We start from the raw sequence: 72,089 nt of genomic DNA, 5'->3' as shown, positions 1-72,089 counted from the left end.
ACCTGGGATAGCATGGTCTGGATTGATGTCAATTACACAAGGAGTGAAAACAAATCCATTGATGTCTATTTTGTCTGATCTGTTTAATTCTAGAATTTAATCGATAAGGTATGCTACGACGAAAATCAAGTATATAGTTAGTATACCGATGGAATTATTTTACAGCAGTACAACAATATTACAAAAAGGAAGTAAGCATGATACTTCGAACAGACAAGAAAAATCTTTCATAATTGAAACTTAAGACTGTTGATATATGTGTTGGATATTCAGTTGTAAAGATAAGACATGTTTCAGTAACTGAAAGTGATTTTCGAACCTCTCAAATATCTACTTGGTGTTTGTTAATACTGTGAAAGTACTTTAATTCGTGGGTATCAATTTTCGTGGTTTGAGCAATATTTACATGTTCGTGGGTTTTTAAGGGTGTTGATTTTGGTTTTCTAAAAAAGAAAAAAAAAGAAAAATTAAAGGCCTTTAGAAACGAAGGTAACAAATAGTCTAGATTGAAGGAAATTGCAAAGTAAACATTGATCCGTGTAAATCGTAGCGATAACACTAACTAACCCATGATAAAGTGACCAACAGATTAAAGACCATCAAAGGTGTTAATTATATCATAAACATGTCACTTAAAAACAGTAACTTAAACAAATGCTATAAACGTATCTTGAATTGTCAAATAGTTCTTATCAAAATCAAGCCCAGAATGAAATTATTTTTTATCATATGTACGAGAACTATAAGGATATAAAATGAACACTTTATCAGAATAGCATATATATCAATGATCAATCTTTTGATATTTTTTATGAGAAATAAAAGATCAATTATTCTTGCTAATTCAGAAATGTTGTGTTTTATCATTGCAAGGTTTTTCTAACGACCGCTACAAGTACCCAAAGTACTCCAGTTAGATTACAAATTGACGAATAACTATGCAGTTGTAGTTCTGTGACTGCTATTCAAGTATTCTCAGATTTGGCGTTATTCAATATATTCGCTAGATCATATCAGAAGTCAAACCTACCGATGGGGATCTTCCCATGTCTTCATTTGGACAATGGTTGTTTTATTTCGTTGGACACTTAAATTCGTGGATAAAGTCATCCCGGAAAATTGTTACCCCACGAATAAAAGTTCTTTCACAGTACTTTGCAATTTTACTGCAACCAAACAGATTGAAATGAAGATTTTGTCAGTTGTTACGAAGATAATAATTTGCTATACTGTCTGTAGTATGTAGCAGTTTTTTAGTCTGTTGTATACCCAATGAAAATGCGAATGGATATGAAATATATGTACATGAGACAATATTAATATCAATACGTGGTAAAACCCAAATAGGGAATGCTTTTATTGTTGTCCATCATCTTCGAGTCACCATGAGGCATTCAACGCTGATAAATATTTCTCATTACTGGTAGTAAGTTCAAGTTGACCCTTCGCATCGAATTTATGGTTTAATGTCATACAAACATGACGAAGCTACATTCCTATTTTTTGATTGTTTGTTGATACTTTTTTTAATTTCACCAAAACCGAATAAAAATGAAAACATTATGTCTAGGATTTCTCAACCTTAACTGAGAGGAATAATTTGAACGAAGTTGGGGAAGGGATATAGTGTTTCACATGTCTGTTAGAAAATTTAAGTCCATCTATCTGTGGAAGTATAAGTCATAGTTCTTGAGATTTTGTTCATAGATGCGTTTTGAATAACCAAGGGGTCCTGATAAAAATATGGTAATCTTGACCTACATTTCACAAATGAGTTGCTGATCAAAGTTTGCGTTAGAGTCCATATCTAAGACACAACTCGTAGAGACATAATATATTTTCAGTAGATGCGTCTGTATTAGTTAGAATCGATGGTCCTAAAAAATGGCAACTTGACATAAAATCATTGATGAGTAAATTAAGCGAAAAGCTGTGTTAAAGTCAATATCTGAGATGCAGCAGATGCAACTTTGATAGTCGCGAGTTTCAAAAGTAAGTTTTGAAAATGAATTATCGACTGCACTTACTGATATTTTATTTCATCAACTGCACAATATTACGTTATAATTAATTGGATGGAGTGACGATTAAAGTTATCTCAATATACAGATTGTGTATACAATACTTTGAACTTTTTTTCACACCAAAAACGTCCATATTTCCGGCCCGAAAGATTGGTGCCTGCATCAATTAACTCCCTTGTATAACAATTATATATTCAAACTAAAAAGGCCAAGAGGTTTCAACGTACGTTATGCTAATTTGTACACATGTACTTTCCTTTTTGAATTTTCTTCGGAGTTCATTATTTTTTGTGATTCTTCTTTTTATTTTTTTTGTATAGAAAGTGTTACGATCTCTGAACACCGGAAAGTTTAGGGGTCAGTAGGTGTATTGTTGAAAATCTAACCATTAGTTTATCCATTCAAATATCTTCACTCATTTATGATATAACAGTTAAGGATGTTTGCTCCTCTACTTTTTGAATTTTTGCAAGATTTTCGGAATCCTCTGGTTTAATCCATGTAATAACATTAAAAAAAATTGCCCACTAACCCCTTCTTTTCTTTTCATATTTTTATTACATATTATTTAAAAAGCCATATTTCAAAATCTTATGAAATCCTTGTTATTTTTTCATAGTTTTTAAACAAAAAAGGTGCCAATGTTAAGTGAAAGAAAAACCTAGAGAGAATTATTTCCCGCCAAATTTTCAACGGCTTATATCTCGAAAAACAAGCACACGGACCCTTCATTTTTTTCTGCTTTTTAAGTTTCTTTATTTATATACTTTCAATTTATAACATTCTTTTAAAAAGCTTGTTATTTTTAAACAGAGTAGCGAACATCCTTTACTTGGCCTGAACATGCATTAATGAATCGCCACAGGATTTATAGTAAACTATTATAATTTTAGATTTCAACATTTTTTATCAATAATAAATAATTTGTTTATTAAAGTGTAACATATTGATTGCAAAAAAAAAAAATTATACACAATATACATACATAATAAATAAACCAATATTCAGTTAAAAATTGACTTACAAGACACTATATTTTACCAAATATATATTTAGCGTAAAAATAAAATATTAAAACAATTATACGTATTTTGCACATATAAGTAATCCTGAGCTTGAATTTCTAATAACAAGTGTATTATGTGTATTATGTGTTTGAAATCATATTACACTACCAATGTAACGCATGGCGATATTCGGAACTCTCAGTTTATCCGTGACTGACTAAAGATGCTGAATACTGCAAAAAGTGCACCCGTCGAAGATATTCTAAACACAAATACTATTACTGATGACATTGGTAGTGAAATCATTGTCATAATTTTATTACTGGTACAATACCGGTGCTGGTGACCTGATTGTCTGCAATAGTATACTTTACTCACGAGTTAGTGTTTATTCTAAAGATCAATTTCAAATAAAACATTCTTATTTTAAGTTACATATTATACAGATAAGATTTTTCATCGACTTACAATTTGGTTAAAACTTAGTTTTATAACTCATTGAACAATATGACAATTATTCTGTTGTTTTAAACACGACTTCAGGATCCTGACCAAAAAGTTTTTGCTATGCTTTTAATGCTTTTTGCGACTCCCGTTATTCTGCTTTCCTTTGGTGGTAAAGGTTCTTTATAAAAAAAAAATAATATGATTGTTAAACACTAATTTTATTTTCTGTTTACGAAACTCTGATTTTGTTTTTAAATGCATAGGATTTTTCAACCGACGAGCAGAATACCTTTGCTGCATTTCGAAAAATCTTTCGGCATTTTGAATCCGCAATGCTCTCTAACTTTCACTTTTTTGTGTGATTGTTTATCTGATTGGAGCTTCATTTGTAGACGAAACACAAGTCTAGCGTACACAATTCAAATCCTGGTATCTTCGATGAGTTAATTTGCTAGATGTAAAGTGTGAAGTTTTCAAATTAGAGCATGCGCCTATTTTATTTTAACTTGCATATAAAATTTGTTGGGTTTATTATAGAAATTATTGTTAAACCTGTAGTTAAACGACACTCATACCTTATCTACTTTTTCTGTATACTACATCATGTATTATAAAACGATCTGAAAGTTGTATGCTTATCAAACCGATACGAACTACTGTTATACTATTAAATTGTTATGTCGGGGCATTCTAAAGCCGACTATACGGTATGATTGTTTCTCATTGTTAAAGGCCATATTGTTGCATATAATTGTATATATCCACTTCATTTAAATTTAAGGTGGAGAGTTGTCCTATTTGAAAATAATTTACATCTCTCTGTTTATATAGTGTTAATCTGTTCATATATAATTGATTAATATTCAATTGGTTATATTTGTCAACAAACTGTTTTTTTTTTTCACAATACCTGGTGTTTTACATTGGATGCTATCAGTAAATTCACTCTCAGCTGTTACTGCATTTAATTGGTTATCATCTGTTGGAATCTCATATCCCGTTCTTACACAGGTTGACATGCGAATGGAATAAGATGTAGACGGGAACACATCAAATATCTGGTAGGATGTCTTTTTTGACGATACGTTGATAATTTTTTTGTAACCTGCTTCGACTTCGACTATAAAGTGTAAGATCTTATCTAGCTTTGGATATTCCGGTATAGACCAGGTCAAAAAAATGTCTTTGAAGTCGGCCACAGCTTTCAAATCCTTTGGTGGAAATGGTTCTACCAAATAACAAAATATGATTGTGAATTGTAAACATGTAAATTTATTTAATGGTATGGCTTTCAGTAGTTTCAAGGAATTTAATGCTTCAAGTCGGTAATTTTAATCATGTTGGCTTTAATATGGTTTGAGTCTTCTAAAGTAATATAATTCAAAACACTACCCGTGAATCTATTCATTAAGTCTATAAAATTCAAGTTAACATTTGTTTTTTTTCTCAAATAAAATGCAAAAGAATAACAATACGGAAGGTGATATACCAACTTTTATTATAAAAATTATAAAAAATATGAAAAAATGACCAGCTAATCTACTTCTTGAAAAATATGAATGCTATGTCTTGCGGCGTTGACTTGTAGTCATTTACACCTTTAGATTCTCGGTGAATACAATGTAGTTGCTTTTATGATACTCATACTATATCTACGTATTCTATATACAGCTATAAATAATCTCTGAACATTTGAATGCATATCAAACCGATATCAAATACTGTGTATTATACCATACACTTGTCATATCGGGGCATTCTGAAGCCGAATATACGGTTTGAGTGTTTGTCCTTGTTACAGGCCATAACGTTTTTATTGCACATTACCTGGTGTTTTACATTCGATCCAACCAGTATATTCACTCACAGTTTTAATTGCATTTGATTGGTTCTCATCTGTTGGCATCTCATTCCCCGTTCTTACACACGTTGACATGCGAATGGAATAAGATGTTGACGGGAACACTTCAGATATCAAAGCATACTTCTTGTCGGACGATACGTTTCTAATTTTGTTGTTTCCAACTTTGATTTCCCCTATAAAGTATTGGGTCTCATCTAGCGTTGCATATTCCGGTACAGACCAAGACAAATGAATGCCTTTGAAATCGGTCGAAGCTTTCAAATCCCTTGGCGGAAATGGTTCTTTCAAATAAAAAATACAATAATTATGAATTGTAAGAATGTAAATTCATTTAATGGTGTGGCTTTTAGTAGTTTCAAGAAATCCAATGATTCAAGTCATTAACATTAACGTATAAATCTTTTTAATTGCCTCGGGTTTAGGTTTGCAAATGAATACAGTTCAAAACACTAGTATAGAATCTGATTTGTTTAGTCTAGACTATTCAGGTTTAACATATTGCAAAGAATACAAAACGGTAGGTCAGATATCAATCTTACTTTCAATGACGCTCTATTCGTAACAGTATGGTTAAAATTTACTGGTATATGCGAATGGTTTAACATGTTGGAATCACATCAGGAAAAGTGAACAACCTATTGTCTGACGATTCATAATATTAGTATTATATCGTGTAATAAAAGGTGGCGAAACACAATACTCTTAGACAATATTGTAACCAATGTTTTATCTAAACTCGAAGAAAGCTATATTATAAGAGATACATTTCTGTTTTATTTGTTAAAAAATCTGATTAAAACAGTAGAAACTAGGCAAATGATATCAAACACACATTCAAATAAATTTTTATCGAACACAAACTGCCAACGCCATAGCAAAAAATCTAAAAACGCTAAACTCATCGTAGAATCTCAAGAATGAGCAACGAGAACCCCAACAGAAAAACGGTTATCTCAGATGCAAGATGAGTAAGCAGATTATGTTCCACATGTGACAACATGTGTGTTACTCCTTAAACACGTTGATAATGTATATCAGTGGATTAGACAGCACGAAATAGCACATTGGCAATTGACTCTCATCTAACCATAAGACATTACCAAATATTTAGACCATCAGTCATGTATATTTTATAACACGTAAACCTAATTGAATGTGAGATATTGAAACAGAAACTAGTTTACAAACAAATGATAGACAAGACGTTTCCAAACATTAACACACATGGCTACTTTACACTGTTTAATGTCGATCACACAATCGGTTTCACTCCCATATCCCCCTTTCTTCCTTGCAATGTACTACGGTCTTCAAAATATATTCAAGTTAAATCTAAAGCAACTGAATTTAATGCTTTAAAAGATTATAATGACGGGATAAACATACCATTTATGAAATATTCATGATAGACAGTATGCCGTCTGATTTCAGACTTGTATGGTGTAGAAAACTTGTAGAAAGAACTGTTAAATACAACTTTTGTAACCCTGAACAACGTTTCAATGATCGAATTCTTTTCAAATCCTAATTAAAAAAAAAATAATTGGATAAGTTCACTCTGCTTTTAAGGGATTTTCCTTAACACTAAAACCTAGAAATAACTACCTTTGGTTGTAATTGTACTTTCCACGCTGGTTTCACTTTTTCTTAAGCACCTACCACGTTCAGTATCATCGAATGTGCTTATACTTGGTGTCACAGTAAATTTGTGTTCTGCAAATGAAAAATACATCAGGAATGTGATATGTGTTGTTTATACCTGCTACTGTTTCTGAAAACTCCTCCACTGAGTCATTTACTTTCTATTTTATTTTGAACTGCGATAATGTATCGTATGGTGTATGTAAAGTATGAGATCAAGTAACAGTTATACCCGTTATACTTGGGAGTAACTGTACGTCATTTTGGAGCAGGAGGTCTTTTTCTTTTTTGTAAAACTTACATTTACTAAACAAAACCATATTGGAATATGTTAGCGATCATTAGTCATGTCATAATGGTTTACGAATAATAAGGACATTTTCACAAAAACGTATACAAGATATAAGGAGGGTATCTTAAGTTATTATTAAAGCATGTTTCTTTAGTAAATTTTCTTAAGTTCAATTTCGGTTATATATAGTGAAAGTAGAATAAGTGCTTTATTTCAGGAATAGGTAAAAATTATTGGAAAAAAAACCCATTAAAACATGAAATCTTTCCTCTTTTTTTACGTACTGTAAACTATAGTGAACGGTATACAAAACGGTAGGTCAGATATCAATCTTACTTTCAATGACGCTCTATTCGTAACAGTATGGTTAAAATTTACTGGTATATGCGAATGGTTTAACATGTGGGAATCACATCAGGAAAAGTGAACAACCTATTGTCTGACGATTCATAATATTAGTATTGTATCGTGTAATAAAAGGTGGCGAAACACAATACTCTTAGACAATATTGTAACCAATGTTTTATCTAAACTCGAAGAAAGCTATATTATAAGAGATACATTTCTGTTTTATTATTTAAAAAATCTGATTAAAACAGTAGAAACTAGGCAAATGATATCAAACACACATTCAAATAAATTTTTATCGAACACAAACTACCAACGCCATAGCAAAAAATCTGAAAACGCTAAACTCATCGTAGAATCTCAAGAATGAGCAACGAGAACCCCAACAAAAAAACGGTTATCTCAGATGCAAGATGAGTAAGCAGATTATGTTCCACATGTGACAACATGTGTGTTACTCCTTAAACACGTTGATAATGTATATCAGTGGATTAGACAGCACGAAATAGCACATTGGCAATTGACTCTCATCTAACCATAAGACATTACCAAATATTTAGACCATCAGTCATGTATATTTTATAACACGTAAACCTAATTGAATGTGAGATATTGAAACAGAAACTAGTTTACAAACAAATGATAGACAAGACGTTTCCAAACATTAACACACATGGCTACTCCACACTGTTTAATGTCGATCACACAATCGGTTTCACTCCCATATCCCCCTTTCTTCCTTGCAATGTACTACGGTCTTCAAAATATATTCAAGTTAAATCTAAAGCAACTGAATTTAATGCTTTAAAAGTTAAGATTATAATGACGGTATAAACATACCATTTATGAAATATTCATGATAGACAGTATGCCGTCTGATTTCAGACTTGTATGGTGTAGAAAACTTATAGAAAGAACTGTTAAAGACAACTTTTGTAACCCTGAACAACGTTTCTATGATCGAATTCTTTTCAAATCCTAATTAAAAAAAATAATTGGATAAGTTCACTCTGCTTTTAAGGGATTTTCCTTAACACTTAAACCTAGAAATAACTACCTTTGGTTGTAATTGTACTTTCCTCGCTGGTTTCACTTTTTCTTAAGCACCTACCACGTTCAGTATCATCGAATGTGCTTATACTTGGTGTCACAGTAAATTTGTGTTCTGCAAATGAAAAATACATCAGGAATGTGATATGTGTTGTTTATACCTGCTACTGTTTCTGAAAACTCCTCCACTGAGCCATTTACTTTCTATTTTATTTTGAACTGCGATAATGTATCGTATGGTGTATGTAAAGTATGATATCAAGTAACAGTTATACCCGTTATACCTGGGAGTAACTGTACGTCATTTTGGGGCAGGAGGTCTTTTCCTTTTTTGTAAAACTTACATTTACTAAAAAAAAACCATATTGGAATATGTTAGCGATCATTAGTCATGTCATAAAGGTTTACGAATAATAAGGACATTTTCACAAAAACGTATACAAGATATAAGGAGGGTATCTTAAGTTATTTTTAAAGCATGTTTCTTTAGTAAATTTTCTTAAGTTCAATTTCGGTTATATATAGTGAAAGTAGAATAAGTGCTTTATATCAGGAATAGGTAAAAATTATTGGAAAAAAACCCATTAAAACATGAAATCTTTTCTCTTTTTTAACGTACTGTAAACTATAGTGAACGGTATACAAAACGGTAGGTCAGATATCAATCTTACTTTCAATGACGCTCTATTCGTAACAGTATGGTTAAAATTTACTGGTATATGCGAATGGTTTAACATGTTGGAATCACATCAGGAAAAAAGAACAACCTATTGTCTGACGATTCATAATATTAGTATTGTATCGTGTAATAAAAGGTGGCGAAACACAATACTCTTAGACAATATTGTAACCAATGTTTTATCTAAACTCGAAGAAAGCTATATTATAAGAGATACATTTCTGTTTTATTTGTTAAAAAATCTGATTAAAACAGTAGAAACTAGGCAAATGATATCAAACACACATTCAAATAAATTTTTATCGAACACAAACTGCCAACGCCATAGCAAAAAATCTGAAAACGCTAAACTCATCGTAGAATCTCAAGAATGAGCAACGAGAACCCCAACAAAAAAACGGTTATCTCAGATGCAAGATGAGTAAGCAGATTATGTTCCACATGTGACAACATGTGTGTTACTCCTTAAACACGTTGATATTGTATATCAGTGGATTAGACAGCACGAAATAGCACATTGGCAATTGACTCTCATCTAACCATAAGACATTACCAAATATTTAGACCATCAGTCATGTATATTTTATAACACGTAAACCTAATTGAATGTGAGATATTGAAACAGAAACTAGTTTACAGACAAATGATAGACAAGACGTTTCCAAACATTAACACAAATGGCTACTTTACACTGTTTAATGTCGATCACACAATCGGTTTCACTCCCATATCCCCCTTTCTTCCTTGCAATATACTACGGTCTTCAAAATATATTCAAGTTAAATCTAAAGCAACTGAATGTAATGCTTTAAAAGATTATAATGACGGGATAAACATACCATTTATGAAATATTCATGATAGACAGTTTGCCGTCTGATTTCAGACTTGTATGGTGTAGAAAACTTGTAGAAAGAACTGTTAAAGACAACTTTTGTAACCCTGAACAACGTTTCAATGATCGAATTCTTTTCAAATCCTAATTAAAAAAAATAATTGGATAAGTTCACTCTGCTTTTATTTTGAACTGCGATAATGTATCGTATGGTGTATGTAAAAGAGGGACGAAAGATACCAAAGGGACAGTCAAACTCATAAATCTAAAACAAACTGACAACGCCATGGCTAAAAATGAAAAAGACAAACAGAAAAACAATAGTACACATGACACAACATAGAAAACTAAAGAATAAACAACACGAACCCCACCAAAAACTAGGGGTGATCTCAGGTGCTCCGGAAGGGTAAGCAGATCCTGCTCCACATGTGGCACCCGTCGTGTTGCTTATGTGATTACAAATCCGGTAAATAGTCTAATTCGGTAGGTCACATTCATGAAAGGGAAGGGGATTGTAGTTACGACGAAAGGAACATATCCGATATCATTTGTGAAACGGTTATTCCATAACGGTCAACCAACTCGTGATGGCATCCGTAAAATTTACGAAGGGATGATTTCAACTTCACCATAAAGTATGAGATCAAGTAACAGTTATACCCGTTATACCTGGGAGTAACTGTACGTCATTTTGGGGCAGGAGGTCTTTTTCTTTTTTGTAAAACTTACATTTACTAAAAAAAAACCATATTGGAATATGTTAGCGATCATTAGTCATGTCATAAAGGTTTACGAATAATAAGGACATTTTCACAAAAAACGTATACAAGATATAAGGAGGGTATCTTAAGTTATTAGTAAAGCATGTTTCTTTAGTTAATTTTCTTAAGTTCAATTTCCGTTATATATAGTGTAAGTAGAATAAGTGCTTTATATCAGGAATAGGTAAAAATTATTGGAAAAAACCCCATTAAAACATGAAATCTTTCCTCTTCTTTTTACGTACTGGAAACTATAGTGAACAATAGGGAAATGACGGTTTTGGAGAGGATAGTTTGCAACGACACATGTTGATTCTTTTTCTTATTCAAAAGACATAATGCACACTATAATTTCATTTGTGAGTATATGTCGTAATAAGCTGTTTTGAATTTTCATTAAGGTTTTAGTGTGTAAGCCATTATTATTATTATGAATAACTGTGTCTTTTCTAACTAATATTGACTCATTTACCTTTACTGTGTTAACCGAGAATGCATGATTATGTTTGCAAATGGAAACGGATTTCTTAAAAATCAGTTTAGTAGATATAGGAAGATGTGGTGTGAGTGCCAATGAGACAAATCTCCATCCAAATAACAATTTATAAAGGTAAACCATTATAGGTCAATGTACGGGCTTCAACGCGGAGCCTTGGCTCACACCGAACAAAAAGCTATAAAGGGCCCCAAAACACATGTATATCCTTAAAAAATGCAACTGTAAATTTGAAAATGTGTATTTATCCTTGTTGAACATATTAGTTTTCAAGTAAAAGGTGGACTTTTTATAGAATGTAAATAAATGTAATGCTTTATTTGTTTCTTAACTTACCCTGTTCTTCATAGCAAATTATTACAAGCAACCCTAAAAATACATACAAAGAATACTTTTCAAGACAGAGAATGCAACATTGACACAAAAACAAGGACCATTCTGGATTTATATATAAAATGATATGATCAAATGCACAGGTTTAATGTCACCTGTTTGAAGCGTCGTTTAGTTGCTTTCGTATTGAAATTGGGTAACACTATTCTTTGATATACATATACATGATATATACACATTTTCTTAAACAGTTGCGTGATTGCGACGTGAAAACATGATCATGTTGAAATTAAAATTTCCAATAATTAAATGTTAACTCCTGATAGTAGACGTTGATCACATGTGATCTTTTTAAATCATCATGTGAAAGGCTGAAAGGGGAACACATATTAGAATGATTGATAAGATGTAAGTTCTGATCATACCTTATATTTATGCACTTTTAAAGTTTATAAACCTGTATAATAAAATGTAGTTTTTATAATTGTTTGTAATTTTATTTTCTCTTGACCAGTAATTCACAGAATAGTTCTTAATTTTAACCGACGCATACTTTAAAGACCCTTGCAACGGTACTTGCGATATGGTTAAACAACTGAAATGCTCTGACTGACTAATTATGGACTACATTAGCAACCGAAGATCGCTACATCCGGGTGTCACATGTAGTACAAGAGTTGCGTACCCTTCCGTAGCACCTGAAATCAACCCCAGTATTTGGAGTTTTTTTTTCGCTTAGTCTTTATTTTCTATGTTGTGTTTTGTGGACTATTGTTTGTATGTTTGATTGTCTTTGTTAGTCATTGTGTTGTCAGTTTATTCTCGATTTATGAATTTGGATTTCCTTCTGGTATCTTTCGCCCCTTTTTTACACATGTATTGGGATCACGAGAGCATTATTCAAATATATGATATTAGATTTTCAATTAACATACCTTCTACTATTATAAGAAGGAGTGTACATATTACAGTCACCTCACAAGCAATCAACTCTGAAGGAAATTATAAACAAAAAGAGAAAACATACACATACATGTAGAAGTAAACTGTATTTTGTTTTCTTCAGAGTAGTATAACTGAACAGTTTTTAATTAATACATGCCATTATTTAAACATTTGGTTCTTTAAAAAAACGGATAGCGAGAGTCATGCATGGATGAAACTCGCTGAACCAAAGGATTTATGCTCATAAAATTACACCAGACTCCTTTATTGATTGACTAGAAATTCTTTTTTTTCTGCCGAAGATACCAGATGATTTTCCAAGGGAATTTCAATATATACACAGATGTTAACTAACCACCATAATTTATCCAAAGTCTAGTGATAGTGGTAAAAGCATTAATAAGCAATCGATCGGCCAATCAAATATTCTAATGCAATTCGTTTGTAACGATTATATTCATTGGATGTTGACACATATTTTGAAGGGGTAAATTTCTCGTTCTACCAAATCCGTTACTAAGACAGCCACCATTTTGAATTCCAATTTTTTTGGTATATAATTTTTCACAAAGTACACAGGACAGTCTCCTTTTGAGTCTTAAAATCTTCTTTTTGTCATAATTAAAACCATCCCGCAGCGTACAAAAGTTATAAATACGTCTAGTGTTTATGTTTGACAACGTAAGTATACACATAAAGTCACATTGTTAAGTTGCTAAAGACAATGCAACCGTTTCGCGGACTTTTTCATTTATGTCATTTTATGTAAAAAAAAATATTAAATTGTATTCTTTTAATATGCTGCATTAGAATCGAGATAACTGTATCTTACAATTGGCCTCCGTAAAACTTGATTCCAATGTCGCAAATATCAGTTAACCTTACTCCGCTATGAGTCGCTAGGTAAGCTCAATTTGCGACAGTAACATCTACGTTTTACGAAGGGCAAGCTTAAAGTACAATACAGTTATTTCCTAAATCTAGCAGCTGAATTAAAGATAACAATTGGATAGGATACTAACTTACCAAGCGACAAATGATTCCGAACATTTGTATATCCATTGATTGAATAACTGTTAGTGGATAATCTAAACAAGAAAAAAATTAAATGATTTTGCTAAAAAGTTATCAAAGGTACCAGGAATAAAATTTAATACGCGTTTCGTCTACATAAGACTAATCAGTGACGCTCACATCAAAATAGTTATAAAGCCAAACAAGCACAAAGTTGAAGAGCATTGAGACCCAAAATTCCAAAAAAAAATGCCAAATACGACTAAGGTAATCTATTCCTGGGATAAGTATGTTGCTGTTTTGCTGCATAATAAACTGTTACATTTAACAGTATCAGATTCATTGATAACCTGCATTTTTATATTTAGTTCGAGATCCCTGTATATCAGTACCTTAAGACCAGTGTATCCTCAGGTATATATTCATAATTTTGTAAGTATGCATTATTTATCATTAATACATAATTTTATATACTAAACCATCGTCTGTTTTGTTCAACCTTGAAAATACAATTCTTTCAATATCGTTTGTTTTGTTGATTTTGGCATTTATATTTGCCACTCCACATTACGGATAGTACGCATAGAATAGCAAATACAAAAACATAGATCTTCGATAAGTTCTCGCAGTCACAAGTGTTACAGCTAAGCATACCTACTATAAAAACTAACTGCTCATGAAGTTGATTAATATCAGATTATTACACCGTCATGGCATTTTTTCAAATCAGATGTGTCAACAGTCCAAGAGCCGAAGGCTCGAGGTCGGATATTGACCGAGAGCTGATAATAAATCTGATATGTAAAAGGAAAATTATGATCTTTTAATCATATGTTGAAACAATGGAAAAAATAACTGTTAAATATATTGATCGTATTAAGTTGGTTCATTGTTTAAAGATTGAAAACTTTACTGTTGTCGGACAGCAAATACAATACATCCGATATGGGATCATTAAATCATATTCCTCAACAGAAGAGAACACAGTTTAACATATTTTATTGCTTTTTAACGACACTTTCCTTTGATTTTGCTGACTGATAATTTCTCAGCGGAGTCGAGTGATATGAAAAATTATCGCTAGAAGCTTAGGGGGCACGTGGCGTAAAATAGCGATAAACACATTATCATTTGTCATCGAAACTCGATTGTTTTTCTCACTTTCGCCTTACTGGCTCATGCGAAAATTTATCTCGTTTTCCCTTTACTTAACATTTAAGCATCGTTTTGGGAAAATTCAACATTATTTTTAAGGATATTTTCAAAATTATGCTGGAAACTCTGAAACATTTATTGTATCATTTTTTTCAAATCATATTACATAAAATTGTTTCCTACTCATTCATGTCATTATTTTGTTGAAACAGTTCCATTAAGGTTTTTTTTCTGGAATTGGCCAAGTAATGCCGGAATGCGCCGCGATAATGTGACAGAAAGACATATGATAATAGTCGGAAGCATGTGATAAATATTTCGTATCGCCCGTTACACTATTTCGGTAAATACTGAATTCACGAAAATTGAATGCTATTATCATGCTGTAAAATTCAAAAGTTATTTAATGTTAATTATAGTAATTGATGATCATGATGATAAAGAATATCATATGGCTTTTTCAATATTACATTCGTATCAACCGAAAGCACCCATATAATCCAAAGAGCTCTGCTCTGCTCGAGGTGTTATAATGATTTAGGGTTGATACGGTGTGTGATATGGAAAAAGCAAAAGTGGAATATTATATACCTCACTTAGATGTTTTTTTATGTGACGTGACTTCATATAGATAAGGTGTCTCATAAAGCTTTTGCAATAGTGATTGACATCGAAGAAGAGACGTCATTCAGGTTAAAGATATGATCACGAAATATCAACTGTGACTGATATTGATGGTATCAATGATAGTTAATACAGCACGATTTGATCATAGTTTACAGACAGTATATATGTATTTTCTACTAAGGATATAATAAAATACTATATTACACGTATACAATGCTCAGTGAGAAATTTCAAAATCATTAAATCAATTTAATGTTGCCTTGGAAAATGTCAGGAAGAAAAAAGTTAACTAGCATAGATTTTCTTGCGTTTTTCTTGTCCTATAAGAATTTTCAGATCACAAATTTCTTTGAAAATTAATAACGCCAGATACATGTTCCGTCGAAGTATTCATCAGTGACGATCGAATAACTAAACGTATAAAGATAAAATAGAAAACGAAGTTGAATACTGTTAAAGAGTTTTCTATCAAAGTATTCAATCTTCGCCATCAGTCAGTTTCATATTTTGTGTAAGTTTTGGTTCAGTAGACAAACAGTCAATTAATAATATTTTTAGTTATTGAATCAAATTTAACAATATAGATATTCATATTATGTCTTACTCGTTATATTTATGTTCATTTACAAATACACCTTTGGCAATAAGTTAAAATACACCTGCATGAAAAATGATCCAGTCACCAATTTTTGTAAATGTGGTCGAAAAGGCAGACGTTTTCTTTATTTAAGACTCGTCAGTAACAATATAATTAAAACAACTTGGAACGCATAAACAAGTACATAATTGCAGACTTTTATAAGAAGGGCGAAAGATACCAGAGTGAAATTCAAACTCATAGATCGAAAATAAACTGAAAACGCAATGGTTTAAAAGACAAACAGACATTTATTAAAATAATACGCAAGACACAACCTAAAAAACCCAAGACTAAGCAACACAATTCCCACCAAAAAAACTAGGGGGTTCGACATACACCATGATTATCAATTGATTAATAACAAGGGTATGCCATGTGCCAAGAAATACAAAACAGTAATAATATACTGTGAAAGTACTTTAATTCGTGGGTATCAATTTTCGTGGTTTGAGCAATATTTACATGTTCGTGGGTTTTTAAATTCGTGGATTTTAGTTTTCTAAAAAAAATAAAATTGAAAAATTGAAGCCTTTAGAAACGAGGGTTACAAATAGTCTAGATTGAAGGAAATTGCAAAGTAAACATTGAACCATGTAAATCGTAGTGATAGCACTAATTAACCCATGATAAAGTTATCAACAGATTAAAGACCACCAAAGGTGTTAATTAGGCCATTAACATGTCACCTAAAGAAAACAGTAACATAAACAAATGCTATGAATTGCCAAATAATTCTTATCAAAATCAAGACCAGCATAAATTTTTTATTTCTTATATGTACGAGAACTATGAGGATATAAAATGAACACTTTATCATACTAGCATATCAATACCGGAAATCTGACTTTCATTGAACAAAAACAAAAGTTGCACATTTTAGGTTATTAAAGATAATAAATAAAAAAACGAATAAAAGTACTTTCACAGTAGATTGAGTTTGAATGCTAAATAAATGTAAATTATACCTGTCATACACAATAATTGGACACCCATATCTTTCTTTCCCTCGCATATCATCTTCTTGTGCACAGTTATAATCTGAAAATAAAAACTTGCCACAAATAACACATGTTGAATAAATTTTATATATACATCTTCTCAACATAGAGAGACTAGAACCCCACACGTTGTCAGGTGGGGTTCCAATCTTAATCGAATTTGATTTTTTGTTTTTCTTCAGGTATACTTTTGTTCAATTTTGGTGAATTTGGTTACGGTACTCCATGTATTACAAGTGCAATTCAAATGCATAAAACTTGTATTGTAAAATTATACCTTTAAAATTTAAAACAAATGTTTTGTATGAAGAATACACGTGTTGTTGATTGTTAGTAATGACAGAAACAAAGGGATATTGAACATGGTTGAAATATCAATTTACACACTATTCAAACTCAATTGGATATGTCTTTCTATTTATGGATTCATTTTGGATGTTTTCAATATTAAGTTTGTAGAATTATATTTACAAAAGTTCTTGCATAACGGTCTTGCAAAAAACACACAAAAAAGGTTTATGTCATTAATGGTAAATTTGATACTGCGAAAACAATTTCCAGAATCTAAACGTTATTCTGTTTAAATTTGGTATTTATGGTAGTCTCAGTTTTTTTGCTACGCTTTTTTGGCAAAAATCAGACAAAAATCGCTCTTAATCTTACCTGGTGTTAGAACTGTAATATTCGGACAGTACTTTTTGTAGCAAGTGCAATCCTCCTCTGAAGGGACACATTTGCATGGATGTTTTGGTTTATAAATGAAAGCATATCCATGTGTATAATCACATCGGCAGGATCGGTCTGATTCAGTTGTACCATTATCATACATTAATTGACCATCACCATCACACTGTGACTTCTTAAATAAACACTGACCGCTAACATTTGACCACAAACGGAACGGCTGATACCGATTTCTTGCACATGGTGTACAATCGGCTTGTCCTCTTAGTACGTATTTATAACCTTAAATTCATTAAAGCAGTTAGACATTATAGTACAATTACAAAAGAGTCATACCTAACTGAAATGAACATTTAACAATAGGTCGAGACAGGCCGAGACTGGCCGAGATTGGCCGAGACTTGTTGAGTGTTAATCGAGGCCAAATTCAGACTTTAAAAAATACTAAGATTATCAAGTACTCAATTAGTCTTCTTAAGTTAAGTCGAGAAGAAAGTTAAGTACAGTTGAGAGCAGTTAAGCACTGTCGAGATTATGTCGTCTTTTCAAGCAAAATATGGTCCTTTTCGGACTTTGAGAAGATTGTAGTTTACATTGCCTATTCACTTTATTTTACATTCTCGCCTTCACTAATTTGAATAAATCAAACGTTATATCTTTTTCGTTACATGATATGGTTTAACAGCTATTTGTTTTAAAGATAAACATTTAGGAAATATCACGTTCTGTAGTTTACGCCATTCCTTATATTTATCGAACTCGTTTTGACATTGAAGAATAGAAAAACGTTGGAACATATGGAGAAGAGTTGTTTTTTAATTACCACTAGCCAATATTCTTATTTTCACAAACGGAGAATAGGGTGATTGGTCTTCTTGACTTGGAAACCCCCATAGTAAATCCTTGACCATTTTAAAACCAAGATATTCTCTTGTTTGATTACAACGTTTCTTAATTCAAATCAAACTGTTCGTTCTATTTATTCTATTGGTATTGTCAAACAGCCAAAGATACCATTATACATGTGTTATATGATACACTATTTTTTTGTGTGAAAAAGTCACTGTGCTGTTATATTTTTTTCCATTTTTCTTTCATTTTTTTTTTATACCTTTGAGGATAAATTGAATTAGTTGTATACATGACAAAAGAACCTACCTGGCGGGGAAAAGTCTACTTCTGTTTTGCATGATTCCACATTATCACCACTGTTTTCGTCATAAAGGCATGAGTATTTAAACAATGATGTTATATTGCAAAATGCGCTGGCTCTTAGTTTTCTCTCAGATGGGCCTGGACAATTATTCTTATAAGCAATGCACACTGTTAGATGTAACGCTATCTAAAAGTAAACATACACTGTACAAACTGTTAGATATATCACTATCTGTTAGTAAATGATATGTTATTTACAGTCACTGTGTTGATTTAAATAAATGAAGTTAAACTTAACTACGACAGTTTAATTTCACGAAATAAAAGTAGGAAAAAGTGTGATTGTTTGGTGGATTAGTTTTTGTTCTTAAAATCGTATGTGTTGTAAAAATACTAACAGGAACAAATATCGGAGATGATCAATTATGTACGAAATTACTGCTTTGTCAATACAAATTTCAGATAAGTTTTAGTTATATCATGAAAATGTCAGGGATGTCAATATAGTTGTTTATTGTTTATCAATTAAAACATGTGTTTTAATGAATAACTTGTACCTGTTGAAGAATATACGTTTGTGAGTAGGATAATGACAAGAACAGATACAGATCCAAAAAGAATCAACATACAGGAAAAGTACGTGTCTCTATTATATGTCAAGTTCCAATCGCCCGCCTATCACACAATTGTTCATGGTATTGTCGATTTATTTTAGAACTGTTGTATTTAATTGTTTCCTGTGCCTTTTGTGTCTACATTTTTTTTATTGAAGATACTATCGAATCTCTATAATTAACAAAATTTTGATTAAGTTAATTTAAAATATATAATAAAAAAATATTCCAAGCATATTTATTTGCACACGTAGTAAATTGGTCACAAGTTTAAAAAAATAATTACGTCCATTCTATATAAGATATAGATAAAGGTTATTCACTGAGGTCGTAAACCGGGAACTATCATAGATTATATGAATTTATTTAATTTGAATCGATTATTAGTTCATGTTCGTATTAATATAGAGCGGGTTTATTTAAAGTGACCTGAATACACACTTCTTTCTTTCAGAAATAAAAGCCGTAACGGACGTTATATTTTGGAAACATCTAAAATATAGTCAATATCAAGAAAAATATAGTGTCTTGAGAATTGTTTTTATTCTTGATATAAATATCTATTGAGAAATATACCAGTGTTAAAGTGTAGCATTAAAACATGTTGATAAAGCAACGCAACTTACAAAAATCATAACGAAACTTTTCTGTTAAATCAAAATTAACAACGTACCAACAAGTGAAAGTACAGCATGCTCCCTTTTTTGAAAGTTAATTATTCCATCTGTTCTAATCTGCGATTGATATCAAAGGCATCATTTGCTCTTTATTTATACAATTTACAATAAACCCCATTGCATAAAAATAGAAAATATAACGTAAATTTAAAAATATATTATAGAAACATATATATTGACAAAGTGTAATCAGTATATGCCCATCTATATCAATCAATATTGCAGATATGAAACTCCATCATACTGATCACTTGTTTCTCCGGTTTAGCATGTCAAAAATTTTGTTAACTATCAATAAAAAATGCCGTATGTTTTCCCAAAGTAATATATCTATAGCGAATGCTACCAATTTGATATTCATTAAAACATTGATGATCTGTAATAATTGTATAGTATGATAGAATTTTACATAAAAAACCACCCCGACAATTCCATGAATTAAAAGTTTTAATTGGAAAATGCATTAGACTTATTCTTCGAAAATTGAACCTTCTAATAAAAATTGAGAATAGAAATGGAGAATATGTCAAAGAGACAACAACCCGACTAAAGAGCGGACAATAGCCGAGGGCCATGAATAGGTCTTCAACGCATCGAGAAATTACTGAATCCGCAGGATGGCCTCAAGTAGCCCCTAAACACAAGTTCAGAGCAATGTACGTCACACTAAACTCCAAAACATATAAATGAACTAAAATAAAAAAAAAACCATTCAAGACTAACAATAGCCATTGACTCTTGACTTGGGACTTGGGAGTGGGGCTTGGGATACACTATTGACTATATTTCTTCGGACTTGACAAAAATCCGGCGGGGTGAAACATGTTTTGTGAGATCTGAACCCTCTCACTATACCTCTAGCCATTGCAGAATAAAGAAACACAGAGCAATACACACGGTTAAACTCAGTTTAAAAGAGGTCGATGTCAAAATAGGCAACAAAAGAAACTACGCAAAATGACAATGATACATAAATGACCAAAGGACTACTAGAAGTTACTGACATACCAGCTCCAGACCTCAATTAAACTGATTGAGAGATTATGACTTAATGATATGAAAATCAAATACAGTCCCTCCCGTTAGGGGTTTAGTATCATACTAACGTAACATATGTGAGTATAACATATCCCGTATTATGCCAACAACTGGTTTTAAATAATTGTATTTATTTTCGATGCAAAAACCCTGTGAGTGAATCAATATTAATACCAAAATATGCAATCCTTAACGACTTACCATCAGTATCGTACAACTGTTTATGTTTATTAGGGATACAAACCCCACTTAAATGAAATATGTAAATAATTGTCTGTATTGATATCAATCATTTGTATTTACTTAACTTTATAAGCTTTACACGTGCATCTAATCTTAGTACCGCCTACCAGATTGAGTGACAGTTTAACTGATTTAATTACATCTTTGGGATTTCAAGCAGTTGTTATAATCATATCTCAGTGTATTTTTAAAGTATTAGAACTTACATGGATTTACTTATCAGTCATTAAGATACTGAAGAATATAACATTGTCTATGGTAAAAAATATCATGATTATATATTTTACAAATTTCAAAAAAACGAATGCCATTAGTTGATTGTTATGGACTATGTTTGTAATATTTTAAAACGGATATGTTCCAATGTCGAAGCCAGAATCCCACCCTCTCTTACATGACATTGGCATCTTATGAGCTGTGTTTTGAACAGAGTTTGTGTTGCCATATCGTTATTTTGTTTGTAGTGTTATGTCGATTGTTTTGTCTTTCATTTTCCCTCTGAAGTTTTTTCCTTCTTCTACAGATGAATTTTACTCTTGGTATATTGGTACTTATACGACTAATGTGCTTTTTATAGACTTCATGACCGGTGTTACTTGATATCTATACATAGTTTATGATAATTTTCGATAAGTCATACTGAGGTTACACAACGTCGAATTCTATTTAGAGATATGTAAGATAATAATATTGCTGATAAATATTGTTTTGTATGGGAGTTTAAACAAATAATTCGTCCATTTCAACATTTATTGGATCGTAAACAATTTATTTATATTTTACGAAAAGCAAATGAATGTTATCGGAAAATTTATGACTAAAGAGATATAAATAGGATTTATCCTGTAATAAATTTAATCATTGAAACTTTCGTTTTTTGGTGAAAAACCCAAAATTTTAATAAATACTAGCCAGAACAGTTTTAAGATGCATATATATATATGTTACAGGTATTTTCTAAATTTCGGCATTAGGTAAAATGCCTTAAAACATAAGGCATTTTCTAAAATGCCTGCAAGATCGTGGCATTTTACATAATGACTATTTTTTGTAGGCATTTTATAAAATGCCTGGAAAAATTGAAAGGCATTTTACAAAATGCCCGACATTAGTCTAAAGAAAGAAAGGTTAAAAAAAAAGGAATTTAGTCTTTGAACAACAGACCAGCTAGTTTTATGATAATCACTGAGTTTGAAAGTATGCATTTTTAAAAAGAGTTTTGAAAATCAAATATAAATTTTACTGAATTATTCGAATTCACACGAGCACAGAATTCGACAATAAGTTTGTTACTTCTTAAAATGTTTTGATGACACAATATTTGTTCTGATTGTTTTCAAATACATTGATTGGCGTACAATCTGGTTTGATTGCTTCGACTACGTTTGTAGAAACCTCGATTATGCCACATTTACCTCTTCTATTACATTTTCTGATATAACACTGGACGTTCTACAACACTGGGTTTCGCAATTAGCACACTTGTAACATTTTAATATCTTATTTTTTATTTCTTTCCGAAAGATACAAAGTACATTTTCATGATTAATTTGACATGTGTCTTAAGGCTTATAGCTTTTAACAGACTAAAGCAGATCTGCCAATGACGGGTGATTAATTTCAAGTAGGAGACGCTTACCCTGTCATGCAGTGTTTGTGTCTTCGAGGCCGATTTTCAAGATTTCAACAACCGCTAACAACTGTCTAGTTAATTCATTAGATTGCAAAGACTTGAGGCAGTGAAGATAAAGATACTCATATCTTTGCATCACAGCCAAACATGACCTTGTACGGCTGTAGATTTATTTTCTCACTCTTTCTGAATTGGGACATTACATATATTGCCGCGTGTAAGTAGAGTGCAACACTATCTGCACGTAAAAAATACTCTATGTCAGTTCTGCAGGTGGAATGTTTTGTCCCTATCCAGAATACCCGCATTTCTATTGCTAACGGCAGTCGAAATTCCTGTCCTTTATCCAGGCCAATCCACTGCAGAAATAACCTAGATAAATTTTCAACAAATTGTTCTCGTTTGAAAAATGCAGGAAATGTTTGAAAGAAAAACAAACAGCAATCAGTCAATTGAAGAGCTAAACTATTTTTCTCTGCTTTATATGTTTCAGTTCACTGTTTGGATCTCGATGTTTAAAGTTTGATTTGTATTTTTTTGTCCTTTTGAAAGAACAATTTGTCCTTCTGCCATTTTGACAAATAATCATAAATTACTTACTTAACGTAAACAAACCAATATTATATGATTTACCAAACATTTTTAAGGAAAAAAAAAGGGGCGAAAAATACCTGAAGGACAGTTAAACTCAGAAATCAAAAATAAACTGACAACGCCATGGTTAAAAATGAAAAAGACAAACAGACAAGCAATAGTACACATGACACAATACAGAAAACTAAAGAATAAGCAACACGAACCCCACCAAAAACTAGGAGTTATATCAGGTGCTCTTGAAGGGTGCAGATCCTGCTCCACATGTGACACCCGTCGTGTTGCCTATTTGATAACAAATCTGGTAAATAGTCTAATTCGGTAGGTCACATTCATGAAAGGGAAGGGGATTGTAGTTACGGCGTAAGGAACATATCCGATATAATTTGTGAAACGGTTATTCCATAACGTAAAATTTACGAAGGAATATAATCATTTTTTCCGAATCATAAGTTATTTTCTTTGCAAGATGTGTTTTTGTCAACTTTTTGTCATATGCATCTAATTGAAACCTCTTTTTACAAATTGCCTGAACTTGAACAGGCAATTTGTTGAATTTGGTTCAAAATTTCAGTCATTTTACAAAAAGCCTAAATTTAGAAAATGCCTGTAACATATACATATATATAAGTGTAATTGACAAGGTCTCGTCATGACCTCAAATGGCCACTTTTTTAAAAATACACTTGCAAACATACACCATCTATGCAATGAGTACGTTATAGAAAAATAACTGTGTGTATATGTATAATCAGGTCACTTTGAATAAGGTTAATTTTGAATATCACACCAATCATGCCAATCAGATATCCCCGATTTTTAAGAAAATGATATACCTTTGTAAAGGTGGATAATCATTGCTTTGGCAGATAATTTGAACATTTTACAAATATCTATTTAAATTTGCTGATACGTTTCATATTTGTTTATACATTTTATCTCAAATTTAACACATTAACATATAAAACTGACCAATAAGGCCATCTGTGTGTGAGAGAATAAACTTGATCATTCTGTATAATATGTGTTCATAAATTAAGACAAATATTTTGTCTTGATGTGCTTTTAAAAAGGAGTTATACCACAGGATAATGTAACATAAATGTTTACATTCAATACGATCAAAATGAAAGTTTTTCTAAAATATATAAAGAAAATTTCTGTTGAAAATTATAAAATTGAGAAAGGAAATGGTGAATATGTCAAAGCGACAACCACCCGACCATAGAGCAAACAACAGCCGAAGGCAACCAATGGGTCTTCAATGTAGCGAGAATTCCCGCACCCGTAGGTGTCCTTCATAGTTTATTATAGATTATGCAGACAAATTTAATATAGAGGGTGCCTTATTATTTTTAGATTTTTCGAAAGCATTTGATTCATTAGAATGGGACTTTATGTTCTTTGCTTTACAAAAATTTGGATTTAAAAATTCTATGATGAGATGGATAAAACTTTTATACACTGACATACAAAGTTCAGTTTTAAACAATGGGTGGATCTCTAAACCCATGAGTATATATCGTGGTATACGTCAAGGCTGCCCTTGCAGTGCGATAATTTTTGTTATTGCTGTTGAGATTCTTGCTTGTAAAATTAGGCAAGACAATAACCTAAAAGGATTTGAAATCAAGATAGATGGAAAAACCCACACTTTAAAAATAAGTCAATTAGCAGATGACACTACTCTTTTTCTCAAATCAAAACAAGATATTTCAAAAGCTCTTAACATGATTGAAAAATTTGGATCACTTTCAGGATTAAAACTTAACAGATCTAAAACAGAGGGTATTTGGCTAGGGAAGCAAAAACATTGTAAAGAAAAATATGAAAATATTAACTTTACAGAAAAACCAATTAAGAGTCTCGGGATATATTTTGGGCATAATAAAAAAGAGTGTCAAAAACTAAATTTTGATAAACAGCTAGAAAAGACTGTAAAAATTATATCAAACTGGAAAAAAAGAAACTTAACCATGATAGGAAGAATAACAGTTATTAAATCTTTAATTATTCCTATAATCACTTATTTGGCTACAGTGTCAACCTTAAGCAAAGAATACTTGGACAAATTTAAAAAAATCATATATGAATTTTTATGGAACAATAAGACAGAAAAAGTTAAACGCACTGTATTAAGCTATAACCAACTAGCTGGTGGATTAAAAATGGTAAATATAGATAAATATATAGAATCTATAAAGATAGGCTGGATAAAAAGATTAACTGCTGATAAATTTCTTAATTGGATGGTTATACCAAAGTTTTATCTTAATAAATTTGGTAGCAATCTACTTATCTTAAGGATGAATACTAATAATATATATTCTATACCGGGTACTAAAGAGCTACCAGAATTTTATCTTGATATGATTAAAGTATGGTTAAAAAATAAAAATAATAAAACAAAAAATCCAAATAATTACAGACTTATCCGTCAAGAAGTTATTTGGGGAAATCAATTAATTAAATTTCAAAAGAAAACACTCCTTTTTCAAAATTGGATAGACAGTAATATCATTCATATAAATGATATCATTGATGAACATGGAGTTTTTTCAGAAAAAATTATAAGTTTAAAGTTAAAAAATAAATCAAACTGGATAGCTGAATTCTCAAGATTGAGAAAAGCAATTCCAAAAGAATGGTTAAAAATATTAAATGAAGAATGTTCAATAAAAACTAGTGTTTTAATAAATAACTCACTATATATAAGTGAAAAAAATAATTGCCAACATAAACTAGAAAAATTAGATTCAAAGAAAATTTTTTCAATTTTAATAGAATATGATAAAGAAGTTCCAATAGGATATCATAAGTGGAATAGAATTTTGAAATGTGAAAACATACAAATTGAAGCTCAATATGTGCAAAAATTTATTCATAATTACTTAAAAGATAATAAACTGAAAATGTGCAGATGGAAATTATTACACTTTATTCTTCCAAACAAAGTCTTATTAAAACAATGGAAAATAAGCCATAACTCTACTTGTAATTTTTGTAACGTTACAGAAGACTATAAACATTTTGTTGTAACATGCCACTTTTTAGATGAGTTTTGGGGAGAAATATATAAGATACTTGAATTAGTTAAGATTGGTAGACACATTCTCACTGAAAAAAATTTAATCTGGGGATATAAAATTAATGATGAACATTATTATGAAATAAACTTTCTACTTACAGTTATTGTATTTACTATTCACAAAATACATTATTTGTCAGAATATAGAACACAAAATATCAACATATATAATGTTTTTAGGTCAGAATTTAAAATAGGATTATTATTACAAAAAAAATATATTAATATTGAAGGTAAAGGGATACTAGAAAAGATATATTCTTATATTTGACAGCTTTATTGTCAGTATTGCAATATTTTATGTATTTTACAGAGCTCCTTGTACTTCAATTGTTTGATAGATGTTTTTTTTTTTCAATGAGTTTTGAAAGTGAAAGTACAAATGTACTTTTTCCTTAAATCTATAAACTGTAACTTTATATTATACATAAGATAGGCACATTATGCTTAATACATTATGAGAACAAGATTCTTATGTAAACATACCTTCCGTGGCTAATTCATTTAAATTTGGCAAGCACGTGGTGAAAGTAATTATAATCCACACAAAAAATAACAAATGAATTTACCGTTATACCGGACAACAGAGAAATACATTAAACCACAAATCAAATTCGGAACACGCTTAAATAACCCGTGATTCTGTTTTTATCCCCAACATCTATCAGATAGTTACAATATATATATATAAAGTTCATATTCAAAGTTATAATTGTAAAATTATAGAGAATTAATGCATTTAATGATAAACAATGTATAATGAAAAATAATATATAAACTATCAAAATTATAAAAATACTACCTGAAGATACCCTGGTCTTAAGGTACTAACAAACAGGGATCTTTACTGAAATAGCTGTACCAGTGAAGAAATCTGTTAACAGCATGTGATATATTGTTGTTGAATAAAAAAAAAAAAGAAGAAAATTATAGTTAGATTCCATATTTTAACAAATGACAAAGAACGGACGCCACCGGGGATTTGACTTTTATGGAATGTATGTGTCATATTGTAAAATGGATATTAGCAAATAGTCATAACACTAGTCGAGTCCTCTCTTCCGTGATTACGACATCACATAATCTGTATCAATCATGAATGACATAACGGGTGCCACAAGTGGAGCATGAATATATAACCTTTTTTTTCATAGCACATGCAATATCTCCAGTTTCGAGTAGAGCTGTTGTTGCACAATCTTTTGTTTTATTTGTAATTTGATATGGACTTGTTTGTTCTTCTTTTTTCAATGGCTTTCTTTGTTTTTATCTTCTACATGTTATTTGAGTTTCCTATTTGTATCTCATGTCTCTTTTCTTTTACAAATACTGTTCTCAGTATATATAGTATACATGTCAACATGATCAATGAATAGGATATCTAAATATTTTGTGAATTTTGTTCTTCTTGATATTCATAAAAAGAAATACGGCACTTTTTTTTCTATTTGCATGACCAGCAGTAAATGTACATGACATAGATCTATAATCTTTAATCTATAAATAAGGTTTGGTTATTGTCGACACGTCAAACTCAGGTTACGCAACTATGACTGATGTATATTCTACTTTATTAATAGAAATATGGAAAAATATATAAATAGATAGACGAAACACATTGTTTAGTTTGTGAGTTTAAACAAAAACCGTCCATTTTTACCTTAGATAAATGGTTTACAATGTAGCTAAATTTTACGAATGAAAAAAAACAACTAACAATTTGTAAAGGGAATTGTATAAGTTTGAATGATTTATCCGATGATAAGTTTCTTTATAAAACTTTTTTTTTTTGGTTAAATTTGGAGAAAACACAAATTTTTACCTCAGAATGTATTGTTATACATATACAGGTACGTGGAGAAATAAAATTTTTAAATAGCTATATTTAAGGTCGTATCAATATAAGGTGCCAGTATTTCAACTTTTGTAAAGATCTTATGTAACAGAATTAAATCCTGGTTTTTGGTACATAATGATAGACATTTTACACAAATTGAAAGCTCTTTACGACTACGGTTAGGCGGGTTTATTATATGTATAACGAAACAAATAACAATTGCAAATATTTCTTTTTTTATAATAAAAGCTTGTATCATTGTATAGGCAGCATGAATTTTCTCTGTATACATTGGGATGGATTGTTTGTCATAAAAAGTAGGAAATTATATCGACGATTTATTTTCTCACAAAAACAACTATTTATGTCTGCGGATTAATTAAAATTGACATTTTCCATCGTACATAAAAATGTCCATTTTAAAATTCAATAAACTATGAATGCTTGTGTCGTCTGTGTTATTTCAAGTCTTGATAAAAATTCCTAGCTAAACAAACCGTGATGAATACTAATTGTTGTTCACATTTAAAGCTTTTTTAATGTTTTGCAGTCTCTATATATAATGTTGGGGTAAAACTGTTTTACCTGTTTTACTGTATAGAATTCACGATTGTTATAGTTTAATAAACAGAATAGTTTGATATGATTCATTTTACATCGTGATCATACTGATGAAGAATATCTGTTATCCGAAACATTTATAGTTACAGTTGTTCATTTTATTAATATTACCCTTTTAGGCTGGTTATGTATTATGTGTTGAAGTGTACTGTATCATATTTATATGATTGATCGCCCCGGAAGATTTATCGTTGGGTTTCATTCAGTATTTATAAATATACATATATAATCTAAATTATTATAAAACAATATATGTGTATCACTATCAGTTCAGCGGTTTTAGGTAGTTTTTCACTAAAATTTTGAATGTCCAGCTGGTTTTATCTTTGTAAAGATAGAAGACAAAAAGTTAACCCAAATTTCTCTCGATATCAATTGTATTTATATCAAAAAGTAAAATCACAAAAATTCTGAACTCCGAAGAAAATTCAAAACGGAAAGTTCCTAATCGAATGGCAAAATCTATCACATCAAACGAATGGATAACAACTATCATATTCCTTACTTGCCTATTTATATGCATAATATTGTGAAGATTGAAAGATCTGAAGAAAAAAAATACAATCCGAGAACTTTTACCAGTATACATGTTGAAAATCAAGTTAATCGGAAATATCCTTCTTTCCATTTCTATTCAAACGTTTTGATAATACAATGTTGTTGAGTGCCCGTTTGTTTCTTATCGCAAAAGTATGGGTACCTTGTTTATTTGCATAGCAGCCATATTGCCTTATCTAATAGAATATATTTGATGAATCTTTAACATCGGGAGAACATAATACATTTTATGTACAGTGATACATGCATTTATTAATTTAAACAATATTTATTCAGACAAATTATCATAACGATACGGTACAATTGAAACAAATAATAAGGATTTAGAAACAAGCATATTTGCTATTAAAAATTTGTCTCCTTTTAAAAAAAAAACCACTTGTACATAAATACAAATATTGGCATGCTTTGGAATAAATATTTAATAAGAAAAAGTTAGAAAATTTAAATCGAACGAAAATAAATTGATAAGAAGGCAAGACTGGCAATGAAACATTATATGTTATTGTATTGTTTAGCTGGTGCATCATTTAGCAGTGGATATGAATAAAATGTCATTTGCACAAACATACTCGGCTTTTAATTCCACAGTTAATGACGACATCTTAGTTGTAAAATTTCACAGCTTATTGTTCCTTGATAAACCACCGTTTGCTACGGGAATCACTGCATTCGTAATAATCAACAGGTTCGTAATTCTGAAATGATAGTGATTATACTAAAATGAAATTTCAAATGTTCACAAATAAAATAAACCACAGTGACTGCTTTTATTGAAATGGTAGCGTTTGTACCTTAGATACTTCCTAATTAAATCCTAGATAAATAATTTGCATTATCAAAGTAAAAAAAAATCTTCTTGGAAATGTCTATTGCTGCCTTGTGATAGGTAGATTCTCATTTATAATTAGATAATCTATAATAAGGGATCAATAGCAGACTAAGCAGTGAGGCTACACATGATGCCATGCCTCTTTTATCAAATATTCACCTAGGTCTATTTGAAAAAAACTAGGTTTTATTTTTAAAACCCTAAAGCATATTTTTTTCTTAGAGTGTTACTAGTTCGTTTGTCTTCTTCGTTTTCTTTTTAACATTGAATGCTTTTAAAACAATGTGAACTTTGTAGCGTGCGTATCAAATTAATTTTGCAATGATTTTGATGATCATATATGGATTGATTAGCTGATGTCTTGTGGATATTTATACTATATCTAACTAATAGTACATACAGGCAACCGTAGTATACCGCTGTTCGAAACTCATTAAGCGATAGAAAAAAAAATCCGGGTTACAAACTAAAACTGACGGCAACACATTAAATATAAGAGGAGAACAACGACACAACAGCTTAAAAAGAGTTAAATTTAAAACAATTGTGAGGGTGTGTGTGTGTTAATTGGCCATCTCTTCATGGAATTGGCATTTATATTTTAACGAGAGAAATTTATGTATTACTGAAAAATTATTACACCAGCTAAAACTAGTTTAACTAGTCAAAACTTTTACTAAATTTTATCATCGGTATAACATTGTATAAGGATAGCATTCGTAAATATAGCTCAGCATGCAGACTTCTTATACGTTCAGGTATTTGACATCCAATGTTTGATGGAAATATTCTTTATAAAGCACAAAGGTGTCAGTATTCACCCCAGAAACTAAAAAAACCTTTGAACAGACTTATTAAGAAGGGATATAGTTACGATACTGTTGTCAGGTCATTAAAGATTGCATATTTTGGCGTTAATATTGATTCACTTATAGGGTCTTTGCATCGGAACTAAACAAATTTATTCAAAAACAGTTGTTGGCATGACACGGGTTATGTTCTTCTCATATATGTTATGATCGTATGATACTAAACCCCTAACGGGAAGGATTGTGCCTGATGTTCATATGATGGAATCATAATCTTTCAGTCAGTGTAATTGAAGTCTGGAGCTGGCATGTCAGTTAACTGCTAGTAGTCTGTTGTTATTTATGTATTATTGGCATTTTGTTTATTTTCTTTGGTTACATCTTCTGACATCAGACTCGGACTTCTCTTGAACTGAATTTTAATGTGCGTATTGTTATGCGTTTACTTTTCTACATTGGCTAAAGGTATAGGGGGAGGGTTGAGATCTCACAAACATGTTTAACCCCGCCGCATTTTTGCGCCTGTCCCAAGTCAGGAGCCTCTGGCCTTTGTTAGTCTTGTATTATTTTAATTTTAGTTTCTTGTGTACAATTTGGAAATTAGTATGGCGTTATGGCGTTCATTATCACTGGACTGGTATATATTTGTTTACGGGACAGCTGAGGGACGCCTCCGGGTGCGGGCATTTCTCGATACATTGAAGACCTATTGGTGACCTTCTGCTGTTGTTTTTTGCTATGGTCGGGTTGTTGTCTCTTTGATACATTCCCCATTTCCATTCTCAATTTTATTGGATTCCAAATGTTAGCTAGAATAAGAATGCTTTGTACGAAACCACAAAACCAGGTTCAACCCACCATTTTTTCTTAAAATGTCCTGTACCAAGTTAGGAAAATGACCATAGTTAAATTATGGTTCGTTTCTGTGTTTATTGCATTTAAGTGTTGTGTTTCTGTTGTGTCGTTGTTCTCCTCTTATTTTTGAGGTGTTTCCTCAATTTTGGTTAGTAACCCGGATTCGTTTTTTTCTCAATCGATTTATGAATTTCGAACGACAGTATACTACTGTTGCCTTTAATTGTAAATACTAAATGCGTCATTGATGAATCTACAATAAGAAGTTGATTAAAAAAATTAACGACGTGAAAAAGTATGATCTTAAATCAGTTGCGGATATTAAATAACTTTACCTGAAAATATTAATAGTTGAATAACAGACCATGAAAATCATCTGTGGCATTCTGAGGCAATACCATTTACGTTTAAAAGGGGGAGGATAATGGTATTTGTTCAGTTTCACATTCGTTTTCTGTGATTAAGAGTCACATTACTTTTTCAAAATAAACGATCCACGTTAGCAATTTGATTATAGCATACTCATTTAAAAAAAAATGTGAATCTTGTTGTTAAATTAACAATATCACACTTCGATAATTTTATCTGAATAGTGTAAAGCATGCTTGGACATTTCCCGAGCATGTGTGTAATCATTTTACATATGTGACGTATCGAACTTCTAAACTATAAATAAATAAAACAGATAAAAAGCGTGCTTTATTTGCCATTTGCTTGATCTTTTAAAGAAACGTTTTATTCAGAAATACTGTTTAACCGGATAACACAAAGATTCTTAAGTCCTATCGTGGAAATGTAATACATGTAATACATGCTCCCTCTACGTTCGTTCGTACCTTTATTCCAAATGTAAGACAGCTCTACTATCCCCAACGATTAACAAATGAGGCGTAACAATTGTATAATAGATAAGTTATAATAATCAGATTATTTTTACTGTTAATCATCGATAGTTTCACGCAAATTCATGACGATAGCAAATCAATAATTTCAACAATATATAGGTGCTGAGGGAAAATTGAAAATAACAATATTTTAGGGTATGCAGGATATGTAAGAACAGACGGGATGCACTGCAACAGACGACTTTAAATTTTGAAAAGTGTTGTTTGAAGGGATCTTCTACGTGCAGAGAACATGGCATTTCCCCTTCATGAGGGATATCAATAAACGCCTCCATATCCAGTTATATATAGTTGACTTAGCCTTTTTCCAGGACCACTTTCTCCATAAATACGTTTAATGGCTAAAGCTGTCTTAAACATGTTAAATGGTTAACATTTCCTTTCGACGCAAAAAACCTTTCTTACACCCTTCTTATCATTTTCTCTATATACATGATAAGGAACGATAATATCCGGGAAGATTGAATAAATATAAATCCTAATTAAACATAGACTAGAAAAATATGTAAAATTCGATGGTTTGTTTAGTTAAAAATTGAAATTGGGTAAGCTTGAGCTAAAGTGTTGATGTACATTTGAATGCACATGAGAATAACATAAGATAAATCCACATTCAAGCCGCGGGCAGCTTTGCATTAATCTATGTAAAACAGTTTATGTAGGTGTTAAAGACAATCAATTAAAAGTCCAGTCATAGAATATCTAAACAAGTTTTAAAAATTCTTCTGATACAAAAAAATGCGCAATTTAAATACATATCATTCAAATAACGTATTAATATTCAAAATAATATTTAAGATAACATCTTAACTGTGAAGAACATTCTTAACAGTAGATTTATCTACGTCAGGCTTGAAGATTTGAATATCATCAAAATAAATATTTTATTTTAGGACTATGTAATCATTTCATATTATAATAATTTTTTATGCACACAACTAAATTGAAAAGGTTTTACGTTTTAGGAAGTAATATTCTTTTTTTACTGTTGTTCAGTTTTGAATTTTCAGTGAACTAGATACGTGTTATATCATGCAATTGCAATAGTTAATCTATTTATTTGTCTAAAATAGGATGATGGACATTTTTACGTAGCTCGTAGTGGAAGGAGAAGTAAGTGTACCCAGGACACCATCACAAACTGCGTTAATTCGCATTTACTGCTACAGGCAAACGTACATTTACTTTTAACAATAAGAAATAATAAAAAAAAAAAAAAACGCGCCCATTTCACGTTATCGTGGAGGAAAACGTAAAAATAAAGGCAGTTATTGTTTGTGTCTACAGACATTTTTTTTAGCTTAAACACCCAATTGCATTTCCAGCTGACCAAATCATATGTTAAGACAATTATTTTTGAATACTTACCTGCTGTTCAAAGAGTCATACTTTTCGTAAGTTCCGCTTTTCCTACTCTAAACAATTGTATAAAACTTCTATTATGTTTAACCAAAAAGTAAACTGAGTCGTTCAATAAAAATGCACACATACAAACCCATTTTAAACCAAACATTTGATGTCACACTACCCTATTTGTTGTTCTATTTCATAAGGTTATTTAGAAAATGTTATGAAAAGGTTACTTTTTCGTTCTTTATAACACAAAAATAATATGATGGACAATGTCGTTTACCTCCACGTTTTCTGTTCTTCCTAGTGTCACAACTGATAAATCATGATACTGCTTTTCTTGATCACCGTTGCTACAGATAATTATCTCCTTTGGAACTGAAACAAAGAACTATAATTTTCAGCATTGACATTTCTATATGTTAATTGTAACTATGAATTATATGCTTTTAGGCCACGACAATATATTTCTTATTCAATCTTTTCCGTTTATTTATCCTTCCCCTTACTTTCCATTTCTTGTACATACAGTGTGTTACTTTATAAAGTGCTTAGCGTTTCAGGAAAAGAAGTGGATGCCTATTACTTTCAGTGTTTCTGCAATTAACTTGACTGTACTGCTATAGTATTATAGACACAGGCAAGTTAGGTTAATTCATACATTATTTTCGAATTCACTTTGATGACTACATACATTTAAGAAAAGTCTACGTTCTTCATCTCTTTCGCTAACTGAACTTGTTCTAACAATACCTGAACTAATTGTTTATTATGAACTATTTGGTATACATGCGACAATGATTTATGCTACCTGTGTATGACTCTTTAGATCCTGTTGATGCATTCAAAGAGTTTTTTGAACCACAAAAGCTGTAAAGGGAAGCATCTGCGTATTGTTGTATAGAATACTCTGACTCATCAATAGCGGTTCCTGAAAGTAAATTATTAGTATTCCGTATGAGTTTATTACGTATTTGATGATCAATGTTTTATTGATAGTCCACAATTAAAAAAGGAACATGGTTTTGATTAAAATCCAAGATATAGATCAATTGTTTTTTTCAAAAGCAATAATAAAACTTTGGACACAGCATGCTTATTTCAAATTATCAAAAAATAACACAACGGGAAATATAATGGAAATTATTAATTTGGAAAAAAATCTTATGATATTCAGTCTCCCTCTAGAGCCATTTTAAAATGTTTTCTGAAATTGGTGTAGTTTTCAATTATTCATTAGTTCAATTAATCATGTTTACTGAATCGATGGATATTGATGATAAAATATGACAATGCCGGAAAAATATTATGGCAGACACACACCCGGTTCCAAACATTTATACAAAGTCATGACTAAATAAACAAAAGGAGGAATTTCTAAAGCAAAGAAAGGACTACACTAGTCAGGTACAACGAAGAAGTATCAAATAAACATAAGACAGTAGTATAAATATCATCACAGCAAAAAATGGATTATTTTAGAATTCAGTGTTTATTGTCAAAGCAACTTTATTTATTGTACATCAAATAGCAGTAAGATAGATAACACTTTATTTAACTGCTTATGAAATGTTTCAACTGAAAACCAGATCCGTGATTCATTAAATATAGTTTAATTTCACTTTTTGTGCATGTTGGTTTGTGTGCTTGAACTTGTGTGGCAGACAATAACAAATCAGAAGAAAATGATTGAGATGAATTTAATAAATTTCAACTGAGAGACACGGAAATGTAATTAACGGTTTTATAAAGTATAAAGATTAAGGTTTTTCGACTTGAAATATCAGAAATATTTCAGTAAGACATAAATGTTCAGTTTCTCTGGTCTCTGTCTATCGTCATTACCTCTGTTCAACATCACTCTCAAACATACACACACAGCTTCTTTTAAAAGGACATCATGATTTAATACATTCAATAGGTATCAATTTCTGTCCGTTTGGGATTAGATTACTAGACAAATGGGATAAGAGAGTTTATCCTGTTATATTGATTAAGTCCTACATATGTAGACAAATATATCTTAGGTCATGTATAGATCATAATTAATAAATGGGCACGAAAAGCGTTACATGCCATTCGTTATTAAAACCAAAAGAACACACACTCACGAAATACCATCATAATAGCATTCTGACGAAATATAAAATGGCATATGATCAGTTAGATCTATTTATGACTTTTTTTGCGAATTAAAAAAAAAACATGTTATCTGTGTGTTTAATGAACCTTAGTATCCTTTTTAATGATAACGTCTGTAAATCAAGATCATTGTCAAATGCAATTCAGTATTAAGATGGAGGCTGTACATGTATCCCTTAATAATTAAACGAATATCATATAATAACATGAATAACTTCCATATCGACATAATTTTTACCATAAAAAAGTAAAACAATTTTTAAATATTCTCTGAATAAAAAATAATAGAAATAACACATTATCAATGCGTCTGACGCCTTTTTCAGGATTGACCTTTACCAAAGACGCCAAAATCGTGAAGGTCTGATGGACAAAAACAGGACCACGTTAATAAAGAGCTATAAAAAGTAAAAATCACAAAAACACTGAACATGCTGAAACTCCGAGGAAAATTAAAAACAGAAAGTCCCTAATCAAACAGCAAAATAGACATAAAGAAATAGTCTTATCTGTCTCAGGTCAGCTTACCGGAGGGCCCCAGAACCTTAACATAAAAGTAACACTTTATTTGGTATTAGTTATTGTTATCAAAACTCTTAAACATGCTATAGGTCAATACAACGATCATGGTAAAAATCCTTTCTATTAATGTTTATCTTGTTATGGTAAAATATATAAGAAAATGAACTCTGATAATGTGGCTTTTAAAACAACCATTATATGGTGTTATAGTAACTTGCTGATCATTTAGGTAAAATGTGGTCAGATCTATGTATAGCCAGGCCCAACACATTGGGTTAAAGGGTTGAAAATTGGTGTGTGCTACTAATCTGCTACGAATGCCCTATTTAAGAGAACGAGAAAAGACTGAATGGTCGAAGTCAGAATAATGTGTCTTCATAGAGTGCAACATCCACCTGTTAATTGCTACCTAATGAACAGTCTCCATAATAGTTGTCTTTAAAATTCTGCAAGTATCTCTCCAACACATAATATCCACGTAAAACAAACCTTGATTTATAAATCATAAAGATATGTTACGATGCATTTTTACCTTTTATTTTAATTATTTCTTTCTTTTTTGTTTCAACAATTGTATGGTACAGTCTTTTGTCGTCACCATTTCCTATATTCGAATTCATTGTACATTAAAATAGTATTTAAATACAGTCAACTTTCAATCACTGTAATATTCTAGTTTCTTAAATTTGCACTTTCATCCGAGTGTTGAGTCTTTTGAAGACGAACGTGTCTGGCGTACAAAAAAAAATTGTAATGAGTTTATTCATATCGAGTGGAACAATGCCACTGTTAATGGAGGTTTTCTCCCCGATGTTGTCACCAACCCAGTAGTTAGCATGAATGTAAATATACTATTAACACATTTAGAATTTTTCGCAATACTAAGGATTCGGTTCCCCTGAAATAGATAACCTTACCTGTAATTGCAAAAACGTTCCAAAATATTTGGTCATAAATGCTCTTCAACCTCGTTCTATTTTTGTTCTTTTGAACCTTTTTTAGCTTCAATAATGGGTCTTTTATAGACGAAAACCGCGCCGGGGGTAAACAGTTTTGATGCTGATTTATCTGATGAGCTTAATTATTCTTTCATTTTTATAAAATATATATTACAAGTTTCTTTTGAATTCTTTAGGGCATTTGTATTGATTTGTTAAAGTGATAATTTGCTTCAATCAATGTAGATCTTTGTAAACATATATATCATGTATATATAACATAAAATCATCATTTAAAGTTATATATATTTTTTGTAATAATATCCATTAGCAACGGTGTCAAAAACTTGAATATATAAACTAATGCTTCGCGAAACACTTAATAACCCAAAACGCACTTTTTAGTGTCTTTCATTCATATGTTGGGAAGACGTTTATTTCTGCCAAAAAATTAAATATACAACCAATATATTATTCTATATTGAAAACCGTTTTTGAGCGTTTGAAATATGAATAAGCATATACGGATATTTCATGTAATTGTAGTTTGCATTACGAATTTAAGACTTTTTATTACATTTTTGTTCAAGGCTGAATTTTGACTAATGAAGATATTGTACATATCTTATGAGTCTTTTTTTGGGTTTATCAAACTAATTTTATAAATGAAAACAATACAAATAACATTAACAGTACTAATTTGTCTGCACCAGATGCGCAATTCGACACTCAATGTCTCTCTTCAGTAAGAGGCCAGTATATTTGAAAATCCAAATTAAAGCTAATTAAAAAATGAAGAGCTATAAACAAAAAATGACAAAACGGTCTAGCTAACTCAAGGAAGAGTCAGAGCTTTGCATTAAAGAGATACAATCCTTTTTTTTCTAAGCCTTTCTCTCTCTCTGTCAGAATTATTGATACATATATTATATTCGATTTGTCCTGTATTGCAAATCGTGTGTATACGAATTTATCTTCTTAAGGAATGTTCATACTCGAAAGTAAAATAACAACACTACGAAATTCAAATCTGAACATCCCTTATAAAATGAAAAAATCTAAAACTCAAACACATCAGAAGAATGGAAAAAATGGCACATATATGACTTGGTGCAGGCATTTCCTTATGTGAAAAACGGTGGATTAAACCTGGTTTTAAACCCTAACTTGTATGACATTCCCTTTAAATTCAATTATATTGAAATAATGTGTAAACAAAAAAAAATGAAATATTAGGTAAAAAGTGTCAAAAAACATTCAGGACTATAAATGTATAAGACTTAGAGCCATTGAAGACCCATATGACCGAACAGGACATAGCAGAATTGCCAACGCACTTCAGATTATCTTTGCCTGTGGGAAGAATTGGAACATTAGAAGTTAGAGTGTTATCTTGAATATGTCTAAATCATTCTCGGCATGAAATATTTCTTTCCAAAAATATACTTTATAACTTTCACATAGGCATAAACATAGCATTTTCAAAGATTTTCATTTTCAAAGACAGTCATATCATAAGTGTTGGTATTTTGTCTGCCTATAATAGCAAAAACATAAGATGAAAATGAATTCCCTTGTCTACAACCTTTTTAAATTTTATAAGAAAATGCGAAAGATGGCACAAGTGTTATTTTTCATTCGTTTGATTCATAGCTGCCATTCAGTAATAACATTTTATCCCATCTATTGTATCTTATACTTCATCTTTTTAAATTGCCACATCAAACAAAGAATTGTTTTTAGCTCATTACTTTTATGGTTTCTTTTGTAATACTTTTTTGTTGTTGATTTTTTTAAAAGTTTTTTTACTTCCATTGAAATTGTTTCTTTATGTGTTTTTTTTTGGCAAATGTCTTCATAAATGTCGAGTCTTGGTATTATTGTTGTATCAAATATTTCAAAAGTAAGCAAAATAAGCAAGCCGTTACAGTAAAGCATTATGAATACATAGTCAAAATAAAGCAATTAGGAATATTTATATCTCGGGATTCAACCAAAAGCAAAAATTAAATTATCATTGACCATTTACCATTGAAACGTGGTATGTCGGCATGTGATGCTGTTAACTTGTGAAGATATTCATGCTTCAGAACTTAAAATATCTTTTCACATTACATTGTTTTTGACGTAGAACAACAGTAATTTGGCTTCAAATATACATTATTTGAATGGTAAAATTGTAAAATTAATTATCTATGAATAAATTTGTAAGTATATATCCGAGTTCATAGTGCGTTTATAATGAGTTTGTTAAGAGTTAAGGTTGATAAATGTCCGCTTGTGTCTCTTGAAGGGATATTATCAAACAGATAGCTGGGGATTTGCTTGTAACAGAAGAATTAAAAGCATATTTATAAACATGCATATACCTACCTATATATTCTTTTTGGTATAGGAATTGAATAAATGCAACATGAATCGACACAAATATACATAAATTTGAATATCATTACATGTATTGAATTTTGTTGAAATAAAGAAAAAAAAAACATATAATTATACTATTCAATTCTAACATAGCAATTTACAGTATGTGACATAATATATGTTGACCCTGTATAAGTTAAAAACAACGGGATTCTTTGCGAAATTGATTTTTATATTTTAATTGACTATATGCATGTGTTAATGACCATAGTGTTTCCTGCATTGTTACATGAAGTGTTATGTCGTCTGCGATCTCAGTTGAACATTTTTATTTCGCTAGTTCACTTTATGGATGTAGGCAAATCATCAATCATGCAGAGACGTTTTTAATGCTAAAGTATAACTTTGATATACAAATGTAAGAAACATTGCTTATTAGCATAAAGAATAATCTAATAGTTATAATAATATTTTCACCATTTGTTCCATCTTGGATATACATAGATTGTATCGAATTGCCAATACAGATCTTTCTCTTTTAGATTTTAAGTTTGATTTCTTAAATCACTGATCATAATGTTGATACTTCTTCCAAGATAAGTCTTTCAGACATACCGTACCAGATAATGTTTCACTTAGAAATCAATTCCTTGATTAATTTATTTCCTTTCTAATTTACATAATTTACATTACACATTTTTGCCTGTTGAAGTCAACATCAGAGAGGGTTGATGGCAGGCACACGCCCTTTATTTTAATCTTTTGTTTTATATGTTGTGTTTTGTGTACTATTGTCCGTTTGTCTTTTTTTAACCATGTCGTTGTCTGTTAATTTTTCAATTTGAGCGTCTTTCTAGAACCTTTCGCCTTTCCCTTTTATAAACCATTTAAACCATAACTTTCATAGACGTACATTATATATACCATTAAGTATCTCAAAACACTATAATTACATTTTCAAATACTATCTTTAAAAAATTTGTAGCTGAGCTAAAACCCGAGGTTTGGACAAAATATCACTGCTTTGTATTTTTTGATATGAAATAATTTACTCGTAAAATCATCTTTCAGAAGTTTTGCTTTGATTTAATTGGTTAAGCTGCTAAAACAAGCAACTTGAAAATTCGTTTCCAGTGCTTTTGTCTAATCAGAATTAAACATGTTTAATCATTATTTTTCCATCTAAACATAAAGTTGGACTATTTAATATAAAATTATAACGACATAAAATTATGAATTTTTACCTTCTGCTGTTGTGAGTGTATATCCCTCGTCGAATTCAGGTTCTCTTCTGTATTCATAGTGTCTTTCGCCTATTTCGGCAATTGCGGTTGATGTCACAGTACCTATATTTATTTATTATGAAAAACATTAAGAAGCAGAACCTTTTTATTGCTTTTTATACTACTGTTGCCTTTATTTATTGATTATATCTAATATAAATCATTTGAACATTGTGTCCCTTTCCAATTAATATCAGTTATATAAGAGATAATTATATTTTTCCTTTTATAAGGTGTAATGTCTAGCCATCCTCTATAGGATGTCTTTATGGGAAATGCGTTGGTTGTTTACTGGTTAATTTGAAAATGGTCCACTTGATTTATTTATTTTACTTGTACTCATCTTGAACTAGCATTCATATATTAGTAGTACATTAAGACAGGTATTTTGTTGTGCTTTGTGTTAATCATATGAGTTTAACCCTTTGCTATTGATGTTACTAATTATTTTCAGACAAGTCAGTATCGATTATTGCTCGCTATCGACTGGATTCATTTATATTTAACAATGTTTAATAATCGGTAAATGCAATGGGAAATGCAATAACAATATATAATATCCCCTGTTAACACTAAACATTTTATCTTTTCATGTGTCCCGTTTTATCAAGGAGAAGTATAAATTCACGAGAAAAACATTCTTGAAATGTTACAAGTACAGCCGACTATATGAGCTTTGTATAATGTTGAAAACCGTATGGTGACCTACAGTTATTAATTTTTGTGTCATTTGGTCTCTTGTGGAGAGTTGTCTCATTGGCAATCATACCACATCCTTTTCTTTCCTTTATATATTGGTATGAATTTGGTTAAAAATGTTGCTTTGCAAAAAATATTCGAAGCGCCAACTTCAATTTTTCGGTTTATTGTCTGTATTCTTTTCTGTATCATGCCACTCATTCTTATATGTATGCAGCTAGATCACAGATTTTCAGGAATTTATTTGCAAAGGAATCGATTGCAACGCATTCAAGATTACAAATGTTACACGTAAGGAATTTAAGTTCTAAGCAAATTCAAACCGACCTTATTCCGATGTCAAGGTTGATTGTGAGTATATCGAGAAATCCGCAAATACATGAACAAAAAAATTATACGACCCTTCCTGAAAATTGGTACTTTTTTTTAGTAAAGAATTGTTAACAGATGTCCTGATTTATAGAATTTGTCTTTGCATTTTTAACCTGTACAGAGCATACAGTATTGTAGTACATTTTATTTTACATCTAACGAACATTCGCGAAACATCAACAGATCGGTGTATTTGATAATTAACTTAAACAAACATATTTTGGGAAATTGTAACATTTTAATTTTTCAGAATTGTTTGTAAAACTCGAAAAATTGAGACCCTTATGATTATGAAACTTCATGATTATTTATTTGTATTCAACGAATTGAATCGGTTGAATCATTTTCTCTTATTGACACTCTTTCATTGTGTTGAATAAAAGATTCTCATAATCTTTAGTCTAGTCTTTTACATAATTCTACCAGTATCGCATAATGTGGTCTGTGCTGGCGTCAACCTTTAACATCATTCTTTTTTTTTGTTCTTTTCAGAATATAATATCATTTGAAAATGTGAGCGTTTTGTTTAGTATTGAGAAAATCACATATGTCTGTTAACATGGACTAACTGTACATTGTTTATTCTTTGAAAGTTATCTATGACATAACGATTGGCCGATCGTTAAGTGTTGCAGTATTGTCTCATAATGATGTAGAGCAAATAACATCAATAACATAAATGCTTATATTTTACTCATGTCACATCCCACTTCCTGCAGTGTGATGCAAAACATATTTTTGCATGCAAGAAATAAATAACAGTTCACAACCATAAGATATATACTAGTATGCCCTTACTTTGATGTGTTAAATCGTTGTTCCTGTAGGTTGGGTGAGGATTGACTTCTCGCTTACATCTACCACGTTGGCCACTCGTGGATAGTTCTTTCATTTGCAATTATAAAACATCGTCTTATTTTCATATTAACAGTAATTTTATCTATGTCTTTTTGCAAGAATGTCTTTTATATTTGTTGTTCTTGAAAATTTGATATTAAAACATTTTACTCTGCTAGCATAAGAAATATGTGTTTGCTTACAATTCAATTGGTTAAAACGAATTTTGATTTTCTTGAACCTTCTGTTTTCTTTTATGGTATTTGCTGTTGGAATAGGACTAAGAAAGGATGTCTGTGCTCCTGATTTCAGAACACAATGCCCTACATTGCATAAACACATGTATAGCGAAAGCGTTTTAACAATAGTGCATATTTTTCAAAGTTTTATACTACATGTAAACATAAATAATTATCAATAGTACACAGAGTCTACGTTTCAAGTTGTATCTAATTTATACATAAATATCCGACTACATTCTGATTAAGTTAGTAATCATGTGTCCACGCTATGCTCACAATGACTTGGTTTCAGTTTTTCTGTTTTTGTAAATCTTATATCAGCTAATCAAAATGCTACCTCTAAGTTTTGAAAGCATGTATCATTATGACAAAAACCAAGGACTCTAGAATGTTTTTAAATCAGAAAAGAAAATTGAGCGTTGATTCAAAAATAGTAAAATATTAATATAATACAATATTAAGAAATAAAGGCAACAGTAGTATACCGCTGTTCAAAACTCATAAATCCATGGACAAAAAACAAAATCGGGATAACAAACTAAAACCGAAAGAAACGCATTAAATATAAGAGGAGAACAACGACATAACACTAAAATGTAACACATATAGACAAAATCCCACGAGAATAACAAATATAACATATATATATATAACATCAAAACCAAATACATGAATTTGGGATAGACAAGTACCGTGACACGTCTTATCGCAATGTGAATTTACACTCAAAAATAAGAGAAAACAAACGACACAACGTTATAATGTAATACACACAGAAACGAACTATAATATAACAATGACCATATTCCTGACTTGGTACAGGGCATTTTTAAAGGAAAAAATGGTGGGTTGAACCTGGTTTTGTGGCATGCCAAACCTCGCACTTTTATGGCCATGTGAAATATAACATCAAAATGACAACACAGGACTACAATATAAATAAATTGGAGAACACAATTGACAAAGAATCACACGAACAACAGCCAACAAAAGGCAACAAGTTCAAAATTTTAATACGCCAGAAGTGTATTTTGTCCACACAAGACCTATGTGTGACGCACAGATACAAAAGTTTGAAAGCCGAAACGAGTACAAAGTTGAACAGCATCGAGGACCAAAAGATCAAAAAGGTTGTGCCAAAAACGGCAAGGGTTTTCTGTTAAGTTACCAGAAAATCCCTATAATTTAGAGTAATTTATACTTTTGCAAACAGTAAATAAGATAGGAACATGAGTAATGCTGTTGAACTTTTATCTTACCTTGCCCTTTAAGGCCAATTGATACTAGAATTCCTGAAAGAGGATAATTTATCTATAATGAGATTAATCATTCATTGCTAACAAGAATTTTTACCGTTTTGGAATAATGTATGAATATTAAAATTAAAAGATAATTATGTGTGATGTCTCTTGTTTTTTCTGACCATAGGTATAAGTCGGTTCGGGTCTAATGAAATATACACACGACAGCATCTTATTCCTACAAAAATGTATGGGTTACCGAAAAGGTCATACATGATGTTTTTTTAAAAAAACCATACAGAATTCTATTTGAAAGAAATGTACGAAATTAGAATGTTATATAACCTAGAGGTACAGGTTTCCATCTTTATACAAATAGTTATATTGTCCATGGTCATTAAAAAGATTCATAAATGATTAACTAGACCAATAGTTTTCGAAGTCAATGCTATACATATAACAAGTTCAAAATAATGAAATGCCTGAACATAAAAGCACAAGAGTCTTGGCGATATCAAATATACAAAAGAAACAATAGAACACGAACTCAGCTATTACCGGGCGTAGTGTCAAGTTCCCAAAAAATAGGTAAGATGATACATTTCTACATGTAAAACTTCGTATTACTCCTATAAAAGATACCGGCTTCTAATTTTGCCTTATAGATTGAAGCTCAAGTAATAAAAACATAGATATGTATAAACTTTAAACTTTCAACTAATTATTTCAAAAAGTATACTTTTCGAAAGCCTGAATACCGATAGAACAATCTTTTTCATTGACACCAATAGCAATAACATGCATGTTAGAATTCAGGTCAACCGTAGTTTTATACTATGCCTGAAGTATGAAGTATGTATCTCTCTGTTGATCACTCAGGTGTACACAATTATACACGCTATCCCAATTTCTGATGGTGTTCCTGTTGCTCAATCTGTAGTTCTCTGTATAGTGTTTTGTGGATTTGTTTTTCATATCGTTGTTATACGTTTTGTCACGGCGTTGTCAATTTATCTGGAATTATGAGTTTTGAATGCCAAATGGCACCTTCAACCTTTGTTTTAATTGCCTATGTCCAAATCTGGTTATGTTTCAATTATGGAAAATAAGGAGACGACATCAAAGAAAATTACAATAGCAGCTATACATGGTCGATATTACACGCGTCTACTGCTATGCTGCCATCACTCGTCATGCGAATCAAAATATCACAGAAAGAAATATCATTATCGTATGAAATCTCTGGTAAAAGATTACAAAATCAACTGCCTGTACGTAATATAAAACCATGGGTAAATGGTTGACATTATTGAAATATATGGCATAGCATATTATGTATTTATTTACCTTCAACTGCTATCAGGAATGTACATATTGCAGTAACCACAAAAGCTATCAACTTTGACGAAAAGTCTGAATAAAATGAAATGAAAAGACTTTTTGTAATACAATCGAATAAATGAAGAAGAAGAACAAAAAAAAAAAGGTTCATGGCAACATTCTTATACGACAGAAATTCGGAGATATTGCACTTCAAATACTTTAGAATATAAATTTTGAATATCAAACAAAATAGATATAGACGATGATCGATAGATAAGGTTGACGTGATTTTTTAAAATTGTGCATTGAATAAACTTCCAAAAACAGCAAATATTTTAACTTGGTATAACCTGTTGTTTATTGAGAATTTTGGTTATGTATTATAGTTTTATTTATCAATGGGAAGAATTCTCTGTAGTGCTTTTTATTTAATGGTCTTTTGCGTATGACTTGTGAATTTAGTCATTGAGATTAAAACATAATATAAGTAGGAAGATTAAGAAGCTAGTTTAATCCTTACGGATATGTTTGTTAAATACTTTTTTGTTATTTGGAAAATTACAGATTGTTTTAAAAATTTATTCATAGCTTTGATATACCCGGGATCATTAATAGTTTTACATATTGTATGGACACTTGCGTTTCGGTAAATACTTTATGTTGCCCTCTATCATGTCTATACGGGTTTCGACTGTGTTTCTGTGCAATAATGATTCATTTCATATGTTTGATAGTTGTTGGTAACTGATAATTAAAGAACTTACCCATTCCCTGCTCTTTCAACAATATTTTCTTTTCCTTGATGATAAAACTGTCAGTTGGTAACCTAATTGGAAAAATGCAATGGTTATTGTGAAATCATAAATTATCATTTAAAAAAAAAGGAATATCTGAAATTTTTCATCGACGTTACCATACCGATATTTATTACAAACAAACGACTTTCAAATGTTTCTCAAAAAGAATGAAAGGAAGATAGCATAAATTTTGAGCATAAAGTTCCTCTATTATATAGTATATAATACTATCTTTTATTTTTAAAGGAGGTGCGAAATATACCAGAGAGACAGTCAAACTTATAGATCGTAAATAAACTGAAAACACCATCACTAAAAGAGAAAACGACAAACAGATAAACAATAGTACACAAGACATAATACAGAAAACTAAAGAATAAACAACACAAACCCCACCAAAAGCTGGGGGTTAGCTCAGGCAGGTGCTCCGGAAGGACATCATATGTGAAACGATTATTCCATAACGGTCAACCAACTCGTGATAGTCTGTAAAGTTTACGAAAGGATAATTTCAACTTCACCATTTGGAACTCTTGGTTTAATAGCCTCCCTCTGTCAAGGAAATCATGGTAGGAAATACAAGCCCGTGAAAATCGTATCAATTGGGAGATAGAAACTCCGTATGCAGGCGCTGCAGGAATGTTCTACTTAGAAATGGAAAGTTCATAAGTGGGGAGCTGAAATCATCTGTTTTGTCTTAATGTTTTATTTTCTAATATTTTTTAATATTTTGGGTCCATCTACTTATTTTGAAAATATAAGCGACGACATTACAAATACCAACAATAGATATATAATTTTGAGAACTATAACAGTTTGACCAAATGCCAAGTGAAATTTTAATAAACACAGAGATGAACACTGATTTATCAATGTTTCTTGAACATTATCATGATTATGGTATAGATCTTTGCGCAAAGATATTTCTTTGAGAAAGTGCAAAGTGTAAAGAGATCGACATGACGGAACTTAAGAAGGACATTATGGATTCCTTTGTATGTTCTGGAATAGATAGTTCTGTAGTCGAACATTATAAAGACAATTTAACCGATATATTTGATAAACACGCCCCAGTCACGATCAAATAAGTTATGTTAAGACCTAATACAGAATGGTATTCAGACGATCTTAAGGCTGCCAAAAGAGGTAAGCGAAAAGCGGAGAGAAAATGGCGGGATTCGAAATTGGAAGTTCATCATCAAATTTTCAAGGAAAAGTGTAAAACTGTTAGTAAACTGTTGTATATCGCCAGTAACTCATTGTGTGATCCACTTCAGTCAGCAAACAGACCACGCCATTCAACCGAAACAGCATTAGCTAGAGCACATCATCATATAAATGCAGCTTTAGACAAACAAGTGCGAGGTTTGGCATGACACAGTACCAGGTTCAACCCACCATTTTTTCCTTTAAAAATGTCCTGTACCAAGTCAGGAATATGGCCATAGTTATATTATAGTTCGTTTCGGTGTGTGTTACATTTTAACGTTGTGTTTCCGTTGTGTCGTTTGTTTTCTCTTATTTTTGAGTGTGAATTCACATTACTATAAGACGTGTCACGGTACTTATCTATCCCAAATTCATGTATTTGGTTTTGATGATATATTTGTTATTCTCATAGGATTTTGTTTAATGCTTAGTAAGTTTCTGTGTGTGTTACATTTTAAAGTTGTGTCGTTGTTCTCCTCTTATATTTAATGCGTTTCCCTCAGTTTTAGTTTGTTACCCCGATTTTGTTTTTTGTCCATGGATTTATGAGTTTTGAACAGCGGTATACTACTGTTGCCTTTATTCATCAGTGGTATTCGTGCTTTTTGGATCTTCCCGTTGCATTCGATGTCATAGACCACATAATTCTCCTGGAACGTCTGTCGTTTGCGTATGGCATAACTGGTTGCGCTCTCGAATGGATTAAGTCGTATTTGAAAGATAGACATCAGCGTGTTGTAATTGGAACAACTACAACGAAGAAATGTCATCCGCTTGCAAGACACTAGTGAACAGTCTAGTAACATCCAGACTTGATTATGGGAATATTCTCCTGAACGGTATTAACAAGACTACGATGAACAGATTTCAAACAGTACAAAATACAGCAGCTCGTCTTATTACCAGGACAAGAAAACATGAGCATATTACGCCGATACTTGCCGATTGACATTGGTTACCCGTCCAATTCAGACCACAATTCAAAATACTTACTTATGTTTACTGCGCTTTGAATGGCATGGGTCCTGCTAACATTCGGGAACTGGTGAATTTGCACGTACCAAACCGATCTCTGCGTTCAAGCTCAACTAAACTACTTACCGTTCCAAAAGTGCGGACAAAGACGTACGGTGACAGACAATTCGATTGGGCAGCGGCATCTCTTTAGAATAATCTCCCGAACAGTTTAAGACAATGCAAGTCCTTAGAGTGTTTTAAATCTAAACTGAAAACTCATTTTTATCGAATTGCTTTTAAATCAGACTTTTTCTTTTCTCTTTTACGGGTTTTTACTAGTTCATGTAGTTTGTAACGTTTGTTTATAACGTGACTCTGTACTTTAATAGATCCCGTCAGTATGATATTGTTCTATTTATATGTCATTATGATATATTTCTATTATGAATTACAATATACGTTGAACCACAAACGTCAAAATCATTCAATCGCGTAGTTGAAATAACTATTTTTGGATTCTTATAAATTCTATATATAACTTTTGGACTAGTTTAAATCTCGGTCTATTTCTTAAATTTATTCTTACATACTTTTGATTTTTTAACCCTGTATGCTAACATTCCCATGAAAATTTTAAAATTGTTTGTACGTACATTGAACGACAAATTTATGTGACGTATAAAATTTTCTGACGTCAGACACTCAAATCAATAAATGTGTTCGTAGATAGTAGATGTTTTTGTGTTCTGTTAAATTGTTCCTTTTAAAATTGTTAAACGATGATGACTGATGTACCCATATTTTGACTATTATATTTATTGTGTCTGTTTATTTAACGCATCAATGTAAAATTATCGGAAATTGATGAGACTGTCATTAAAGTGAGAGGGTTAGCGCTATAGAACCAGGTTTAATCCACCATTTTCTACATTTGAAAATGCCTGTACCAAGTCAGGAATATGACATTTATTGTCCATTCGTTTTGATGCGTTTTGTTATTTGATTTTGCCATGTGATTATGGACTTTCCCTATTGATCTTCCTCTAAGTTCAGTATTTTTGTGATTTTACTTTTTTGTATAAACTTTTAATGCATTTTGTTTGTATACCTTTTTAGGATTGTTTGCTAGTTTTGCATACTTGTTAACCTAGATTGCTATTTTTTTTAATTTGTTGTTTAACAATGTTTTTTTGAATCGACCTTTTATATTATGGTAGGCTTTTTTGTTTTATATTTTATGTTAGTACTTTTTTGTTTTTGTCTTTGATTTGTTTAAATTACCATGCTGAATGTACAGCGCCTTAGAGTAATTTTTATTTTTTATAAAGGGTGCTCTATAAATTTTCATTATTATTATTATCATTATTTAAATCGTATGTAATATTAAGCAAGTGAAATATTTTCCTATTTATATTACGCTGTATACAAGACTACAATAAGACTACATTCCAAATAAAATTATACCTTTTGTATACAATGATTGGACAAAAATAAGTGTTTTGTCCTGGTCTATCTTTTTCCGTTGCACAATCATAATCTGAAAACATAATATTATATGATTTGGTAAATAAAAACGCACTAAAAAAATAATGGCTAACTTCGGGTTTTTTTCAAATCTTTTTTGTTTGTGTTTAAGTCTAAGAATATTTAAGGATCTTATACATCGGATTCATCAAATGAGTCATATACAGAAACCAATTTTGATTTTAAATGTCATATTTGCATACTAGAGTATTGCACATGCCACTTCATTTGTCTACAATACCTTTTCGATGTTATATATAACATTACTGATGTTTTAATTTCATCATTTAGGTGTAGATTTTCTTCAGAGATGCGATGAAAATGAAACACATTAGGCATTATGAAGTTCTGTTTTGTACTTCTTCCATTTATACATCCCTTGTTAAAACAGTGCTTAAACATGTTTCCATAATATTGAGGATAATATGTAAAACCAAATACCTATGAACATTGGTGAGTTGATAATAAGATAAAATGATATTATTTTGCCAAAAAAATAAAAGGACCAACATGTACTTCTAGTTTCATTATTCCATATTCTATGGTATCGTGTAATTAATCATTGATTATCTAACCTGGTGTAAGAAGTCCTCTATGTGGACAGCTTTTTTTGTAGCAATTGCAATCTTCCTCTGAAGGTATACAAGAACATAAATTTTTCGGTTTAGTGATGAAAGCATACCCTCGAGTATAATCACATCGGCAGGACCTGTCTGTTTCAGTTGTACCATTTTTGAACAGAAACTGGCCGTTTTCAATACATTTAGACTTCTCAAAGATACACTGGTTGCTAACATTGGACAATAAACGGATTGGCTGGTATCGCTCTATTTCACATTGCGTAAAATCTGGTTGACCTCTCAATAAATATTTATAACCTGAAAAAATATAAACTTTAATGAGATTTTTAAACGATTATCAAGAAAGAAATACATTCAATTTGTTATTTCTGTGACGTGAAGTTACCATTTTAACTATGGTTCAACCAGAAAAGCAGTATGGGAGCTATACATGGAATTCTCGATTTTAGCTGCGGGTGAACACAGCTGATTATTGACTTATCAGTTAGAATGATATGATCACATCAATATGCATTTGCTCAGTTGGCAGTGCCTTACACTTGTGTGATCTATTATATATATTGGGATACACAAGGAAGACAAAAAAGTGTGAGATTTTGGATGCACCAGTTACGAACTCTTGAACCTGATGGACTCAATGAGAGAGACGAAAAAAGATTTAAAAACAAATCAAAACCATAATTATCTTGAAATCATTCAAATTAATTAATAGAAATTCATACAATTAATCGAACATCTATAAATGTGTTAAACTTTTATTCCAAGTTCATGTAGTTGTAGCTACAAACATATTTTATGCAACATCATTCAATATGTTACACTTTCCCTCAACTCTTGTATAGATTTAGCTACAAAAATATTTTTTGTCATGCATCCGATTTCACCTTGAGAGATGCACACGCCTGATGAAGCTAATTTGTTTAGCGAAATATTGCGTATTTCTATTTAACATCTAATAGAACTTTTTAATGTATTAATTAGTGTGTTTAAGTTATATTCTTAGACATTTATATAATATTTAATTTCCACTTTTATAGACATTTTTAAAATAGCATTAACACCTTTGTCATGAAAAGTAAAACAAAATCAGATAACAACTACATGTAGTACTTATATTCTTAATTTTTGGTAAAATTATGATATAGGCTCAACGCAGTCGTGAATGTTCGTAGCATATTCATACTGATCACGAATGATCTCAAGTTCGACAAAACACTTTTGACAAAAAGGTAGGTGCCGTAACATTCGGAAAAAATCAGTTGATTTTGACAAATCGGAAATTAATCGTGGAAACATGATGGTAAATTGATAAATTCTGCTTTATCAGATACATTGTAACAATGAAAGCAAGTTCCTCTGTTGTTCGGAAGTTGTTCGGTGGCATGAACATTCTCGCAATTGCAACATATCTTGTATAATGTCTTTCAACTGGTCAATATCTGATTACATTTGAGGGAATCGATATACAGCAATATCGGATTCTTTACGTGATTAAATACATTTGTTTTATAATTTCAAGCCGCAAATGACAGGTTCTTTGATAGTCTTAAGACATATTTTAGTTGAAAATAGTACTAGGAACAAATGCAATAGTCATGTATGTATGGTAAGTTTTCAATAAAAGATAGAGATCATTTAATCCGCCATTGATTTGGTTATCCTTTATTGTCTTATACATTCTCATATTTGAATACAATTTGTATATCAAGTTATCAGGAGTTTCAAATAGTGAAGTTGAAATCATCTCTTTGTCAATTTTATTGACGACATCACGAGTTGGTTGCACGTTATGGGATATCCGTTTCACAGAAGATATCGGATTTGCTCCTTATGTCGTAACTATTATGTGACCTTCTGAAATATACTATTAACCGGGCTTGTCATAGCATAAGCAAACTACGGGTGCCACATCTGGAGCAGGATCTGCTTACCCTTTTGGAGCACCTGAGATCACCCCAATGTTTTGTGTGGTTCGTGTTGCTTAATCTTTAGTTTTCTATGTTGTGTTTTTCATTTGTCTGTTAGTCTTTTGACTTTTTTGTATTGACATTGTGAGTTTGTTTTCGATCCATGCATTTGACTGCCTATCTGGTATACTTCGCCCCTCTTTTACAGAGTTTCGAAAGCATTCTGAATAGGCAGAAGTGGAATAACAGTTTTTTGAAACACAAAAATGGCACTGTAACGCTTTTATTTATGTCATTTATATTGCTAGTTGTTACTGAAAGATATCGAATGAGAGTACATATTTCAGACAAAAACACATACACCATACCTGGCGGGGCGAAATCTGTCTTTGTTATGCATGATTCTACATTGAATCCTCTATTTTCGTCAAACAGACACGAATAATTCAATGCTAAAGATGTATTACACAATGCTGTTGCTCTAAAATTTCTCTCTGATGGACAAGGACATTTATTCCGGAAGGCTACGAACGATGGTAAATGGAACGCTATCTGTAAGTAGACTTTCATTCCTTGGCAATGTTTTAGTTTGTATACATAAGCAGCTATTAAAGTATCAGAAATAAAGAAATCATTCAATGAATTAAAGGAATTATAGCTTGCTAATTACAAGTTGTGTACGGTTGTTTAAAAATATTTACAATAATTATGTGACATACAAATCCGCCAATTTATTTGAGTATTTATCATTTACTATTGAAGAGTTTAACAGAAATATAGAACATAAGATAACATAACATGAGATGACAACGTTTTTCATGTCCATGTTAATTTTGTTGTATTTATTTTTTTCGCTTATCGACTGAGTGTCGTTGGCAAAATGTTAACAGCACATTTCAATTTAGTGAGAATACCTTTTCCACCGTGAATATAAAAGCACTGCGAAAGTTGATATATTAAAACACCAAAAGTTGTTTTAATCACAAGTATCAAAAGTCCTACTAGTATTTGACAAGATTATTTGTATTTTGTGTTTGCTTTCAATGTTATAGACTTTGAACTTGATTTGGCTTCAAATTTTATTGACTATCATGCCACATATTGAGCAGGATCTGCTCACCCTTCCGGAGCACCTGAAATCACTCCTTGTTTTTGCTGGGGTTCGTGTTGTTTATTCTTTAGTTTTCTATGTTGTGTCATGTGTACTTTTGTTTGTCTGTTTGTCCTTTTCATGTTTAGCCATGGCATTGTCAGTTTATTTTCAAGTAATGAGTTTGACTGTTCCTCTGGTATCTTTCGTCCCTCTTCCATTTATAACGTGTCTTTTGAAGACGATACACATATTTGACGTACACAATTAAAAGCCTTAGACTGACAGAGAGAACGATTTCAGAAATATACAACCTAATAGGGACAAAAGGAACCCAACAGTTTACGAAAGGAAATAATAACACAAAAGAGGGAATTGAATTACATATGAGTAAATGGAATATCAAAGTCTAGAAAAAAAAGGAAAACTACTGGTGTTGCAATTATATGTATTTTGCGTTATTTAGAAAAGAGGGACATTCAAACTCAAAAAACGAAATAAACTAACAATGCCATGGCCAAATAAAAAAGACAAACGGAAAACCATAGTACACAGAATCCGACACATTCATGAAAAGGGAATGGGAGTGTAGTAACTAAACAAAGAAAATATCCTCCATCATCGGCGAAACGGATATTTAAGATTGCATTTGATTTGAAGTTGAATATTTCAAAAAATGTAATGAATAATTGAACAAAATAGCATCAAGGTAACGCGTAAATACGTAAATAAAACTTTCTTAATTTATTATGCTCAAAAACGCCCGGGTGGATAAATCTTTATACGGAAATATCAAACCCAAAATGGGAGACCCAAGGTTGTATACCTAACTGTAAACTTAAGGAGCTTAATAAACGCCATGGCATGTAGACATAATCTAGGTTTTACCTATGCTTTCTTTGAAGTTAAATGTGTAAAGTTTTTAAGGCCTTTGATTCAGTTATTTTTGTTTATTTGTAAAATGTTTAGCTCCCGCAAAAAAGTGACAGTCAGCACTGTTCGTTCACTTTCCACAACTTCAACTTTCCTTGACAAACATTTTGAAATTGATATTATTGAACTGAATTATTTTGTTTATATCTTTCTATGTAATTCATTTGACAAAATAATCAATATTTTCAAACAATTGATAGTAGTCTGTTGTTTTCAGTTTCAGTTGATCTCATACAAGAAATTATCATACCAGGCATATAACAGACCACATTTTCATTCCAAATTCAACGTGTTGTCATCAAGTATATATAGCTTTTAAAACTTGTTCATCTGCAATATATGAATAAGGAATGCAAGAATTTTTTAAAGTATGGTATATATCGATGTAAGCATTTACACTTGTGAATTTATTAATTAAAGGCATCAGAAGTACCAAAGTTCAATTACGCCAAACGTAATATAAACATATATAAAAAAGAAGATGTGGTATGATTGCCAATGAGATAACTGTCCACAAGAGACCAACATGACACAGAAATTAACAACTATAGATCATCATACGGCCTTCAACAATAAACAAAGCCCATAGTCAGCTATATAAGGCCCCGAAAAGACAATGTAAACAATTCAAACGAGAAAACTAACTGCCATATCTATGTACAAAAATGAACGGAAAAAAAAAAGTAACACATAAACAAACGACAACAACTGAATTACAGGCTTCTGACTTGGGACAAGCACATACATACATAATGTTGCGGGGTTAAACATGTTAGCGGGATTCTTACCCTCCCCTAACTGGGACAGTGTTATAACAGTACAACATAAGAACGAACTATAATGAACGAACTTAATACATATATATGTATTAAGGGAAAACAAATGATTTTTCTTGTATTTCCTCGTTTTGCTGCTTTTTTGCAGTACAGCTTGATGTAACAAGAAATTTAATTACAAAAATAAAAAGTCTGTTATAAAAAAGCAAAATCAAAAGTTCTAACACATCAAACTCATGGATATCAATAACCTTCTTCACTTGTTACTGACATTTACTTATGTAAAAAATAATGAATTACATTAGGTTTTAAAGCTATCTAAACCCCTCGCTTGTATGACAGTCGCATAACAATCCATAAAAACTGAAAACAAGGTTTAAATAAAGTAAACAGAACATTTCAAAAATAAGGGTACAGCAAATATCATTCTTTTATTTTATTAATCAATATTAAAACAAACAACCATGTCAATAAAGATAATAACAAATGCATATAGACGAAGCACATAATTGTAAGCCAAGCTGAAATGATGCGAATGTTTGCTTATAGTTTTTAATTCACTAAATTTGATCACCATACGTTATGTCTTTCTTTTCTGAAATTTCTAATATAGTAAGTGCTGTATTTTTTCTGCTACTATGATAACATTTTAAGCTTCAGTTATTGTGAGATTTGCACAAAATGATCACTACAAGCTTGGTGGCATTAACATTTCCTCAAGATACATGTAGCGCTCAGAGCAGGGAATAAATAAATATTCTAGAAAAATTGACAACATCAATCATAATAATATTCCATGCAAAAACATTGATATCTTGACTTTTTGACGTATCATATAAAAAAAAAAGATGTGGTATGATTGCAAATGAGACAACTATCCACAAAGGACCAAAATGACACAGACATTAACAACTATAGGTCACCGTACGGCCTTCAACAATGAGCAAAACCCATACCGAATAGTCAGCTATAATAGGCCCCGATAAGACAATGTAAAACAATTCAAACGAGAAAACTATTTCTATGACTATTTCTACACGTCCTGTTGACAACTTCATTGTATATTATAGTAGGTGGTTGCAATTATTTTAACAAAAAAAACCAACGGTATTTGACGTTTAATATCACTTCAATTCAGTTACGATGTACATTCAGAGAAACATAATCATAGGGCAGTTTAACATGTTTCAGACATAACTTTTAATAAAAAGACGGCTTATGATGTCTGAACAACCCCTTTTTGCGTGTCCTATTTTTGATATTAACACATGTACACATCAATAACCCAAGTACCGAATGATAAAAGAAAAAAAAAACATAAGACGTTATTATATCTTTCAAGTGTTTCGACCCCTTGAAATTTCGTCATTAACTGTTAGAAATGTAGCTGTATAACAAAAATTACAGAAATATGTGATGTACCTATCTGTCGTGTACTTTATCAAAATAACAATCATGTTACCAATCTAGCTTAAAAACATTGATGAAATAATTAAGTTTCAGCTTCTAAAACACTAGTATTATTTTACTATTAGTACAAATATATCTTTCATATTTAAATATCGAGACAAATTGTGTTTTCTTTATATTTGTGCGATAAGTAAAAAGTGATTATATTTCAAATAAATGCAATAACAAACCTTACCAACATTTCAACATTTCTATCTATACACAATTCGCCAATGCAACTTAATTGTATGCGTGAATAACATGTACAAAAGATGAATGACACACCAAGATACAATGTATATTTATTGCAAGAGATCTATAAATACAAAAAAAAACTAACAATGAAATTGTATTCATGACAATCAGCGTGAAATCTTTATCGTATTTTATAATAAGGAGGTCATTGAAACTGAAACAAAACATAACTGACATTGAATACAATCTTCCTCTTGTAAAGAATGCGCATGTCTAATTTCATGTCCTGTTATAGTTTTACGTTTAGTCATTTTTGTGTTTCATTGCATCATTAACTTTCGTTCAAGATTTTTGTACGTTTATTCATTTTGGCCTGAGGCATTATTGTTATGTCACTAATTATCGAGTATGGCAATTTTTAATATCCGTCACTTTGATAGTTCATTGATAATGGACGTCATATTTAACTCCGTAACATGTAGAAGAAACTAAAATAAAAAATTATTAACAAAGGCCAGATGCTTCTGACTTAGGACACACATAAATGCCGCGGGGTTAATCATGTATTAATTGTATGAGATTTCAACAATTCTCCTAAAACATCTAGTAAATATAGAAGAAAAAAACCGCAACAATACGCACACAGCATATAAGACGTTTAGTAATATAAAAGAGTTGATGTGAAATACTTGAACGTATACATGCATAGAATGTCTGAAATGATGAACTTCTTGTACTTGTTCATTTCACATTATACAATTAAAAATACTGACACAATTTGCATAAAAAATAAAAGATGCATGTTTTTTTTTAATTTTTTGCTATTTGCTTTGAACCAGTTGGCAGTAACTCTCAGATCTTTTTGTATTCGGGATGTACCAGTACCTAGTCACATTCACGTCAACTCTGTGTTTTTATTCGGAGCCTTCTACAGCTTTCTTTTGTGGTATGGGCTTTGCTCATTGTTGGCAGTTGTAGGGTGACCTATAGGTGTTATTTTCTGTGTCATTTGGCATCTTGTGAAGAGTTGTATCATTGGCAATCATACCACATCTTCTTTCCTTGGTTGTTACAACAACCTATGAATTGGCGAATACACTATTAGTGTTCACTTTAATATTTATATACAATAATTGTCTTCATGTAGTTTAAGATAACAATATTGCTTAATCTGGTGTAACACATCAATAATCCAAAAAACAGCAATAATTAAAATGCAATTGTACAACCTGTTTCATATTTAATATCGACCATCATTTTCCTGAACGCACAATACCAATTTCAGAAACGTATTCAACACGGGATAGCATGGTTTGGATGGATGTCAGTTACACAAGGAGTGAAAACAATTCCAGTCATGTCTATTTTGTCTTATCTGTTTAATTCTAGAATTTAATCGATAAGGTTTTTCTAAGACGGAAATGAAGTATATAGGTTAGAATACCGATTGAATTATTTTACAGCAGTACAACAATATTGCAAATAGGATATAAACATGATATTTCGAACAGACAAGATAAATCTTTCATAATTGAAACTTAACACTGTTGATATATGGGTTGCATATACAATATTAGACATGTTAGATGCTTCAGCAGTTTTGTGCACACCTAACATGCAGGAATTATAACAAACTAAAGAATATTTGTTCTCTGTTTACTATTAATTCTGTTCCAGCATTTTTTGTTTCTTTTTCATAAGCAGTTCTTATTTAGATTATCCTCCTAAATATTTGCTGAAACAGTTCTGAATTTGACGGTTTACATAATATTGTCAATTTGTCGGTAAATGTTTGTTTTGTAGTATACGGGTTTGATTCTTACGGAAGATCGAAGCTACACATTTAAAACAAAATGTTACTTCTAAGCTATAACCAGCGCTACAGGTATCCAAACTACTCCAGTTAGATTACAAAAATACTGAAAACAACACCTTTAAGTATTTCTTGCGTCCGAAGCGCAAGTTGACGAATAACTATTCAGTTGTTCGTTTTTGTATTTGTGTATTTTTGCATTGTTTTACAATTTTATCGTTTTGTATGCAAGTATAATTCTCCATTATGTACAAGCTTTTTGACATTTTCCTTCTCCATTTACGATTGCTACACCCATTTACGAGGGTAGGGTGTCTCATAATATTGTATATTGTTTTGAGTGTAATGTATTTTAATAATTTTGCATGCTTTTGTTTGTCTTTTGTCGTTTTTAATTATTGACCTTGGTGCTGTCTGTTGATTGTGATCACATCCTTTCCATCGTCTCTTTCGACACGTTTACCATCCGTTTTGAGATATTGATATTGTAAATTGTTTGCTCTTTTATCCTTTAATTTAGCTATTTGCGGAAATGTTTTAATCAAAGATCGGTTGATTTTCGACATGGCATTTTCTGTTTTATTCATTTTGTTATTTGATAAATTTCTAGAAACAGGTTCTACCCACCATTTTGTGTCAAAATGTCCTGTACCAAGTCAGAAAAAGGCAGCTGTTATATTATAGTTTGTTTCTGTGTTGTTGCATTCTAGTGTTTCTGTTGTGTCGTTTTTCTCTTATATTTGATGTGTTTTAGTTTGAAACCAGGATTTGTTTTTTATCAATCGATTTATGAACTCCTATTGCCTTTATTTATTAGATTTTTTTTTATTTAAACCAGTGCAGAATTAATATATCCAGTTATTCAGTTGTTATTTGAGCAAGACATTTTTGTTTCGTGTGGATTTTATTTAAAATTCGTATGGTAGAATTTAAAATATATAAACACGGTACAGTGTATATATTCTGTTTGACTAACAAAAATGAGCTAATCATGAGAAATTCCTATAATCAACAATATTATAAAACAGTCAAAAAGTGTTTGATTGAAAAGTTCAACATTACAAATTCACATTGCATTACACTTACGCTCGAAAGGCGGCAGTTAAATCGCAATAACCACTAAACGTTGATAAAATATCATACGTAATTAAAATCATTCAGCTGGTATGCCTTTGTATAATTACTTCATTCAACTGAATATTGATTATCGGTGATAACCTTTAAATGAAATATGAGAACGCGATGTACTATTCTGTTCTTGTTATCTTCTTTATACCTACACCTTTCCTATGCATATTTTGATCTTATACCAGGGTTGAAATTAAATCACAAGCGAAAAAACAGATCCTTTTGAAATAAGTTTAACATTTAACCCCTATTGTATTATCGTTATTGATATGGATTATCTTGAAACACGACACTTTTTGGTAGTTGTATATAACACTGTATAATCTAACGGTCATCTATGGGAATATTCAACAAACAGTATTATCTTCTTTGTCTTTTAATTGAAGTCATGTGCAATCATCGGTTTTCATTAATGTTAAAGGATAGAAAATATCATACAATGCACTTTCATGCTAACTAGTTCAACTCAAAGAACAAAAGAGAGTACAAATAGAGAAAAAAGCAACATGTATTCGCAAATTTGAAACAGTTAAATGTTTTAATTAATTTTGTGTAAGTATTCGTCAGTGGCGAGTAACATATTATTACGCATGTGTTGATCAATAGTAAGTACAAATTCATTACAGCATCTACAAATTGTAATAGAAGGGTCTATACACACAACTTAAGATGTTTTTATTTTTGTGTTTAGTATTAAAACAGAAATAAAATTGAGATTAATTATGTGGAACGTTTCAAACATAAGTACAAAAAATAAATACCGAACTCCGAGGAAAATTCTAAACGGAAAGTTTTTACGCAAATGACACCATTAAAACACAAACACATCAAACGAATGGATAAAACTGTTATATTCCTGACTGTGTTTCTTATGTAGAAAACATGGTTTAATAGCTAGCTAAACCTCTCACATTTATAACTGAGGCATCACATTTCATTATATTGACAACGATGTGTGAACAAAACAAACACACATGATAGGAAAAAATTTCACAAATAAGGGTACAACAGTCAACATTTTCTTATAATGTTTATTAATATAAAAGTCATGATTTGAAAATTGACGTCTATGGTATGGTACGTTTATGCACAAACATCCATTAATCTTTTAGGAAATATCAAACACATAAATTCAACTTGTAAGGTAGAATCGTTGCCTCGAAAATCTGTTGTAAACATGTAAAATATAAGGACGCAATCTGGACTTTCTTATGAATACAACTGTACAATGTCATCTATAACCTGTAAAACTTAGATATTTACTATCACGTTATGTCTGTATTAATGTTTCTGTAAAACAGAGATTTCTGATGACTATTTTATTTTCTTTTTATTGAAAAAATATCAAATGCTATTGAAGTATTTATATTCTGTACAGTTGCGTAGCGAAAAGTAAAAGCACAAAAATACTGCACTCCGAGAAAAATTAAAACAGTAAAGTAACTAATCAAATGGCAAAAGCTCAAACACATAAAACGAATGGATAACAAATGTCATATACCTGACTTGGTAAAAGCATTTTCTGATGTAGAAAATGGTGGATCAAATCTTGTTTTATAGCTAGATAAACCTCTCACTTGTATGACAGTCGCGTCAAATTTTATAATAATGACAACGATAGGCGAACAAATAAAACAGAAATGATAGGTAGAATTGTCATAAATAGGGATACAGCAGTCAACATTGTATTATAATCCTAAAAAAATTGAAAACAAACTTATATGTAACTAAGAAGCACAAAAGTCATTTAGACAAAGCACCTAAAAAAATTAGAGACGAGATTACAAAACTTTACCATAGCACAGTGACACAATGGCGGAATGCATAAGTACAGAGTCAAGTAATACGCCACAAGTAAAGATGAAAGACACGATGACAAAACATAATCATAGAAAAATATCACAATGACGGGATTGGGGGGGGGGGGTCAGGTTCCGAGTAATTTAAGTTGTTACTACTGTAATCAATAGCCAGTCAGCATTGAGGTTGTGAGTCCGAACACCGCTCGTACAGGTGCAATCGACTTCAATCTAAATTGAATTGGATTGTCAGTTTTCCTAGTTAAAGGTCTATGGTTTTCTCTGGGTTTCATCCACCAATAAAAACTGGCCGCAGAGAAATAATAAAAAAAGCGGGGCTTCACATTGACAAGAAAACCAAAAATTAAACAAAATCTATGACGGGATGTAAAAGTACAGAGTCACGTCAATTAGATAAAACAGACCAAACTGTAAAAGCAATATTCATTAAGACAAATAGAAGAATTATATAACACGTTATTGAGATGATAAACAATATCAGTACACATAATCTATACTTCAAGACCATCATGTATTTTTGTAATACCCTACTATCTACAGTCGGACATAACAAAGCCATTTGCACAACTTATCGTGAACAGCCTTAATAAGGTTGAGTGTATATCTTGATTCAATCATTTCGTCTTTTCGTTCATCTCATTTTAAAGAAGTTAATTAGAGACGGTGGTTTCGGGTTAAGCAAGATGAAAGTAAAGGGAAGTAAAATTAATTATCTGTGTTGCATATCAAACACGTAGGTAATAAATGTTTTTTCAGTAAAAACGAGGTGCAATATTTTAAAAAGATTGTCAATATTTAAACATCTCAAGATGAATTCTCAGGTTAATATTAGTCAAATAGAACGCTGGGATATGAACAGTTCGGTAAGTGTTTTATTTTCTCAATTCACTATGTTCAACCGAAAAAAAATATTTATATACTCTAGACTCCTTATTTTCTAACGACACTCCAATACCAACCACGAAAAATGATACGTATGTCTCAATTATTTGCAGTGAAACTATTTCTGTATGAATAAAACAAACACTAAATAGAGACTGTCAGGTGACCATCTTCGAGTGTACAAAGAAAGCATGTCAGATGCCGAGTTTTCTAGAAACAGACAAACGTTTATCAAGATTGTCAGCAATGTAAACAGATCTTTTGCGTTTTCGGTTTTCCAACGACCGTGCGCTTTAAAGAGTCTGTCTGAAATTCCATTATTTGCGGCTGCAGAAGTACCGCCTGATCTGAAACTATGAAGGCCAAATAATTTAGCATCTAGACCAATGAAAGAAAGTGCAGCTTTGACAATTTCTCCTGCACGTGTATATAATAGTTTTGCATTTTTTTTCTTAAAACAAACTCGTTATCTATCTTAACGTATACAATTGATCTGAAAATCTACATATCAGAAGTCAAAACAATGTCACCTGATTTTATGTAATCTAACAAAATTGCTACAGGAAAAAATGGTGTATTCGTTTTAGCTATAACAACGCTTTTTTCTTTCCGGTCTGTTTTGCTGCTACAGATAAAAATTTCTGAATATTCTGGTTTGAAAGCCAGATTGTTGGCCTTAATTGAACATAGCTCACTATATCTAAAAAAAAACCTGCGTATGAAACCGTACAAATAGATAATTATCGCAAATCTCTAAGTGTCCTGGGATTACAAAATCTATTAAACAATGATTTTATAACAGTGGCATCTATGGGTTCTTTCTTCTATACAGGCCTATTCAAAATTCGTTTTGAAGATTCGACTACACTACGAACTAAATCAGATTCCCAAAGATCAACTAAATTTGCTAACTTTTGTGCCAACTTTATACTGTAGAAAGCCGTTTCAACTGCACTATAATGCTTTACTGTCTGCTTACGTAGAATTCACTTGCCGGTAGGATTGAACATATGTCTGGATAGTTTTGCGCCCATGCTAAAAATCTTTTAAAGCCGTAAGCATACTTGGAAACGGTAGTCTTTGTTCTCGAATCAATTTCTGTTGAACGTAAATGAAACAAAAGTCTTTTCAAATCTGAACTTTGTACACGGTCACTGTCATTCCAAACTCCTGATGAAAAAATTCTCTGCAAACAAAACCTTTTATTTTTTTTTAAGGAAAACATTGAATCAACTTAAATATATAAATATAATTACCTCTAATGGCCAGATGTGGCACAGTGACCAAATATCACCCAGTGGTGAACACAAAAAAGGTCCAATGACCAAATAAAATACATCTCAGGTCCAGTGACCGAGTACACTACCAATGTAGGTCCGGTGACAAGTATATCTGTATAAACATACACCGTCATGTAGTCCAATGACCAAATTATACCATTTCCAGTGACGAATGTTTTCTACAAAAAAGTTGTTAAACATTACCATTTAGTTTTACTGCTAGAACTGTACCGGAAAATTTCCCGTTTGCAAATATTGAATTCAAGTTATGTCCAGGTACAAAAATTATATCGCTCACATGAAATTTTAATACGTATTCCACGTATTCCTTGTAACATAAATTCTCGTTAAACAGTAATGGACAAAATGGTGCTGAAGGCCATCTAGGGACAATTAAAGTGCTTTTTGCTCAGCACTTAACTAAATGGTTAATTGTCTTAAATGCTAGCGAAACTGGAGGTACTAACTAGTTGTTTTCACAAGACCAATAACATGTAAAAGCATCTACAGCTGATGTACCAGGTTTCCAATAAATAGAACTAAATCTTTTAGTTTTGCGTTTTCAGTATCAAATCTATCAAAACTATTATGAAATTTAAAAAAATCATCTGCATCTACTATTCTTCTTAATTAATCAGCTTTTTCGTTTTGATCCCGAGGGATCCAAAGTACGTGTAAAGAAATGTTGTGTAAAAACACAAATATCAACAATGTCTAAGTTCTGTAACTCGGGCACCTAACTGCCTTTCCGCCCTATACTTACAGCATTTCTGTGTGTACTGTAACCGTACTATTTCTAAGTACTTTATTAAAAGATTTTAAGCATATTTGTATCGCTTTAATCTCCCTCCATCTGGAGCTTCTAAATTTCTCATGATTTAGCCACATCTTGTGAAAAATATAAGCTGTATCTGAGACAAAGCCACCCGCGCCTGTGTCACTCGCATCTGTAAATACATGAAAAGCTGAATAAATATTAAATAAGTCAGAAGGTTTTAGCAACAAAATCTTCTCTTGCCAAAATCCCAACTCTTCAATACAATCTGGAAAAGTAAAAATATTTACAAATTGCATGATCCTAATGCCCACGTTGATTGATCACCGAGAAAATATTTCTTGTCATAATCTGTGTGACACTGCCAATAGCAGGCTTCAATGATATAATCATACCGCAAAATCCAGTTAAATCTTTGATTTAACTCGTGAATCTGTTTGTAATAAATTGCATAACTGAACAATATCACTTATTTTTTGTCTGGAACTGAAAGTTTTCCCAATTTCAAATCCTAGTGAAAACCTTACCAGTCTAAATATTGCGATGGGTTCCAGTTGCACTTAAGATACAAACCCCGAATTAATTAGGTTTTCACTTTTTGAGAATGTAAAGTACATATATCAGACGTTTCAGCTACACAGAACCCGTCGTCTAAATAAACAACTACTTTCATGCTTTTTGCCAATTTTTAACCAACGGTCTTATAACTTTAGTAAATATACAACCGCTTGTTTTCAGGCCAAATGGAAGTACCGTAAAAACATAAAACTTGTTTTTCCATTGAAAACATAAATACTGTCTGTGTGCATGGATGACGTCTACGTGATGATAACCCGACTTTAAATAAAAAATGAAACCAAAACTTTCAGACTTAATATATTGACTAACTGTTTTCAAATCTTCAAACTTTATTCTTCTCAAAACTAAATCCAATTTAAACCTTTCTTTACCCTTCGAACTGACAGATACCGTTGACGGATTTATAACATGTGGTCTAACGGAAACTACCTCAGCTGACCCTAAAATAACAAGATCATTAAGAAGCTTCGTAGCTCTAGCGGGCCTTTTACTGTCAATATACTCTACGGCTCTGTCAATACTGTCTATTATGTCGGAATTTAACTCAACTGTATCTGATTACCTTTGAAACGAAACGTGGTCTCAACCTTTTTTACCTTTTTTGCCAGACTGTGAGTTTTGTCGTCCAAGTTTCTCTCGATACCTGCCAACTTGCTGTTCATGTAAGTCTTGAACAAGGAAAACAAATCAGCATTACTAACGTCTTCGTCGGAATTTCTATTTGGTTCAACGGACTCCTTACTTGGTATGGGTACATCTCTGTCGGACATTATAACTCTTCCTATACACAAATACACGTATACAATACTCGTAAGTTGGATTCCACCCTTGTCGATAACTTTTCTCGTGCACGCACGACTTTAAATACTAACGAAACTTCTTATTCTATTGTTATTACAATTAGCCCGCTACCTGAACTCGAAAATGCAAAGGTAAATTTAAAACGGGAGAATTCCATCAACTCGGACAAAATGTTAAACTATATCAACCAACAGAACGAATGACTTACAATTAAAGCGTGTAATCCTCGTTTGGTGATATTTTTAAAGCTTTTACTTCAATTAAATGTTGTCTCTACTAAGACATGCACTATTAAGTTTTTTTTAATTCTTTGCTAAAATCTTAACTGTGTGCATGCTGAATGTCCAAAAAAAGGGTAAACTACCTTAGTGTAACAATTTGAAGGCTGTGATTTGACACTAGCATATTTGTTACATAAGATAAATAATGTAACATGATTTCTGACATCCCTCCTATCCCTCTCTCTCTCTTGCTCACTCTATCTCTATCTAGCTCACTCGTTGGTTCTTGCTCACTTACTCACTCACGCCCACTCTTTCCCTGTATCTGTCACTCCATCACTCACTCACGCCCACTCTTTCCCTGTATCTGTCACTCCATCACTCACTCACGCCCACTCTTTCCCTGTATCTGTCACTCCATCACTCGCTCATACACTCTTTCTGTCACTCACTCTCTCTCACTTTCTATCTCACTCTCTCTCGCTCATTTACTCTCTCTTACTCATTTACTCTCTCTCTCTCTTGCTCATTCACACACTCTCTCGCTCTCTCGTTTTTTCACTCTCTCTCTCTCGTTCTTTCGCTCCCTCTCTCTCGCTCACTCATTCACTCACTGTCTCCAGCTCATTGTCTCACTCTCTCCAGATCGTTGTCTCATTACCCAGCTCATTCACTCACTCTCTCGTTCTTACTTACCATTATATATTACCTTTCTTTAGACATCCTCCTAGGCAGTTTACAACTCAATAGGACTTAGTCCACTTCTATGATGACTGGCAGAAGCAATGCTTATGTTCTACTCCGCTGTGAAAAGTCACAGTATATCCAGGAGAACACCATTGTCTACCAGCATCAAACAAGGGCTACACCTTCACCTTCAGTTAAACTTCATGAGGTGAGGAGCAAGTTTATTTGTTTTTTGACATGAAACTTTAAATCTCAACCAAAATGTTGTATGCTTTGGTATTTTTACAAATGACTTCTTGCAGTTTTATCTTACAGAAGGATGTTTATGATATTCTGCTATCATTTGCATGATGGTTTTTCATCATTCTATGTACTTTTTTAGATATAATTGTCGAAACATGTTTTATTTAATAAATTATTGAGAAAATTGCAAATATCCACATTAAAGGACGATAACTGCTATTGATATTTTATTCAGATTGCTACCATGTGTCGGTACGTGTTTTGTAGAAACAGTTTTCAACAAGATCCTTGGTTTGTCTCAGAAAGCTAGCACACACTAAGTTTGTCAGACTTGGAAACATGGTTATATATCACCAAGATTTCGACAAAAAAGTACCAAAGTTGTGTTATCAACTTCAGTTATCGTTCAAAATCCATGGATCACAATTATAACGACTAGATTTTGACCGACTGCAATAATTGATTCTAAAAATACAAAACTGGGTAGAAATTATCATTAATAGGTGTAAAACCACTAATTCATAGCCCCATTGCTTTCTATGTTAAATTCTGCAATTTCAAGCATTGATAGCTTCTTCGTCTTTGTTTTTGTGTTCAAATAAAGTGGCAGTTATTTAATGTCAAAACTGTACCTTATCCTGACTTGTGCTGTAAAAATCAACATACCTTTATTTGCATATTAGAGCGTACTAGTTCCCTGAAGTTAAAAACAAGAACTTCTGATCTGAACAACAGGTCAAATGTGGATACGTGTATATCTGCGTCCATTCGTTTTTCGTTTTGAAATATCAAAAACAAAAAAACAAAAAAACGAAAGTGTTTTCATTTTTCATTTTTGATTTCATAAAAACAAAAATGAAAAACGAAATTGTTTTCATTTTTCGTTTTTGATTTCTTAAAAACCAAAATGAAAAACAAAAGTGTTTTCATTTTTCGTTTTTGATTTCTTAAAAACCAAAATGAAAAACAAAAGTGTTTTCGTTTTTGATTTCACAAACAAAAAACGGAAAACAAAAGTATTTTCATTTTTCAATTTTGATTTCTCAAAAACTCAAATCGAAAAATGAAAGTGTTTTCATTTTTCATTTTTGATTTCACAAAAACAAAAAACGAAAAACGAAAGTGTATTTATGTTATCTTTCCAACACAGTTTAATTGTCATTAAAAAAATGACAATGTTGTCATTTGTCATTCATTTAAAGGTCGTTAACGTATACATGCACAGCGGTTGTCAGATCAATACTACTTTAATCGAAGATAATGTCGACGGATGCAAAAGTCTTTATCAATCTAAACAATAAGGGTGCGTGATCTTTACTTTTAAGTTTGGAGAGATTAATCTAAGATGATAATATTGTAGCGTAACTAGTCCTTTTACAAATAAAGCAAACTATATATTGTTGGCGAGGGAAGAGCTCAAGGACTCCAGAAGAAGTGGAAAAAATGATACAAAATCTTTCACACCTTTTTTTTAATCTAAAGCGCAAGTTTTAATTTATCTATTTTATTATGTTCTGGTCTCGGAGCAAAATATATAGATACAGTGTAAGACTTTTAGTATTTACATGTATGAACAATATCAAAAGACATATGTAGGATGATGAAAAAAATAATGTAATCCACAAAGTCAAGTGTATGGCTATTGTTAGTTTAAACATATTTATTAATAGTGGATTGGAAATTTTCTCACCGGAACGGTGATCGAACCAGGAACTTATGTTTTTGTATAGTCCGATGCACTAACCTATGTTACTTTTGTATAATGAGGATCAATGGTCTAGTTCCTCGTTGAAGACCCTCCGTATGTATTCATTGGCTAGAGATATAGGGGGAGGGTTGAAATCTCACAAACATGTTTAACCCCACTATTTTTGCGCCTGTCCCAATTCAGGAGCCTCTGGCCTTTGTTAGTCTTTTACTATTTTTAATTTTAGTTTCTTGTGTACTATTTGGGGTTTAGTATGGCGTTCATACCTTGCTCCCTCTGCCTCTACATCAACCCCTACCACCACGCCCACGTGTTCTTATAGATTTTGGTGGCATGACTGTATTGTTTCCGAGAAATCTCCGTTTTAATCAGAAACAGAAGGAATGGAACTATATTGATATGAAACACGATATTGACGGTATTGCTGAGAACGTAGTAAGATCGCGGTATGAACGTAGTATAGTCGTGGTAAGAACGTGCTATAATCGCAGTAAGATCGTGTTGCAATCGGATAACTCGTGGCATGGTCGTAGTGAGAACGTGAAGAGCGTAGAAAGATCTTTATAAGCTTAGTTAGGTCGCAGAATAAGCGCGGTGAGAACGAGGTTTAATCGTAGCGGGATCGTTGTAGAAGCGTAATTAGGACGTAGTAGCATCGTGAAAGCAACGAAAATTAACATTTTCATGCCGCTCATACCGCGACCTCACCACGATCTAAATTTATTTACTTTTGAATATTTCTACAATTTTAAGTAGTTTTCCACTCAAAAACACAATAATATTTTCAACATTTATTAAAACAATTTTTTTTTTACACTTTTTAACTTTTATGTTGTTTTAAAATATCAATTCGACTTGAATTTGGGATCCCGCTTACATGTTTAACCCCGCCACATTCAAAATGTATGTGCCTGTCCCAAGTCAGGAGCCTGTAATTCAGTGGTTGTCGTTTGTTTATGTGTTATATTTTTGTTTTTCGTTCAATTTTTGTGCATAAATAATAAGCTAGTTTTCTTGTTTGAATTGTTTTACATTGTCATTTCGGGGCCTTTTATATCTGACTATGCGGTATGGGCTTTGCTCATTGTTGAAGGCCGTACGATGACCTATAGTTGATAATTTTTGTGTTATGTTGGTCTCTTGTGGAGAGTTGTCTCATTGACAATCATACCACATCTTCTTTTTTATATTTATGAGTATATTAAATAAACATGTATATACCAAGCTAAGTCAGTTTATATCTTGTTTTTCGTCTGACTATACAAAAGGCGAGGAGAGCTACTTGATAGATCAGGTTGACTGATAAGCTGTCTATATAAAGTAATGGGACCATGCATGGCATGAAGACATCCCCAAATCACCGTATGCAATACTCAAAAAGACATCCAGAGCTTACCTATATTATTATAATATTCTATTCAAACTGGGTGACCCGGGAGAAAAACATTGAAAGTTTCCAAAGAACACACATACCCCTCAACTTTTAATAAGGAGCACCCCTCAACTTTTAATAAGGAGATTTGGTATTAATGCAAATGAGTCAACTATCCAACAAAGTTCAAATGTAGTGGATGTAAGCAATTATATATAGGCAACCATATAATCTTCAACAATGAGAAAAAAACATACGGTATTGTCGGCTACAATAGTCCATGAATTGAAAAATATGAAACAGTTCAATTGAGAAAACAAACAGCCTATTTTAAAACAACATGAATTACGAAAAACACATATAAAAGACATCAACAAACGAAAACCATTGAACTACATGCTCCTGAGTTGGAGCAGGCACATACAATATATTGTGGCGTTTAACATGCTTGTAAACAGCCGGGACAGTTTTGTTACAGCATAAGAACAAACTATACAAATCAGTAGAAAAGGGCTTAACGTATGAGATCGATACAAAACAGAAGGAAAAAAAAGGTCTAACAAAAACACATACCGAATGTGGCAGGGTATTTTTACCTCGTTTTCAAACAATCAAAGTACTGAAGTACTGAATATCGAATGACTGCAAGTTCTTTTGGATTGTCACAAGCACTTGTCTCAGAAAAAAAATCACATCTCTATACTTGTAAATAAGTGAAGTTAATGTACAGATATATTTTTTTTTGA

At 31.5% G+C, this 72,089-nt stretch overlaps 1 protein-coding gene and 2 long non-coding RNA genes across 3 annotated transcripts; all 3 read right to left on the bottom strand.

Annotated features, from left to right (window-relative positions):
- Nucleotides 1–30,262: 30,262 nt before the first annotated feature.
- On the bottom strand, nucleotides 30,263–37,957 carry LOC139483583 (uncharacterized). The gene is made up of 4 exons (XM_071267587.1): nucleotides 37,847–37,957; nucleotides 35,462–35,581; nucleotides 34,934–35,028; nucleotides 30,263–30,597 (listed from the first exon to the last, which is right to left on the bottom strand). Exons 1-4 carry the CDS (start codon nucleotides 37,932–37,934, stop codon nucleotides 30,526–30,528), a joined length of 375 nt encoding a protein of 124 aa, XP_071123688.1. The 5' UTR covers nucleotides 37,935–37,957; the 3' UTR covers nucleotides 30,263–30,525.
- An 8,682-nt stretch (nucleotides 37,958–46,639) lies between these two features.
- LOC139483582 (uncharacterized) lies at nucleotides 46,640–51,119 on the bottom strand. The gene is made up of 3 exons (XR_011655035.1): nucleotides 51,044–51,119; nucleotides 47,381–47,442; nucleotides 46,640–46,706 (listed from the first exon to the last, which is right to left on the bottom strand). It is a non-coding gene; the product is annotated as an uncharacterized lncRNA (long non-coding RNA).
- Nucleotides 51,120–51,697: 578 nt separating this feature from the next.
- On the bottom strand, nucleotides 51,698–55,945 carry LOC139483581 (uncharacterized). Its single transcript, XR_011655034.1, has 3 exons — nucleotides 55,865–55,945; nucleotides 53,960–54,143; nucleotides 51,698–51,981 (listed from the first exon to the last, which is right to left on the bottom strand). It is a non-coding gene; the product is annotated as an uncharacterized lncRNA (long non-coding RNA).
- Between the last annotated feature and the right edge of the window lie 16,144 nt (nucleotides 55,946–72,089).

The sequence above is a fragment of the Mytilus edulis genome, chromosome 7 (assembly GCF_963676685.1).
Source record: "Mytilus edulis chromosome 7, xbMytEdul2.2, whole genome shotgun sequence".
NCBI lineage: Eukaryota > Metazoa > Mollusca > Bivalvia > Mytilida > Mytilidae > Mytilus > Mytilus edulis.
The sequence above is the reverse complement of the archived record's forward strand: the minus strand, read 5'-3'. Positions and strand labels throughout refer to the sequence as shown.

Coding starts and splice junctions, on each gene's coding strand:
- LOC139483583 (XM_071267587.1), bottom strand. CDS start 37,934: ATGAATTCGAATATAGGAAATGGTGACGACAAAAGACTGTACCATACA. Junction 35,582..37,846: donor AGAAATAATTAAAATAAAAG/GTAAAAATGCAT, acceptor ATTTACTTTCAG/GAACCGCTATTGATGAGTCA. Junction 30,598..34,933: donor GAAGAACAGAAAACGTGGAG/GTAAACGACATT, acceptor CTATCATTTCAG/AATTACGAACCTGTTGATTA.